The sequence below is a fragment of the Malaclemys terrapin genome, chromosome 11 (assembly GCF_027887155.1).
Source record: "Malaclemys terrapin pileata isolate rMalTer1 chromosome 11, rMalTer1.hap1, whole genome shotgun sequence".
In the NCBI taxonomy this organism is placed as follows: domain Eukaryota; kingdom Metazoa; phylum Chordata; order Testudines; family Emydidae; genus Malaclemys; species Malaclemys terrapin.
The window spans coordinates 78,240,159-78,310,318 of NC_071515.1; the positions used below are offsets into that span (position 1 = coordinate 78,240,159).

A 70,160-nucleotide genomic window follows, 5' to 3' on the forward strand; every position below is an offset into this window, starting at 1 on the left:
CTAAATAATTCCTCTCCCTTCTGGATGTTCATGTCACCTTGTGACAATGTGGTTCTGGCGGAACCCAACTGAGAGTGCCAACTCAGGACAAATTGCTCAAATAGGGCAGTTACAGCCCAAGGCTGGGGTTTTTCCACCTCTAAGGCAAACCAAACCAGCCAGACTAGGAGAACTTTGGTCTCACCCCACTGGCTAACCGCAAGTCTCACAAGCAATCTCCTTAGACACTCCAGTTTCCCAGTATTACCACCAGTGCCACACGTTATGGGGACAAATGGTTATGAAAACCAATACCCCAGTAAAAGAAAAAAGGTTCTTCTGATCCCAAAGGACCAAGCCCCAGACCCAGGTCAATATACAAATCAGGTATTACCCACAAATCACGCTGCTGCCAATCCTTTAGAATCTAAAATCTAAAGGTTTATTCGTAAAAGGAAAAAGATAGAGATGAGAGTTAGGATTGGTTAAATGGAATTAATTACATACAGTAATGGCAAAGTTCTTGGTTCAGGCTTGCAGCAGCGATGGAATAAACTGCAGGTTCAAATCAAGTCTCTGGAATACATCCCCCGCTGGGATGGGTCCTCAGTCCTTTGTTCAAAGCTTCAGCTTGTAGCAAAGTTCCTCCAGAGGTATGAAGCAGGATTGAAGACAAGATGGAGATGAGGCATCAGCCTTATATAGTCTTTCCCAGGTGTAAGAACACCTTTTTGTTCTTACTGTGGAAAATTACAGCAAGATGGAGTCTGGAGTCACATGGGCCAGTCCCTGCATACTTTGCTGAGTTACAAGGCGTATTTGCCTTCTCTCAATGGGTCCATTGTATAGCTGATGGTCCTTAATGGGCCATCAAGAAGGCTAGGCAGAGCTAATCCCAGCTTGTCTGGGATGTCACCCAGAAGCATAGCATAAGTTTGCCATACAGACAGTATAGAGCCAATATTCATAACTTTAACTACAAAACTGATACACACATATAGACAGCATAATCATAACCAGTAAACCATATCCTTGTCCTAGACACCCCATTTGACCCCCTTTATACAAGTTTTGGTGCCACCACAGGACCTTGGTTGCAACAATGATCTATACGGTCCCAGTTTATGTCAATAACGTCACACCCCCAACGCAAAATTGATGCAGGAAGGGATGACACAAACATCACTGACTGCATCCCAAGAGCTCCCCATCCTGGGTTCTGTCTCACTACAGCTAGTATTGGGTTAGAAGCCGTACCAGTGTATAACAGAAATGGTTTATGAAAATCATGTTCAACCACATGATTGAACCTCTTTACAAACTGAAGGTAACACTTAGTTAGAACAATAGTGGATTGGATCTGCTCTGGCAGCATGGTTCCTGTATGTCTCATGTGATCTTGCCAAGAGCTAAAGAAAACTGCTACTTTATCCATACAAGCTCGGGCAAATGTTTGGAACCCCATTAACATTGAATAAATGCAGATATTAATGTTCTTCATAGTCCAGGAATCTTGGCATTTAGCCATGAAAGCAATATGGTAGTGTGCCTCAGTCTTCCTTTTCATACCGCACATTAGGTCTGGAATGTCTTTTCCCCTGTGAAAAGTTCCAATATTGTTTACAGGCATTACCTGTGAAACCCCAGTGTAACAAGGCCTTTTAACATAATGTGTGTTTTCATGTATTCCTTTTAACATGTTCAAGGGATTGTCCCAAAGATTAGACACATTGTACATTTTTACAGTCTGTGGCAATAGCAACACATTCATTACAAACTTAAGCAATAACAACAAGTTCATTGCAAGTGTACATCTGCAATCATGGTTGTCATGCCACCCCTTTGGCTTAATACCATTGGAGTTTGGGCATTTTAGGGTTAACCTGTGGCTTCCCTTTGCAAAATTCAGTTTTCTCTGTCCTCCTTGTCCTGCAGAATCAAACCCTGATTTCTCTTGCTTAACAGAATTCACTGGCTGATGGGGTGGGCCCTCTGTGCTAACAGCTATTAGCAAGTCCTCCCTTTCCCAGCCAGGCAAGTAATTTGCACTACCCCAGACCAGAGCCAGTCCACCAGTTTTCATATCCTTAACTGCTATAATTTCCAAGGCTGGACTCTGCCTTAAAGAGATACCACACAAATTTAAAGAGTCTGCGGGTGAGAGTTTGCTTGCTCTCCCCCGCATCCTTAAGCATTTAGCCATAAAACTGCTCTGCTTTGACACATCAGTAACCAAATTTGTCCTCAAACCCTGAAGCACAAACTGCTCGTTTAAAGAATCAGAAAGGAGACATTTCTGTTTCAACACCATTGTCTCCCCAACAAGTTGGCCCCACACAGCCACTTGGTTATAGGGCTGCCTCAATTCCTTAACAACTTTTACTTTCTCTGAGACCTTCTCAAAGCTACCCACACTGGATCTTTTAAAAGGACAGTCAGTGGATCCATTCACAACAGACAATTTCTGGCTGCTAGGAACTGAAACTTCCTCGATTAAATCACTCTCACACCCTTCAGTTGCAGGGAACTGCTTTTTTTTGCTTCTCCAGCAATCGAAGATCTGCTAGCTTCTGTTCATGCTCAAATTGCAGTTGACTTGTCACCCTTTGCATTCTAATTTTTTCTGCCTCTTCTGCAGCCTCAGGTAAGGGCTGTACTCTTGCCCCCTGATCACTGGCTATTAACAGATTTCTCAGTTCTTGATTTGTAGCTTTCTTTCTAAAGCTTATCATCTTTTCTGAACACAAATTTTCCAGGGCTTTTTTGCCAAGTCCCTCATATGCTCTTTGCTCAGCCATTGCAGCAGCTCTTTAACCAACCAAACTCTCAATCCCAAAATTCAAATTTGGATAGCGTGGGGTTCTGACCCAAAGCTTAATTGACCTGGTTCTGTGGATCCAAGCACGACTACGCCACTGTGACAATGCGGTTCTGGCGGAAACCAACTGAGAGTGCCAACTCAGGACAAATTGCTCAGATAGGGCAGTTACAGCCCAAGGCTGGGGTTTTTCCACCTCTAAGGCAAACCAAACCAGCCAGACTAGGAGAACTTCGGTCTCACCCCACTGGCTAACCGCAAGTCTCACAAGCAATCTCCTTAGACACTCCAGTTTCCCAGTATTACCACCAGTGCCACTCGTTATGGGGACAAAGGGTTATGAAAACCAATACCCCAGTAAAAGAAAAAAGGTTCTTCTGATCCCAAAGGACCAAGCCCCAGACCCAGGTCAATATACAAGTCAGATCTTACCCACAAATCACGCTGCTGCCAATCCTTTAGAATCTAAAATCTAAAGGTTTATTCGTAAAAGGAAAAAGATAGAGATGAGAGTTAGGATTGGTTAAATGGAATTAATTACATACAGTAATGGCAAAGTTCTTGGTTCAGGCTTGCAGCAGCGATGGAATAAACTGCAGGTTCAAATCAAGTCTCTGGAATACATCCCCCGCTGGGATGGGTCCTCAGTCCTTTGTTCAGAGCTTCAGCTTGTAGCAAAGTTCCTCCAGAGGTATGAAGCAGGATTGAAGACAAGATGGAGATGAGGCATCAGCCTTATATAGTCTTTCCCAGGTGTAAGATCACCTTTTTGTTCTTACTGTGGAAAATTACAGCAAGATGGAGTCTGGAGTCACATGGGCCAGTCCCTGAATACTTTGCTGAGTTACAAGGCGTATCTGCCTTCTCTCAATGGGTCCATTGTATAGCTGATGGTCCTTAATGGGCCATCAAGCAGGCTAGGCAGAGCTAACACCAACTTGTCTGGGATGTCACCCAGAAGCACAGCATAAGTTTGCCATACAGACAGTATAGAGCCAATATTCATAACTTTAACTACAAAATTGATACACACATATAGACAGCATAATCATAACCAGTAAACCATATCCTTGTCCTAGACACCCCATTTGACCCCCTTTATACAAGATTTGCATGCCACCACAGGACCTTGGTTGCAACAATGATCTATACGGTCCCAGTTTATGTCAATAACGTCACACACCTACATTGGGGAGCATAGATCTTTGTCCCCCTTTAATGGCTGGGGACCTTATGAGAACAAGAGTCTACTACTGCTGCCAGTTAGGGGAGTTACTCCTAGATCCTGGGTTCAGTTTGTGGATGCCAGGAGGAGACTGGCTGTGGCAGCACGAAGAGTCAGCAGCAGAGTGTGGAAAAGCTGCGGTCTGTGCTCGTGGTTAAAGGGGCCTTTGGGGGGCTCTGAAAGCGCCGCAGCCTCAGGATGCCATGAGCACGGGCTGGCGATGTCCTGAGGGGAGCCGGGCTGAGGGTGAAGGGAGCGGGTTGCCCCCGGCTCTGGCCTATCGGGAAGGGACGGGGAGCAAACGTGGGCCGAGGCATAGGAGGTGATGAGTTTGCCTGAGTCAGCGGGGGGCTGTGACGCAGTGAGATGACCGGTGACTAATGTCGCAGTCAAAGGCCAGGCCACCACAGCCCCACCCAGTGGGGATGAGTCGGACAACTCTTCCCCTCAAAGCCGTGGGAGCAAGGGTCTGTGGGGCGCGGGAGCCATTGGCCACCCCAGAGGGGACGGAGCAGGCTGAGAATCTGAAATGCTCCTCCCTGGGGGGCCATGGGGGTTGGGAAGAGGCCCCCGTTCACGTGGGAGCTTCTTCTCACCCCCCTGTGGCTCCCACAGCACCCAACTAGACTCTCCACGCTATGCTTGGCCTTGTCCAGTCGCACACGTCCCAAGCGACGGCGTGCCCACCCATTGCCTTCCTTGCAACCCATCCTTTGGCGTCTTTCAGTCACAACTGGACGCCCTCTGAAAGATCTGCTCTAGCTCACCCACAAGCTATGGGCTGGGTGCAGGCGCCTCGCGGGAGCACCTCTGGCAGGAGGTCAGATTGGAGGGTCCCACTGGTCCCTTCTGGCCATGGCGTCTCTGAATGACCAGCTGGCATGTGGCTGGTGACCCGTCCCTGCAGTAGGTCGTTGCTGAGGATCTAAGATGCGAATGGCTCGCCCCTCGGGGTGGAGGCTGTTCTGCAGCATGGGAGATCCCTCCCAGCCGGGAATCATTGCCTGCTCTCCAGCCACTTCACCAGCCACCTGACAACACTCAACAAACAACAACCCAGCATGAGACGCGGCCTCGGGCGGCTTGATTTGGTCGGGGCGGGAGAGCGACGGGGTTAAAGGAAAGAGAAGTAGTTCTCAGTTAACTGTTGGCACATGTTAATGGCCAGCTGTCCACCATCAATGATCAGCCACTGGTTGTCAGCCGTGGGTTATCGGTTATCGCCCGGCCCTCGGGGAGTTCAGTGTCGCTCCCTGGTTTGTGGTTTCTCAGTTACGCTTTGTAATCACAGAATCACAGGACTGGAAGGGATCTCAGGAGGTCATCTATTCCTGTCCCCTCCACTTACAGCCGGACTAAGTATTATCTAGACCAGGGGTAGGCAACCTATGGCATGCATGCCAAAGGCGGCACTCGAGCTGATTTTCAGCGGCACTCACACTGCCCAGGTCCTGGCCACCGGTCCGGGGGGCTCTGCATTTTAATTTAATTCTAAATGAAGCTTCTTAAACATTTTAAAAACCTTATTTACTTTACATACAACAATAGTTTCGTTCTATATTATAGACTTATCGAAAGAGACCTTCTAAAAACATTAAAATGTATGACTGGCACGCGAAACCTTGTATTAAAGTGAGTAAATGAAGACTCGGCACACCCCTTCTGAAAGGTTGCCGACCCCTGATCTAGTCCATCCCTGACAGGTGTGTGTCTAACCTGCTCTTAAAAATCCCCAATGACGGAGATTCCACAACCTCCCTAGGTAATTTATTCCAGTGCTTAACCATCCTGACAGTCAGGAAGTATTTCCTAATGTCCAACCTGAACCACCCTTGCTGCAACTTAAGCCCACAGCTTTCTGAGTGGCTTGTGTGGCAGGGAACAGCTTGGGAGCAGGGGCGCGGAGCCTTTGGAGTGACCCGGTGTCACGTCTGTGACGAAGTGGGACTGTTCTTAATGTTTTCCTCAGTTTCCCCTATGCAGTTCTTAAGTATCTAGGTGGTGGGATGAGGGTGTATGGTTGCTGCAGAGCAAAGGGCCAGGGTACATAAATGCCCGACACTCTGTCTCCTAGCAACTGATGGCCTGGGCCCCTCCTCTGCAAAGGTGCCAACTGAAGGTGTTGGAGACAAAGGGATCAGGTGACCTCCTGGCCTGGGAAAGAGACAAAGCCCAGAGAAGGAGGGGCTGGGGGGTTGGAGTTTGGAGCTAGCTGGGGACTGGATGGGAGGGCAGACGGGGGTCTGCCTCGCTGGGTCCCAGAATGGACCCGGCCAAGGGGTCCCGTTCTCTGGACCTACAAGCTCTGTTTTAGACCGTGTTCCTGTCGTCTAATAAACCTCTGTGTTACTGGCTGGCCGAGAGTCACGTCTGACTGCGAAGTGGGGGTGCAGAACCCTTTGGCTTCCCCAGGCGTGTCCCCGGGCGATGCTCTGGAACTGCTCCCCACAAAGCCAGTCAGGACTCTGGGGAGCCTCCTCTCCCTCGGAGCAGACTGTCTTCAGGGCAAGAAGCTCACACGGCTTCACCTCCTGGGTCTCTCCTGGGAGCATTCAGCATATGCCCCTCCGTGCGCTTCCCACAGCGAGTCCGCCCCAGTGGGGTCCTGGGGAAGCCAGAGGGTTCTGCACCCCCACTTCGCAGTCAGACGTGACTCTCAGCCAGCCAGTAACACAGAGGTTTATTAGATGACAGGAACACGGTCTAAAACAGAGCTTGTAGGTACAGAGAACGGGACCCCTCAGCCGGGTCCATCCTGGGGCCCAGCGAGCCAGACAGCCCCGTCTGCCCTCACTTCCCGTCCCCAGCCAGCTCCAAACTGAAACCCCCTCCAGCTCCTCCTTTCTGGCCTTTGTCTCTTTCCCAGGCCAGGAGGTCACCTGATCTCTTTGTTCACCTTTAGCTATTCCCTTGCAGGGGGGGAAGGGCCCCAGCCATTTGTTGCTAGGATACAGAGTGTCGGCCATTTATGCACACTGGAGACTTAAGAAATGCATAGGGGAAACTGAGGCACCCACACAGTATTCAGAGGAACCATTAAGAACAGTCCCACCCAGCATCACTGGCGCTCACATGCAGTCAGCACGTCGCCCACAGGGCAGGAGTCTGTGTCCTTTCCCGTGCACCCCCCTGCTGGGAATCGCTCCCTTCCCGGGCCTGGCGGCCCAGACGACACAGTGCCCACCACATCCCTGCACTCCGAAAGGGGCCCGGGCAGGAGCCGGCTCGATTCACCATTGCACACTCACACCCCAGGGCTAATTTCACCGGCATCATTCAGTGAGGGAGCCAGCGGTAAGTGCAACGCCCCAGAACGTGCAGCACACACGAGCAATGCTCCAATGTTGGCATATCCAGCTGTGGGGATTGAACAGCCAGAGATGAGCCTGGGTTGTCTGCGCCGTCAGTGCTGCAGCGCAGACCTCTCCCACTTGAGCTGAAGGAGTAACTCCGGTAGCCAGCAGCAGCAGTAAGTTGTTATCCTCCAGTGCGCAGCCGCCAGTAGGGGGCGCAACATGCACTCTTGCCCAGGTAGGACACATGTATTTGCTCAATGAATCTGTTTGGAAACAGAGCCCCGGGTCTGTTGCATAAATCCTCCCTGAGCCAGAACATCTTTGGACGCGCAGGGGAATGTGCAGTGCAGAAGGTTTTGAAAATCGCATTTGCAGAAAAGCGCGGTTGCTCTATTTCCTGCTGGTAGTTTTTGGGGTGCCCTTTGCACGGGGCAAAAGTCCCCCGGGGGCAAAACGGTAGCCGGAGATCCAGGCCCCTCATCAACGCCCTTCGCCCTCTGCATCTGCCCCAAATGCAGCAAACTGCCCGGGCCAATTCCCATGGCCGGGATCCCCGGCCCCGGCCAGCTCTGTCTCGGGGCTCTGGGTACAGCCGGAGCCCCACGCTTTGGAAGCCATTGAACTAGCACGTGGGGGTAACGCTCCAGGGCCCCGGTCCCGGACCAGGAGAGAATTTTCTCAGGGGCTGGTCAGAGGTTTCCCGGGGAACTCGGCTCATCCTTAAACGCCCGCTCCCAGGGCCGGGGTGCGGGGTCTGGCTTTCGGCGGGCAGCTAACCCGGGCCGGGAAAGCGAGGAGCAGAGGGCCCCACGCGGCAGGGTAACGTCAGCCCGGGTTTAAGCGGGCGCGGCTCGGCTGCGGGCTCCCCCAGGCCTGCGCTGGGCGCTGCGGGAACTCGGGCGGGGTCAGGGGTGGCTGCAGGGCTCCCCCGCTTTCCCGGGCAATGGGGCTGGTCCCACAGGGACCCCTGGCTCGACTCACGTGTTTGCAGTTCCCCGGGTGCTGCAGGGCTTGGCCGAGCGGTGCCTCCGGGAACCAGGATGCCCCGCTCGCCCAGGGCTGGACTAAAGCGGCCCCTTGGCTCGGTTCCGGCACTTGGAGGCGATTGGAGGGGGGTGAAAGCGGGCATGACCCCCCCCCCCCAACACGTCTGAGTTCCCAAAGCCCGGCGGGGGCCCCCAGCTGCAGGGGAGCGATTACCCCCCCCCCCCCCGAGAGTGCGGCGGGAGCCTGGGGGGTCAGTTGCCTCTGTAGCCCCCCTCCCTCCCCTGCCCTGAACCCCACTGAAGAAGGACCAGGGCTGCCCAGGGAGGAGCCATGGGACGCGCTCTGCGCTGGCCGAAAAGTCCGCAGGGAGCTAAGGCCCCTCTAGGCTACACCGGCTCCTCCGTGGCCCCTCCGGGCTGGGGGATCCCGCGGAGCCCCCTCAGCGGGCGAGCCTGAGGGCGGCCTGGCTCCAGGAGAACTGGGCAGAGCTGCCCAGGTCCTACCGGTGACAGGTGAATTCCGCCCCGGCCCCTCCTGCAGCGTCTCCTGGGGCCCCTTCCCCGCCGACACAGGAACCGAGCCCTAAGCGGAGCCGGCTGCTGGCCGCCCCGTTTACACGGCAAACCCCGACCGGGCAGGGCCAGGAGCCGAGGGGGGTTCGCGTTCCCTGGGCCCCTCCTCTCCGACCCATCCCCAGGGGGCGGATCCGCCCGGCCCCTCCCCACCAAGTGAGGGACCCCCAGCGATCTCTGGGGCTACCCCCCCCCCCGGCACGGAGCCATTGTCGGGGGGCGATAAGCGCCCATGCCGCCGGCACTGGGGACGCCAGAGGGCCAGAGACCAGGGGCTGGAGCCGGGAGTTCGCTGAGCCCGGCTCGGGGGGGCTGCTGGCTGCTCTGGGCTTTCGCGGCAGGGTCCCGAGGGAGGAGTAGAGGCTGGAGCTAGCCAGGGGCGCGCGGGGGGTAACCGGGGTAGGGCGGCAGGGCGGTTTGCACGTGTTATGGCCCGGCCCGCCCTGGACCCCGCACCCCTGCGGAGGAGCCGGCGGCAGAGCCCGGAGGGCCGCGGGGCAGGAGCCGGGGAAAGGTCCCGCCAGGTCCAGAGCGACTTGGCCTGAACGCCGCGTCCCTGGCAGGCCGGCTCGCTGGGGCAGGAACAGGGCCGGGTGGTCCCAGCCAGCTCCCGACCCCGGTGCAGCAACGTGCAAACCGCCGGCCTCGCACCCGCGGCTGCGCTGGGTGTGCAAAGCCCAGGGCTACCGGCACGCGGGGAATAAGGGACCAGGAGCCCTGCTGCTCCCCCCGCCCATCACAGCCCCCCCGCGGGCCGGAGCCCCCTCCGCCAGCCCTGCTGCTCCCCCCGCCCATCACAGCCCCCGCGCGGGCCGGAGCCCCCTCCGCCCCCCCTGCTGCTCCCCCCGGCTGCACCTTTCCACCGCGGCCAGGGGGCTCCGGGGCGCAGACTTTAGGGGTGTGAGTAAGGTACAAGGCCAACACACGGACACGCAACCACAGCCCTCACACGCTAGGGGCCTACGTGATTTACACACACCTCCCACACGCCATCTCCATCAGCACAGCCATAGGCCTAGGGGATTTACACACCCACACCTCTCACCCGCCATCTTCATCAGCACAGCCACACGCCCAGGGGATTTACACACACACACACCTCTCCCTCCATTCACATACCCTCACTTCCATGCACTCACACATCTGCACACTCACACGGGCAGGCCCCGCCCTCTCAAATCCAGGCACACCCCAGTCATGCTCCCAGACCACATCCATGGACACACCTTCACAACCATGCTCTCAGGCCCACACCCCTCATCCAGCTACAACCATGCACACCCCCACAGCCACGCACACTCACACATCCACCGTGATATCCCCACGCACATCCATGCACACCCCCTATATACCAATGCACACCCACCCATCCCCATAAACACATACCACATCCATGCACTCAGCCAGCCAGCCACACATGCATATCCACATATACCTAGGCACACACATCCGTGCACACCCATACACACACATCCATACCCCTATATCCATGCACGCTGTCACATCCACATGCATGCATACACACCTCTATCCACACCCCCACGCGCGCACACACACACATATCCATGCAAAGCCCTCTATATCATGCACACACACCTCCATCCACACCCTTATGTATCCACGCACACACACACCCCTATATATCCATGCACACACCAGAGACCCATGCACACACACCTCCATGCACACCCCTACGTATCCATGCGCGCACGCACACACACACATCCATGCACACCCCTATACATCCATGCACACCCCAGAGATCCATGCACCAACACCTCCATCCCCGCCCCGCCCGCACGCCCCCTCCCCGGCAGGCCGTGTGTGGCACGCTCCCTCCTCGCCCCGCCTGCCCCGCTGCCGCTGCCACCCTCTGCCCCCGTCCTTCCCCTGCGGGCTCCTGCCCAGACGTGTCGGGACTCGGGCTCCGGGCGCTGAGGAACGCAGCGCGATCCCAGGCAGAGCAGCCGTCGCAGCCCCGGTGCGAGCCGGGCCGGGACCCTGCCCGCTGCGCTCTTCGCCAGAAGACGGTTCCAGGCGGCTGCGGGGCGCAGGGAGGCGCTGAGCCGGAGGCAGCTGGAGAAAGCGGCGGGGAGGGGGAGCAGCTGGGGCTCCACGTGCGCCTACAAGATCCAGGGGAGCTTGTCCCCCCCCCCCAGGAGAGACACACACACCCCCGCACGCGCCCCGCCCCAGGCACCGGAGCGCCCCGCCCGGGGCGCACAGGACAGGCAGCTCTGAGCAAAGCGAGGCCGAGTGGCAAAGAGAGAAGCCAAGGGGGGGGTGGGTAGGGGGGCAGCCTGCCCCCTCGTTCTGCCTCTGCCAGCCCCCTGCAGCTAGGCCCCCCTCCCCCGGCTGGAGGCTTGGCTGGGGGGCGGAGGGGCAGGACCTGTCCACATGGAGCCTGGAATGAGAGCAGCTCTTCCCCCCGCAAACAGCCGGCGGCTCCTCGGAACTTTGATGTCCTTGTAGAGGGGGGAGCCGCCCTGCCTGGTCCATGTAGTTGGGGTTGTGCTGGGGGGTGGGGGGCTGGGGGCTGCCCGCGGCGAGGATGGCCCCGTCCTGCTGGGACTGTCAACCCACCAATCCAGGCGGGGGATCCCTGAGGTCCTGAGGAGCGGAGGGAAGTGCGAGAAGCAGCGAGAAGAGACAAGAACCAGCAGCAGCCGGGGAAACCACCACGGGAAACCCAACGCCCCCCCTCCCCCCGCAAACCCGAGCCCGGCGCGGCTGCCAAGCCCCCCACCGAGCCAGCGGGACACAAGATGGGTCTGGCCCTGCTGCCCGGGTTCTGCTCCCTGCTTCTCCTCGGCCTCTGGCTGCGAAGGTAAGAGACCCCTCCCCCCCCCCGCCGCGCTCGGGCTCCGCTCCCACTTCCTAAACTCGCCTGGTTTTAGCCGTGGTGGGGCCCCCAGGACCCAGGCTTGTGTCCTGGCCAATGGTCCCTCGCCAGCTGCCCCGTGCTCCCGGGAGCTGAGTCGCGCAGCCACCCACGGGCCCCAGGAGAGGCGATGTCACTTCGGAGCCCTTTGGGAATCGCAGCGCGCTCTGCCTCTCCGGAACGCGACGTTGAACCGGATTGTCAATGTTCTGTGACGGATTCGGGAGGATTATTTCCCCCGTGTGCTAACCACCCCCCTCCCGTCCCCTCCCGATAATCCGCTTCCCTTCCTAGAGATCTCCTCCGCCGTGTGGAAATTCTCCCCGGAGGGGAATTTGCTTTTCCTCGCAAGTGCCATGGAAGCCGCCTCTGCTCGGCCTTGCTTTCTGGGTCAGGCGCCGATTGGCGGAGCAGCCGGGCGAAGCCTGACTCCGGCTCGCCTCCCGCGGCGAAAACCGGGAGCAGCGTCCCTCGAGTGGCCCCGTGTGGCACCCCGGCTACGCGAGGTCAGACCCCAGCCTCGGCCGGGCGCACCCGGACCGCAGAGCAACCCCTGCAAGGGGGAATTGTCCGTCTGCTCGGGCAGGGCTCGCCGCGACTCCTGGCCCGCTCCGAATCGGGTACTCTCCTGCTGGAGCATGTGGAGAAAAGAAGTTCAGAACCAGCTGTCCCGCCACCCCCCCCCCAGCTCCACTCCCACACGACCAGGCCGGGCTGTCTAATGGGCTGCGCTGCCCACCTGCCAATGGCTCACAATTCAGGGCTAAGGAGCGAGTTTTGTCTAGACAGAGGCCCAGGACTCTTGGGTTCTTTCCCCAGCTCCCTCATTGCCTTGCTGGCTGAGGTGGGCCAAGTTGTGTCCCGGGGTCGGTTCTAGGGTCCCGTGATGGGGGGGGGTATTTGGGGGATTTCGCTGCCCCTATTTAAAAAACAAGGAGTCGAGGGGCTAGTTCGAGCCCTGGACAATCTGGGCTTCACACGTAGCCGCCGGTCCATGTGGCTGCCAGGCCGGTGTATCGCTGGGTTAATTCACACGAAGGTTCGCATGTCGGGACAGTCCCCTGGGAGTTTGTTTGCCTTTCCCGGGCTGCACAAAGGGAGGTTTTACCCACCTGTGCCGGGGGAGGCGCAGGGCGCTCCCCGACCAGCCCCCGTGCAGGGCGGGGTTCGGGAAACGCCGCCGGAGCCTGGCGCTGGGCCCTCCAGCTGGAAGCGCAGCCGGGGGTGTCCTTACTCCAGGCAGCTCGGGGTCTGTCCGGGCAGGGAGCGCTGCACCCCCCCCGGAGGGCGACGGGGCGCCCCTGTGGCCACCCGAGCTGGGATGCCGGGGCGCTCCCGAAGGGCGGGGCCAGGAGAACCGAGCTCTTTTGGTCGGTAGGTCCCTTTCATCCCAAATCCGAGGAAAACAGGGGCTGGGGGTGGGGAGCCGGCTTGTGCCCCACATCCAGTACCCGGGGGACCCCGACGTTTCCCCCTTCGCTGGCCATGACCCCCCCCCCTGCATCACAGGCCACTCCAGCCGTCTTCCTTCGATCTCCCCGGCTCCCCCACCAGCTGCCAAACTTCCGGGCGGCGGGCAGGGAAGGGTTAACCCCCCCCTCCCAGCTCGCTCCAGCTACTGGTTCTGGGCTGCCCCCCCGTTCGCACAGAATGTGTTGACGCTGGAACGTGTATTAATTAAAACAGCCGCAGCCTGTGACCCGCGGGCCTTTCACCGTGAAATCGTGTTTAAACCCACTTAGTCCGGGGGGGCGGGGGCGATGCGGCAGCGCCGGGGGATCAGAGAAGAAGATGACAGCGGCCGCACATGATTTCCAGCCGCCCTGGCACGCCCCCCCCCATTGGATTGGGGTGGGGGTTGGCGGGAGAGGATGGAGCGAAGGAAGAGGGGCAGGAGAGCAGAGCAAACCACCCGCAAGACAGAGACGTGTGGGGCTGAACGTCTCTTGGCTTGGGACATGCACAGCGGGACTGATCCTGATCTGACAGGCGGGGGCAAACCAGGAGTGACTCCGAATCGGGGTCAGGACTTGGGGAGTTCCCTGCACCGGGTGTTAAGGTTGCGCCCGCTCCCCTAGCGACTTCGGATTGGCGCCGGAGCGAGCTGAGCTCCGAGCCTGGCCCCGCGGCACTGAAAGGGAGAACGGGTTTAGTCCCCTGGGTGTAAAACGGCGTCCAGGCTGACAGACCTGATGGGAGCCCCTCGATGAGTTCCAGCCAGGGCAGATTTCAGAGTCGCAGCCCTGTTAGTCTGTATCCGCAAGAAGAACCAAAGTCCTTGGGGCACCTTAGAGACTAACACAGTTATTTGAGCATAAGCTTTCCTGGGCTACAGCCCACTTCATGCGATGCATAGACTGGAACACGCAGAAAGAGATTTATACATACAGAGAACATGAAAAGTGGGAGTCGCCCCCGACCAACTGTAAGAGGCCAATCAATTGAGATGAGCTATCATCAGCAGGAGAGAAAAACACCTTTGAAGTGATAATCCAGGTGACCCATAGAAGGTGTGCGGAGATGTTAACATATTTTAACATGAGGAAATAGATTCAATGAGTGTAGTGACCCAACCATTCCCAGTCTCTGTTCAAACCTAAGCTAATTGTATCTAATTTGCATATTAATTCAAGTTCAGCAGTCTCTCTTTGGAGTCAGACCGAGCCCAGCGCCTCCCCAAGCGAGTCCCGTCACCTGGCTGGCGTCCAGCCCTGGCTGCGGGGGGCTCGGCCTTCGAAGGCGCCGGCGCTGTGGGGCTCTTCTCTGGCTTTGACGAATCCCAAAGAAAGGCCCGAGTCAAGCGGCAGAGCGGGTGCAGAGGGACCCCCCGAAGAAGGAGCGAAGAGGCCTGTTCCAGGCCTGACTTGGACAGACCCCGGGAGCTGGGCCCAGACGAGGAGCTTGGGAGCTGGGCCCTGGTATGAAGGGGCGAACCTGTGCTGTCCCCACCAGGCTTTCTGATGATGCCCCTCCAGGACCAGGACCCTGCCGCTGGGTGACCTCAGCCCCTCCCCCCCCCCCCCACGTGCTTTCAGGCCTCCACTGGCTCCTCAGATTCAACGAGGCCGGGACAGGGAGGGTGGCCTGGCCCCTGGTGCCAGCAACAGGCCCGGGCCCACTGGGGTGGCCCTAGCACAGCCGACCTGGGAGCCCCACGCTGAACATGGACACAGCCTGGGAGCACGGCGCGGAACGTGACCTAAGAGGGACAAGCCGGCCCGGGCCAGGCCCGAGACTTCCCAGCGGGTGCCAGAGAGAGGGGCGGAGAGTCGCCTGGCAGAGCCCAGCTTGACTTTCAGATCCCTGGCAAGAGGGTCTCGGGCACAGATGCCGCCGCGGAGTGGAACATGAGGTTCTGCCGGTGGGGAGAGAGACAGGAGGTGAAGGGCCGGGCTCCATGGTCACCTTTCCTGAAGCTAGCACAGAACAGCGTTACCTGGCTGGGCTGCAACATGGGCACCTGTCCCCACGCCCCGCACCGGCGTCCCACAGCCCAGGACTCGGTCCCTGTCTTCTAGGTGCTCCAGGGGTCCGGGCTGGAGACCCGGGCAGAGCTCTGCTCCTCAGGCCCCACGGGGAATTCTGCGATCGAGGGAAAACTCGTCCAGGCAGGGGACAGAGCATGCTTAGGGCTGGACGCTGACTGAGGGAGGGAGGACCATCCCAAACCTCCCAGCCCCTGCTCCCCGTGCCAGGGGCATTTCTCTGACCGACCTCCGCTGACAGAGATACAGAGCACCGGAGATGTTAGATAACTCAGTCCTGCCCCGGACGCACAGCTCCCCATCTGGGAGAGGGTGAGAGAGAGCGAACCCCCTGGCACAGATGGCAGTCCTGTTGTTTAATGCACACTGGCAAGTGCCCAGATACCAGGGTGATAGGGGTGGGACACGAACCTGGATAGACCAGCAATAGATTTTCAACATGGCAGCAGGGCTGATGCTGAGCTCTGCATGCTCGGTCCACGCCCATCCCACAGGAGACACAGGGACTCAGGGAGTCTGATCTCAGTGACAGCTGCAAATCTGGGGGGACAGCACTGCAGGGGGTGAGCCCCATCACTGACTGGCCCTCGGCTTGGTTAATGAGCCAAAAGCTTAGGTGGTCACCCAAACCGGGCCTGGGTCTCTGGGGCTGCTGTCCATGCGTCCCCACATGTCCTCCCACCATCCATCCTTCCACCCATCCTCATACACCTCCTCTACCTATCTAATCTCTCATACCCTCCACTTTATCTCTACACACGCCCTCTGTCTAGCCATCCACCCATTCATCCCCAGACACCCTCTCTGTTGTCTGTCTCCATATACACCCCTAGAATCATAGAAGATCAGGGTTAGAAGAGACCTCAGGAGGTAACTAGTCCAACCCCCTGCTCAAAGCAGGACCAATTCCCAACTAAATCATCCCAGCCAGGGCTTTGTCAAGCCGGGCCTTAAACACCTCTAGGGAAGGAGATTCCACCACCTCCCTAGGTAACCCATTCCAGTGCTTCACCACCCTCCTAGTGAAATAGTGTTTCCTAATATCCAACCTAAACCTCCCCCACTGCAACTTGAGACCATTGCTCCTTGTTCTGTCATCTGCCACCACTGAGAACAGCCGAGCTCCATCCTCTTTGGAACCCCCCTTCAGGTAGTTGAAGGCTGCTATCAAATCCCCCCTCATTCTTCTCTTCTGGAGACTAAATAACCCCAGTTCCCTCAACCTTGCCCCAGCCCCCTAATCATTTTTGTTGCTCTCCACTGGACTCTCTCCAATTTATCCACATCCCTTCTGTAGTGGGGGGGACCAAAACTGGATGCAATACTCTCCAGTGCCAAATAGAGGGGAATCAGGGCTGGCTCCAGGGTTTTGGCCGCCCCAAGCAGCCAAAACAAGACAAAACAAAAAGCCGCGATCGCGATCTGCGGCGGCAATTCAGCGGGAGGTCCTTCACTCCCAGGTTGAGTGAGGGACCCTCCGCCGAATTGCCGCCGAATACCTGGACCTGCCGCCCCTCTCCGGAGCGGCCGCCCCAAGCACCTGCTTGAGAAGCTGGTGCCTGGAGCCGGCCCTGAGGGGAATAATCACTTCCCTCAATCTGCTGGCAATGCTCCTGCTAAGACAGCCCAATATGTCATTGGCCTTCTTGGCAACTGTTGACTCATATCCAGCTTCTTGCCCACTGTAACCCCCTAGGTCCTTTTCTGCAGAACTGCTGCTTAGCCACTCGGTCCCTAGTCTGTAGCAGTGCATGGGATTCTTTCGTCCTAAGTGCAGGACTCGGCACTTGTCCTTGTTGAACCACATCAGATTTCTTTTGGCCCAATCCTCCAATTTGTCTAGGTCACTCTGGACCCTATCCCTACCCTCCAGTGTATCTACCACTCCTCCCAGCCTAGTGTCATCTGCAAACTTGCTGAAGGTGCAGTCCACGCCATCCTCCAGATCATTAATGAAGATATTGAACAAAACCGGCCCCAGGATCTACCCTTGGGGCACTCCACTTGATACTGTCTGCCAACTAGACATGGAGCCATTGATCACTACCCGCTGAGCCCAATAATCTAACCAGCTTTCTGTCCACCTTATAGTCCATCCATCCAAGCCATACTTCTTTAACTTGCTGGCAAGAATACTGTGGGAGACTGTATCAAAACCTTTGCTAAAGTCAAGGAATAACACGTCCACTGCTTTCCCCATATCCACAGAGCCAGTTTTGTCATCATAGAAGGCAATCAGGTTGGTCAGGCACGACTTCCCCTTAGTGAATCCATGTTGACTGTTCCTGACAGGGCCGGCTCCAGGCACCAGCTTGGCAAGCAGGTGCTTGGGGCGGCCACTCCGGAGAGGGGCGGCAGGTCCAGCTATTCGGCGGCAATTCGGCGGACGGTCCCTCACTCCCGCTTGGAGTGAAGGACCTGCCGCCGAATTGCCGCCGCAGATCGCGATTGCGGCTTTTTTTTTTGGCTGCTTGGGGCGGCCAAAACCCTGGAGCCGGCCCTGGTTCCTGATCACTTTCCTCTCCTCCAAGTGCTTCAAAATGGATTCCTTGAGGACCTGCTCCATGATTTTGTCGGGGACGGAAGTAAGGCTGACCCATTTGTAGTTCCCCGGGTTCTCTTTCTTCCCCTTTTTAAAGATGGGCACTACATTAGCCTTTTTCCAATCGTCCGGGACCTCCCCCGATCGCCATGAGTTTTCAAAGATAATGGCTAATGGCTCTGCAATCACATCAGCCAATTCCCTCAGCACCCTCGGATGCAGCGCATCCGGCCCCATGGACTTGAGCTCGTCCAGCTTTTCTAAATAGTCCTTAACCTGTTCTTTCTCCACAGAGGGCTGGTCACCTCCTCCCCATGCTGTGCTGCCCAGTGCAGCAGTCTGGGAGCTGACCTTGTTTGTGAAGACCGAGGCAAAAAAATCATTGAGTACATTAGCTTTTTCCACATCCTCGGTCACTAGGTTGCCTCCCTCATTCAGTAAGGGGCCCACACTTTCCGTCTGTCTGTCTGCCTAGGTTCTGATCTTGGTTCTCTTCGCAGCCCGGTTCCACACATGACAGGTGTCGGTCAGGTGACTTGGTGCATGACTAGAAGGTGCCCAGATACCGCGGTGATGGGCTGGGATAAGAGCTGGTAGGGAAGAGGCCTGTCGAATCCTCTCCAAGCCCGAGGCAGAGCTGGAGAGCCCGTGGAAAAGAGGCTGCGGCTGGGGATTTCTGGCTGCCTACCCATCCCCTGCCTCGACTCCCCACCCTGCTCAGAATCGCTGGGCTGGTGGGCGGGTCTCCCCGGGGCCTGGCTCCACCGGCCGGCCCGGCTGCCCCCTCCCTGTGGGGACTTTGCACTGCGCGGCGGGGGCCTCCCCGTGACTGGGTCTCTGCGGGGCTTTCCCCTGGCGCCCTGGGCGGGCGAGGCGGCAGGGCAGGGCGCTGAGCCTGGCTCTCCCTTCCCTTCCAGCTCCTGCGCCAACGAAATCCTGGGCCTGAAGTTGCCGTCGGAGCCGGTGCTGAACGCCAACACCGTGTGCCTGACGCTGCCCGGCCTGACGCGGCGCCAGCTGGAGGTGTGCGTCCGCCACCCCGACGTGACGGCCTCCGCCATCCAGGGCATGCAGATCGCCATCCACGAGTGCCAGCACCAGTTCCGGGACCAGCGCTGGAACTGCTCCAGCCTGGAGACCAAGAACAAGATCCCCTATGAGAGCCTCATCTTCAGCCGAGGTAAGGGCCGGGGCGCCCGCCCCCTCCGCCCCCTGGGCACACTGCGCTCTCCCTGCCGCTACGCCCGGGGCAGGTCCTGCGCCGGGCACCCTGCGGCCTCGGAGTGAGCTGCCCAGGCCGGGAGCTACAGAGCCAGTGGGAACCGCAGGGGGGTGGCTGGGTACTGCAGCCCCACTTCGGAATCCCTTTTATATTCCGACAGCCGAGGCCTGTTTCTTCTCCGCTCCCCTCTCCCGAGCCCCACGCCCGCCCCGCGCCTGCCCCAGACCGCCCCAAGCGTCTCTCCGAGCCCCAGCCCCGTTTGTGCGCCCCTCACTCCGGCAGAGCTCTCTCGGGCCCCGGGGGCAGCGGGCTTTGTCTCAGGAAGCGCCTCGCTCACCTCGGAAATGCAGCCAGCTCTGGGGTGGGAGGTGGCAGGCGGCCAGCAACAGCGCCGAAGGAGAGGATGTGAACGAGTCACTAGGAAGTGCAGGGGAAAGGAGGGGATTTGGGGGGACCGGATGTGATCCTCCCCGGCAGTGGGGTGACCACCCCAACTCCTCACGTCCAGGTTCGGTTCCTGCAAGTCTGTACCTAGCAGGTCTCAGGGATCCCCCCCGGCATCCGACTCCCTGCTCTGGGATCGCCCCCCATGGATCGGTCCCAGCTCTGGGACAGACGCCTCCCTCTGTGACCCGACCCCCACCACAGCCAGCCGTCCCGCGGGAACAGTCCCTTGTCCCGTGCGGGGAGCCAGACCCGGGCTGTGGAAGTCTGGGCCCAGACCCGCTCCGGGAGAGCCCCTGTGGCGCTCGGCCCGCTCAGCTCTCCCTGGTTTCAGGGTAGGGTGCTGGGCTCGCTCACGGGCGATGCCCCCGCCTTGCCAGGCCTCCAGACAGCTCTCTCCAGGTCCGAGGCCCCTGCATCGCCCAAGCCGGCCCAGCCCAGTAGCCCCAGGGGGTCAGAGCCCCCCCCCCCCAGCTGGGGCGCGCTGGGCTGCGGCGGAGCCCGATTCCCACCCACGGGAGAGACTCTGATGTGCAAAGCCCCCAGAAAACGACGCGAGGGCACGGTTGCATTAGTGGGAAATACCCCAGGCCCGGGGCTACAGGGGCTCTTGAGGCCGGGAGAGGGGGAAAGACTCGGCTAATGAATGTAGAGCCGGAGCTCTGAAAACCCCCCTGGCGCGAGCAGCGCTCACTCGCGCCAGTAGGTTCGCTGTCTCCACGGGGAGACTGAGCCCGGGTGGGAGGAATCCGGATTAGATCCGGTTTATTCACAACGCAACGCTGAGGAACCCAAATGTCATCACAGATCTGTAGCTAACCTGAGGGCCCAGCCCCCCATTGCGGGCGGCTCACTCCCCACAGGGCAGCCAGGGCGGTTTCCTCCGACCAAAGACCAGCTTCTGTGTAACGACCCATGCTGCGGGGTGGAGCGCCCTGGCAGGACGGGGGATGTTCCCGCTGAGACGAGTCAGTGTCGTGCCAAACACTGGCTGCTTAGTGCTTCGTTTGCAGCCTCCTGGGGCATCCCCAGACCCGTCAGTAACACCCGCCGGCCTGTTTGCTGCTCCCTTGGGCAGAGGTTCAGTGACAGGAACGGAGCTGGCCCGGGGCGAGCCGGCAAGTTGTGTCGGGGCTCAGATGCGGGTCGGGAGAGCGGGGCTAGGACCGGGCTGAAGGCTCCCAGCCCTGGCCGCGGGGTTCTGCCCTGGGACGGGTGTTGACCGTGTTCCTCCCCGCTGTGGAAGAGACTGAGCCGGGTGCTTCAGGCCAGCCTGTCCACCCAATTGCCTCCGAACAGCTGGACGTGCTGCCCCTCTCCGGAGTGGACGCCGCAAGCACTTGCTTGGTAAGCTGGTGCCTGGAGTAGGCCCTGGCTCTGACGGGGGGCAAGTGGGGCGATTTGCCCCAGGCCCCCGCCCTGTAGGGGCCCCACGAGCCTATAGTATTCTATAGTATTGTAACTTTTTTTATGTAAGGGCCCCCGAAATTGGTTTGTCCCAGGCCCCCTGAATCCTCTGGGCGGCCCTGCCCAGGAGGGCATTTCCTAGCTGCGGATTTGCAATGACTTTGACCTCGGCCCACTTGTAGCACTGACGCTGGGGCATGTTATTGTCGGGTTTGGGGCGGGGCCGAAACGGGCGGTTCTCAGCGTCCCAACGAGCCCCGAATCGTGCCCTGCTCGGAGGGGGCTGGGACTTGGGAAATAGACGGAGAATCTGTTGCGCCCACTGGCTCCCGTGGGAGTCATTGGATCGGGAGGGAACCTAGCCAAGCGCCTCAGAAGTGACCAATTCTTTGGGGTGCCCAACCGGAGACCCCCTTGGGGGGCCCTGGACCTGCCCGCTGATAATCGGGGCAGCGGGAGCCCAATCACCGGAGCGATTTAAACCGGACTGAAGAGTGTCATGGAGAAAGACGCCAGGAAACCATCCTGCCCCAAGTCCTGGCTCTCAGCCCACTGACTCGGCCACACGCCCCACCTGGCCAGGGGCTGTGCGCGGGGCGGGCCAGACCCACGCTCTCCCAACCAGGCGGACCCGCCCCGGGGACCTGAGCGGGCAGGGATGGGGGGGGAGGACAGCGCAGGCGCGTCCTCTACAAGCCAGGGCGGGGAATGGCCACGGGTCTCCCAGTGCGGGGTGTGCGCGCTGGGGCAGAGGGCGGGCACGCAAACCATGGCCGGGAGCTAAGAGCCAGGGCGCACGGTAGCCGGCCCTGCCAGGTGGGCTTGCTGGCCTGGCGGGTTTCCAAGCGGCTCCGAACTCCGCTTTGCAAACAAACCAACTGGCCGTGAGAGCAGGGGCGCTAATGGCCTCCCCGGGCCCCCGCAGACTCTGTGCCGCTGGCGCTAATGTGCGCGGCTCCCCCGGGGCCCGGCTCCCGCTCCACGCGCTGCCCCCGGGATCTCCAGGCGCCCGCGGGCTGGTTGCTCGTAACCCGAAGTGACAGAGCCCTTGAATCTTTCATCGCGTTCCCGCTGCCGCCATCAGCTCAGAGCGTGCGCCTCCCTCCCTCCCTCTGAATTATTTGTGGGGGCCGCTCCGGCGCCTCGCTCGCTCCGAGTCCGGCCGCCCGGGGGCAGTCAGGGAAGTGGATCGGCGGAAGAGCCTCGCCAACGAACAGCTGCGAACGACCCCCCCTGGCCCTAAACCTCCCCCTCGCTCGGCTCAAACGCGGGGTTTGGGCACAAGCGCCAGGTGAACAGCCGCGGCCCGGTCCTCCTGGCCACAGGCGCCGCCTGGGGTCTTTCTATTGCACCCGGCATCCAACGCCTCTGTCCATGGGAATGCAGCCCCCTCTGGGGTGGGACGCGGCCGCGCCCAGCAGCGCCACACAACAGTTTAGGACAGGAAGTGACGCTCCGGGCTTTGTTCAGTAGACACTGGGGTTTTAGGGAAAGGAATAAACCACCTGAGCCGAAAAACCAAGGAGTCCGGTGGCACCTTCAAGACGAACAGATTTATTTGGGCATAAGTTTTCCTGGGTAGCAAACCCACTTCTCCATGCATCTGAAGAAGAGGGTTTTTACCCACGAAAGCTTATACCCAAATAAATCTGTTCGTCTTGAAGGTGCCATAGGACTCCTCCTTGTTTTTGTGGCTACAGACTAACCCGGCTGCCCCCCGATACTTGGCACCTGAGGCGGGCACTGGCAGCTGCACCTGGCGTCTTACCAAGGGAATCCTGGGCTCTCGAGTGACCCCACGTGGGCAGCGCCTGGGGTTTTACGTCTCCCCAAGGAGATGGCATCTCCACTGGCATGGCACCCTTAGCACCTCCGGGGGCCTGGCCGGGATGCACAAGGGGTTTTCCTGGGGAGATCTCCCGTCCAAGGGCTGGCCAGACTCAGCTCTGCAGAACCTGCGAGATCACAGCCTGAGGCGAGTGAGCGGCTAGCAAATGCTTCTCCAAAACGTCCAGGGCCTCCCGTCCGGGCTCGCCCGCCTCCCGTCTCTCTCTTTCTAACCTCAGCCAGCCCCTGGCACCAGGCACTCTCCTCCCCAGCTCCCGTCCAGGCCTCCGCCCCTTGCTGATTCTCCCCACGGCTGGGTCTTAGCAGCTCTGGCCCTGTGTCCGCTGGGCCTTGGCCTGCCCATTCCTCAAACCCCAGCCACGCCAGGGCTTCCTGGGCTGGGAGAGACGCCCTCTCCGGGGCACCAGGCAGCACCGAGCAGTCGGCCGGGCCCACTGAGACTCGTGCTGGTGCCAGGAGAGCTGCTGGGAAGAACATTGCTTGAGATACAGGTGAGGAGCGAGTGGGGTCTGCTGGCTTCTTGGGACAGGTTTCTCCCAGTCAACCCCTGGCCCAGCCGTTCCCACTCAGCCATACCAGTGGCATTTCTAGGGTACAGCCAGCAGGTCCGGGAGTGGTCTTCTCATGCAGGGCACGTTCCAGCCGAGGGGTTATTTCAGGGAAGGCACGTCTCACCAGGCCTGATACAGAGGGGGTTTTGTGAGGCAGGCCGGGGGCTCGGGGGTGCCAGAGCCAGGCAGCCGGGGGCAATATCGGCTATACACTGTAATGATGACTGCAGATAGCTTCTCCGCGGCACAGGGCGCTCTGCCTGCAGAGTGTGGCCCTGCTCATGGGCCTACGTGGGACGGACCTGGTCCATCAGCCTCGTGCCAGGCGACGCTCGCCCCGTCGACAGGCGCGTCGCCACCGGTTGTTGCGGGTGTCTAGGTAGAGCAGCCACCCTCCATTTCTTTACGGGTAGCTGGGCTGGAGTCGGGTGCGCACGGCCATTCTCCGCCCCATGCAGGAGACAGCGCAGGCATGGCAGGGGCACGGGAGGCCCCAGCTGAGATCGGGGCCCCGTGGGGCTGTGTGCTGCAGAGGATCCCAGAGGATTTAGGTGCCTAAAGATGCTGACTGGCACCTGGGAGGATGTTCAGAGGGTCAAGGCAAGTTTGGTGCCTAATTCCCATAGATTTCAAAAATGCCTGTAGGCCCTTTTCCAAATCCCACCTATCTGCCTCTCTGGGCACCTCAATCCCTTGTCCCTTAATGCTCACCCTAAAGAGCTTAAAATCCAACTAGCAGGACACAGGGAAAGGGCAGCACAGAGGGGGTGCGCTCGGTGGTCTCCTGAGTCCCGCTGCAGCCCCCTAGCCACTTGGGCCTGGCTCCACAGAGGTATTTAGGCTCCTCCTTTCCACTGAAAGGTGCCTAGGGGTCGTTGTGGATCTGGGCTTGACCACCCTGAAAACAAGCAAGCTGCCCCGGGCTGTCAGTCCCGTCACTGCGACTGGACTGGCAATGGAGAACGGCCGCATTCTCAGAGCGGCGCGTTCGGAAGCTGCATGGAGGCAAGTTCCGATCTGCATGGAGGAATTTTGTGTCTGGCGTGTTGCCACGGCCTGGTAGGTTCACCTGCAGTTTAATTAGGAAAAGAGGGAGGGGGAGGGGGAGGGAAGAAGAGAGAGAACAGGAAACATGTTGCAACTGGCAGCATCCCCAGTCCTCAGAGGAGCCGGGCACCCGCTCTGCCCCTTTGCGTGGGCAGAACTCCCGGAGCGGGGTAGTTTTTGGAAGGCCATTGGCGCGGCCCTGCTGACACCATGCGATGGGCAGGGTCGGGAGGTTTGGCTGAGCGCCCCAATTCCTAGGAACTTCCCTGAACCAGTCAAACCAGACCAGAAATCCCAGGCGATTTGGGAGAGGTCCAGTGTTTGCTGTGTCAGGCTGGGAACGGCACCGATCAGCCGTTCCCAGCCAGGTCCCAGGAGCATGGTGAGCCGGTACCAGGAAAGGTGATGGGAAAACCTCAGCGGAAATTGCTCCAAACTCAAAAAACTGGCCGGGGTTCAGTGGCAGGTTCTGGTTGGTTCTGATGGTGGCCTAGAAAGAACCACAGCCTGTTAATGGGGAGAGGTGACTGCATGACTTCAGCTCTCCATCCAACTCCACTTGGCCCACACCATGATGGTGTCGACACCAGCAGGAGGTCTAGGTCCCATCATGCAACACTCTAGTTTGACCCAAACAGGCCACATTGCATGCTGGGATTGTAGTCTCTACAGAGTCTGCTTCCACATTAAAGAGGAAGGCAGCAGTAATTGGCTCAGTTTAATGCAAATTAATTAGCGTGACCTTTTTATAAGTACATCAGACGCAGGAAGCCAGCCAAACAATCAGTGGGGTCACTGGACAATCGAGGGGCTAACGGAGCACTCAAGGAAGACAAGGCCATTGTGAAGAAGCTAAATGCATTATTTGCATCAGTCTTCACTGCCAACTTTGTGAGGGAGATTTTGAGCCATTCTTGTTAAGAACAAATCTGAGGAACTGTCCCACATTGGGGTGTCAGTGGAGAAGGTTTTTGAACAAATCAATAAATTAAACCGCAATAAGTGACCAGGACCAGATGGTATCACCCAAGAGTTCTGAAGAAACTCAGATATGAAATTGCAGAACTAGTAACTGTGGTGCGGAACCTATTGCTTAAATCAGCCTCTGCACCAGATGATTGGAGGATCGCTAATGTGACACCAATTTTTCAAAAAGGCTCCAGAGGCGATCCCAGCAATTACAGGCCGGTAAGCCTGACTTCAATACCAGGCAAACTGGTTGAAACTATAGTAAAGAACAGAATTATCAGACACGTAGATGAACACAATATGTTGGGGAAGAGTCAACACGGTCTGTGTCAAGGGAAATCACGCCTCACCAATCTATTAGAATTCTTTGAGGGTGTCAACAAGCATGTGGACAAGGGTGATCCAGTTAATATTATATACTTGGACTTTCAGAAAGCCTTTGAGGTGGTCCCTCACCAAAGGCTCTGAAGCAAAGTAAACTGTCATGGGATAAGAGGGAAGGTCCTCTCATGGGTCAGGAACTGGTTAAAAAACAAGAAACAAAAAGTAGGAATAAATAGTCAGTTTTCACAGTTGAAAGTGGTAAATAGCGAGGTCTCCCAAGGATCTGTATGGGGACCTGTGCTATTCAACATACTCATAAATGATCTGGAAAAGGGGGTAAATAGTGAGGTGGCAGTTTGCAGATGATACAGAAGTACTCAGGATAGTTAAGTTCAAAACTGACTGCAAAGAGTTACAAAGGGATCTCACAAAACTGGGTGACTGAGCAACAAAATGGCAGATGACATTCAATGTTAATAAATGCAAAGCAATGGACATTGGAAAACATAATCCCAACTGTACATATAAAATGATGGGATCTAAATTAGCTGTTACCACTCAAGAGAGAGATCTTGGAGTCACTGTGAATAGTTCTCTGAAAACATCCACTCCATGTGTAGCGGCAGTCAAAAAAGCGAACAGAATGTTAGAAACCATTAGGAAAAGGATAGATAATAAGAGAAAATATCATACTGCCACTATAGAAATCCGTGGTACATCCACACCTTGACTTCTGGTTGCATCATCTAAAAAATAAATTAGAATTGGAAAAGTTACAGAGAGGGGCCGCAAACATGATTAAAGGTTTGGAACAGCTTCTATATGAGTAGAGATTAAAAAGACTGGAACTGTTCATCTTAGAAAAGAGACAACTAAGAGGGAATCAGATAGAGGTCTAGAAAACCATCACTGGTGTGGAGAAAGTGAATAGGAAGTTTAATTTACCCCTTCACATAACACAAGAACCAGGGGTCACCCAATGAAATTAATAGGCAGCAGGTTTAAAACAAACTGAAGGAAGTATTTCTTCAAACAATGCACAGTCAAACTGTGGAACTCCTTGCCAGGAGATGTTGTGGAGGCCAAAAGTATAACTGAATTCAAAATAATTAGATAAGTTCATAGAAGTCCATCAGTGTTGTTAGCTGGCTGGTCAGGGATGCAACCCCATGCTCTGGGTGTCCCTAAACCTCTGACTGCCAGGAGCTGGGACTGGACAATAGGGGATGGATTGCTCGATAATTGCCCTGTTCTCATTGTTCCCTCTGGGGCACCTGGCATTGGCCACTGTCGGAAGACAGGATACTGGGCTGGATGGACCATTGGTCTGACCCAGTCTGGCTGTTCTTACGTTCTCCTGGTAAACTGTCAACACTCTCATGGTTGGGGCCAGTTTGGGCAGCCCCTAGTGTACATGAAGCCTGCCCAGATGAATTCTCCCAAGCGTGAAAAGCCACACTGGAATCTGAGCTGCAGCTGGGGCTGGTGTTTTCAGAATTGCTGTCAGATAGCGCCTGGTTCAGCAAGGTTCAGTCTGTGCGCCTGTGCACATGGGGGTTTCTGTGGAAGTCGATGGGCCTGGCTGGGTCAGAGCTGTTGTGTTCTGCTGCAGTGTCCTGGGGAAGTTGACTTTCCCATGGCCTCTCTAATAGCGCCAGAGTCTGTGTAGGCTAGCGCTGTAACATCCTCTGTCGTCCCAGGAGGGCTCTGGTGACCCAGGCTGTGCCGCCACGTTGCAGCGTGTCCCTGGGGCAGGTTTATTCGTGCTCTCCTGCGCCAGCCACGGATGGGCTTCTGGGAAGTGCCTCTGCTAAGAGACAGGAAGTGACTGTGGCCGTTGCCTGCAACTGTACCGCTCCCTGTTTCTGACCCCTGGTGGGTTCGAATGTCAGACAACGCTTAAAACGGTCCCGTGCTCTCATCAGAACTGCAGTGCTTAGCGACGGCCAGACCTAGGGTGCCCAAGAGTTCCCATGCTCACACCCCCTTTTTTCAGTTGCCCCAAACTTTCCCCTTTTGGCCTGCAATTTTTTCAGGTTTGGGCTCCATCCAAGCATGAATCTTTTTGGAAAGTTTGAGCAAAACTAGGCCCGTCGTTACTGAGAACAGGTGGGGAGGGAGAGACGTGGGCCTGCTTGTAAATGGCCGATATCACCGCCGTTTTGAACGGCTCTTCCTCTGAAGCCAGTGGAGCTAGAAAAGGAGGGTTTGGAAGAGAACTAGGCCTGAGGGAGGAGAAGTACATGATGTGCTGGTGAATATTGTCCTTGATTAGGCTGGCTTGAAAGGGTTAAAAATAAACCATTGTTTGCAGATGCACTGGAGTTCATTTGCTAAGAACAGCGATGGTGCTTTGCTCTGTAACAACTACTCCCAGTGTTCTCTGCCAGGAGACTTCACAGCAGGCACCTGCATGGCTGCGAAGTGAAAAACTTTCCACTGTTAAGCTTGGGCACTGAAAGAGGGAGGGCCCCAGGGCACGAGTTTGTCAGACCTTAGTGGAGAGGCAGGGAGTGGATTCTGATTGCTTTTAAGCAGCGCTTCGTTAATTTGACACCAGCGAATTTTAAAAATGAACGCACAAATCGGCAGCGTGGCGTTCTGTGAAGGGTTCACAGCTGCATTTTGTTTCCGTCTCATAAGATCATAGTGGCTTGCTAAGCAGACGGCAATGAATCATTGAAAAGCCACCAGGCCTTGGGAAACTTGCTAAGTACCCGAGAAATACACCAGGGAACATTTTCACCCGCGCGCTGGCAATCAAACCGCGGGCAGCAATCAAAGCAGCTTCACCTCGAATGGCACAACCATGACTGGCAAATCAGATGGGCCGAGTTGCAGCTCCGCAGATCGGTGCCCCACCATGTATTTTGCAGCCACAGACGTGGCCAGGGCCGAGATAGGGGCCTGTCATGTCTGCAAACAGAGCAAGTCTCTGGCCAGGTGGAAAGACGCTCGTGCCATTATGTAGCTAGCTACCCTGGTCCCAGGCTCAGGCCAGAGCTGCTGCAACACTTTTCACCGAAAAACATTTTCCGACAAAAACCCTGGACATTTTGGACACCCCCGTCCCAACCTTGTTTTGATCAACAATGGTCAGTGTGGTGGTTGAAAAACCCAAAGCCCGAAAAGCAAAAAAAGCAACAACAAAAAAGGTTTTAGGTTTTTCAACAAGAACCTGAAATATTGCAGCAAAAATGAAAAATATCCATTTGTGTCACAACATTTCTCACGGGGGGGGGAGGGGGGGGATCTTTTCCCAGGCGGCTCGGCTCAGAACCTCAGGCTGAGGAGACTCGATGAGAAAAGTCAACAGGACCCTCCTGCTTCTGCCCAGTAGCTTTTGCCTCTGAAGCAGAGGTGCTGGCACTCGGGGTGCTGGGGGGCCGCCGCACCCCCGGCTTGAAGCGATTTCCATCATGCCCAGGGTTCACAGCACCCCCACTATACAAATGGTTCCAGCCCCGCGATCTGAAGCAGCTTTTATTAACGGTCCCCACTCTGCACCCCAGATCTGCTGCCTGCAGAGATGCCCAGCCCGTGCCGCTGGTGGCGGGGGGGGGGGGGGGCGCAGTCTGATGACGCTGTTGCCGGAGTTCTCCGTGTGCTCGCTGCAGGCTGGGGCTGGCGCGGGACGAGCTTTCCAGCTGGGCATCGCTTTGACAGGCCGTTTCGGGGCCTTGTGGGAGCTGGCTCAGCTGGGGGGGCTGCAGGAACATGCTGTTTGCTCTCAGGTTCTCCCCATGTCTTGGCCCTCGCCAGACCCCTCGGAAGGGGAGAAGATGGGGGGGGTAGCATGGGAGCGCTGGCTCCTTGGGAGCTGACCCGGCACGAGGGGCCGATCCTGGACCCTTGTCCTCGCACAGCATCCCTCTGGGAACCGGGATTACTGGGGCTGCAAGACGGAGCCCTTAGACGGTCCTGCCCGTTTCTCTTTTAGCCTCTGTTTAGAAGCCAGCCCTGTCCCCGCTCCCGCCCGCTGCTCTGATACCAGCCCCCCCTCCCCAGAGCTCCCTTCACTCGGTCGACAGTCTCCTGGCAGTGAGTGCGAAGGGGCCTGATCCTGGGCTCCATGCTCTGTTTTGACTCTGGCTCCAGACGGATTACGTCTGCGGCCTGCCCCGTCGGAATCCCCAACAAAGCCCCAGCCCCCGCACAGCCCACAGCCCCGTACATCCCCCGGCCCTGTACAGCCCCCAGCTCCATACAGCCCCAGCCCCCGCACAGCCCCCAGCTCCATACAGCCCCCAGCCCCCGTACATCCCCCGGCCCCGCACAGCCCCCAGCTCCATACAGCCCCAGCCCCCGTACAGCCCCCAGCCCCGCACAGCCCCCAGCTCCATACATCCCCCGGCCCCGTACATCCCCCGGCCCTGTACAGCCCCCAGCTCCCATACATCCCCCGGCCCCGCACAGCCCCCAGCTCCATACAGCCCCAGCCCCCGTACAGCCCCCAGCCCCGCACAGCCCCCAGCTCCATACATCCCCCGGCCCCGTACAGCCCCCGGCCCCCGTACAGCCCCCAGCCCCCATACATCCCCCGGCTCCATACAGCCCCCGGCTCCATACATCCCCCGGCCCTGTACAGCCCCCAGCTCCATACATCCCCCGGCCCCGTACAGCCCACAGCCCCGCACAGCCCCCAGCCCCCGTACATCCCCCGGCCCCGTACAGCCCCCAGCCCCCGTACATCCCCCGGCCCCGTACAGCCCCCAGCCCCCGTACAGCCCCCAGCCCCCGTACATCCCCCGGCCCCGTACAGCCCCCAGCCCCCGTACAGCCCCCAGCCCCCGTACATCCCCCGGCCCCGTACATCCCCCAGCCCCCGCACAGCCCCCTGGCCCCGCACAGCCCCCAGCTCCATACAGCCCCCGGCCCCGTACATCCCCCGGCCCCGTACAGCCCCCAGCCCCCGTACAGCCCCCAGCCCCCGTACATCCCCCGGCCCCGTACAGCCCCCAGCCCCCGTACAGCCCCCAGCCCCCGTACATCCCCCGGCCCCGTACATCCCCCAGCCCCCGCACAGCCCCCTGGCCCCGCACAGCCCCCAGCTCCATACAGCCCCCGGCCCCGTACAGCCCCCGGCCCCGTACAGCCCCCAGCCCCCGTACAGCCCCCAGCCCCCGTACATCCCCCGGCCCCGTACAGCCCCCAGCCCCCGTACAGCCCCCAGCCCCCGTACAGCCCCCAGCCCCCGTACATCCCCCGGCCCCGTACATCCCCCAGCCCCCGCACAGCCCCCTGGCCCCGCACAGCCCCCAGCTCCATACAGCCCCCGGCCCCGTACAGCCCCCGGCCCCGTACAGCCCCCAGCCCCCGTACAGCCCCCAGCCCCGTACAGCCCCTGTTCCCCATACAGACCCTGACCCCATACAGCCCCGTACAGCCTCTGGCCCCAAACAGTCCCCGGCCCCATACAGCCCCCGGCTCTGTACAGCCCCCGGCCCTCGTACAGCCCCCGGCCCCCAGGCCAATGGGAAAGATGCTGCTGGAGGCCAAAGGACGGAGACACATCACGCACTGGCCCCTCCTGCCCCAGCTCTTGCCGTGCGCCCATGGTGTACGGCACATCCACGGGGTGGTTCTTTCCCTGCCAGTGGAAGCAGCCTGGGGGCACCGCTGGATTCACACACTCACTGGGAGCTCTTGCCCCAGCTCTCAGGCAGAGCAGGGTGACTGGTCAGGGGGCTCTGGGGCTGTCCCGGGCAGACAGGGAAGAATTGGCAGGGGAAGTAGAAGTGGGTGGCAACCAGGGCAGCAGTGACCATGAGATGGTCGAGTTCAGGATCCTGACACAAGGAAGAAAGGAGAGCAGCAGAATACGGACCCTGGACTTCAGAAAAGCAGACTTGGACTCCCTCAGGGAACAGATGGGCAGGATCCCCTGGGAGAATAACATGAGGGGGAAAGGGGTCCAGGAGAACTGGCTGTATTTTAAAGAAGCCTTATTGCGGTTGCAGGAACAAACCATCCCGATGTGCAGAAAGAATAGTAAATATGGCAGGCGACCAGCTTGGCTTAGCAGAGAAATCTTCGGTGAGCTTAAACACAAAAAGGAAGCTTACAAGAAGTGGAAACTTGGACAGATGACTAGGGGGGAGTATAAAAATATTGCTGGAGCATGCAGGAGTGAAATCAGGAAGGCCAAGGCACACTTGGAGTTGCAGCTAGCAAGGGATGTGAAGGGTAACAAGAAGGGTTTCTACAGGTATGTTAGCAACAAAAAGAAGGTCAGGGAAAGTGTGGGCCCCTTACTGAATGAGGGAGGCAACCTAGTGACCGAGGATGTGGAAAAAGCTAATGTACTCAATGATTTTTTTGCCCGTCTTCACGAACAAAGTCAGCTCCCAGACTGCTGCACTGATCAGCACAGCATGGGGAGGAGGTGACCAGCCCTCTGTGGAGAAAGAAGTGGTTCAGGACTATTTAGAAAAGCTGGACGAGCTCAAGTCCATGGGGCCGGATGCGCTGCATCCGAGGTGCTAAAGGAGTTGGTGGATGTGATTGCAGAGCCATTGGCCATTATCTCTGAAAAAAGAAGAACAGGAGTACTTGTGGCACCTTAGAGACTAACAAATTTATTAGAGCATAAGCTTTCGTGGACTACAGCCCACTTCTTCGGATGCATTTTCGTGGGCTGTAGTCCACGAAAGCTTATGCTCTAATAAATTTGTTAGTCTCTAAGGTGCCACAAGTACTCCTGTTCTTCTTTTTGCGGATACAGACTAACACGGCTGTTACTCTGAAACTTATCTCTGAAAACTCATGGCAATCGGGGGAGGTCCCGGATGACTGTAAAAAGGCTAATGTAGTGCCCATCTTTTAAAAAGGGAAGAAGGAGAATCCGGGGAACCACAGACCTGTCAGCCTCACCTCAGTCCCTGGAAAAAAACATTTTGAAGCACTTGGAGGAGAGGACGGTGATCAGGAACAGTCAACATGGATTCACCAAGGGCAAGTCATGCCTGACCAACCTAATTGCCTTCTATGATGAGATAACTGGCTCTGTGGATGAGGGGAAAGCAGTGGACGTGTTATTCCTTGACTTTATCAAAGCTTTTGATACGGTCTCCACAGTATTCTTGCCAGCAAGTTAAAGAAGTATGGGCTGGATGAATGGACTATAAGGTAGATAGAAAGCTGGCTAGATCGTCAGGCTCAACAGGTAGTGGTCAACGGCTCCATGTCTAGTTGGCAGCCGGTATCAAGTGGAGTGCCCCGTGTGACGGAGCAGGGAGCAGGGCAGATTTGACCTGGGAATGTTGCAGGGGGATTGCAGTGAGGAGGGGGGACTTCCCTTGAAGGAAGCTACCTGAGCTGTAACCTGAGCCAGGAACGGGGGTGGGGAGAATTAACACCTTCTGCCCGGGAGACTGAACAAAGGAGAGGAGCAGCGGGAGGAGTTTGGAGTTTAGTTTCGGTTTGGGCTGGGTGGTGCAACGCAGGGAACCCCCAAGCTGGGGTCTAAGCTCCCTGAACCTCCCAGAGGGACCTAATTGAGGGGGTCTGGTCGTACCTACACGCTCTGCTTGAGACTGTGTTCCTGTCCTTAAATAAACCTTCTGCTTTACTGGCTGGTTGAGAGTCGCAGTGAATCTCGGGAAGAGGGGTGCAGGGCCCTGACTCCCCCACACTCCGCGACAACTGGTGGCAGCGGCGGGATCTACTGCACCCCGTGGACGGCGCTTCCTGCAGTAAGTGACTGGGGAGCAGTAAAACGAAGGGGGATTGACGGGGACCAGGCGTGCTGAAGAGTGAGAGAGAGACGGTTATTACCCCTGGGAGTGTGTGACCAGCGAGAAGGACTTTTGCAGTAACAGGGTCCCCCGGGGGGATCGCAGCGAGTGGTCCCAGGGGCGGAGGAGTCTGCAGCTCGACCCTGGCAGAGAGGCGGTGACCTCGAGAAGGGCTGGCACACTAGGGGTCCCCCTGGGAACTGTGGGGAGCTGTGAGCACACAGGCCGGTGAGTGGCCAGCAGGAAGATGTATGCCAAGCGGCTTAAGAGCGACCTGGTGGAGCTGTGCAAGCAGAGGGGGCTGCGCATTGGGAGGCTCACCAAAGCACAGCTCATTGCCTGGCTGGAGGAGGAAGATCGCGCGAATGAACTGATCCCTGTGTCTCAGGGAAGCAGCCTGGCAAATGCAGCGCAGGCACCAGTGTCTGTCCCAGCTGGGAGTGGTCAGCCGGCTGCTGAGGGCTTCCCGAGACCCCTCCTTCCTATGCCTAGGGGAAGGGTGGGGAGGAGCCCAGCAAATACCGAAGGCGCCGTGGCCCCCCTGGCCAGCAGGGGATCCCCCCGGCGAAGCTCGCCGGCCAGCAGAGGATCCTCCTGGCGACGTTCGGCATCCGTGGAGCGGAATTGGCTGGAATGGGAGAAAGAGCTAAAACTGAGAGAGCTGGAGGATCGTGAACAACAGAGACAGCATGAACGGGGGGAGAAAGAGAGACAGAGACAGCATGAACGGGAGGAGAAAGAGAGACAGAGACAGGAGAATGAGAGACAGCATCAGCGTGAACTGGAACTGGCGAGACTGAGGGGCAGTGAACCCCCGGCTGCGGTGAGTGAGGGGGGACCCAGGACTGCACGGAGCTTTGATAAGTGCATCCTGGCCCCACACAAGGAGGGGGAGGAGATGGATGACTTCCTGGAGGCCTTTGAGACGGCCTGCGAGCTGCACCGGGTTGATCCCGCGGACAGACTCCGGGTCCTTACCCCCTTACTGGACCCCAAATCCGTGGCATTGTACCGCCAACTGGGAGAGGCAGAGAAAGGGGACTACGAACTATTCAAAAAGGCCCTGCTACGAGAGTTTGGGCTGACTCCTGAGATGTACCGGGAAAGGTTCCGGAGTCAAGATAAAACCCCTGAGATCTTATATCTGCAACTAGCCGCCCGCATGGAAAGATACGCCAGCAAGTGGGCTGGTGGGGCCCAGACGAAGGAGGACCTGATTAAACTGCTGGTACTGGAGCAACTGTATGAGCGGTGCCCATCCGACCTGAGGCTGTGGTTGGTGGACAGAAAGCCAGAGAACCCGCGACACGCAGGGCAGCTGGCTGATGAGTTTGTAAAGAGCCGGTCAGGGGGTGGCAGGGAGGAGCCCCAAAGGAACAGGCCCACCGCGATGCAGAGAGAGAGTCACCCTGGGACCTCCCAAAGGGGGAATATGGGGAATCTCCTCCCACGGGGAATGCCCAGCGTCAGGGACAACCGACCGGCTCGAGGGGACCCACGGGACATGAGCTGCTATTACTGCGGCCGAAGAGGCCACGTTCGGGCCCAGTGCCCCAAGCTCAAGGACAGACTGAGCAGACCGAACCCGCACCGGGTTAACTTGGTAGAGGCCCAGATGGACGAGGGGCAGGCTTCTCACGCAAGAGGGGCTGGCAGCTTATCAACTGCTCAAGAAAGAGAAGGGCCCCAGGCCAGCTTCTCTGGGGGGCCAGATGCTCCGGATTCAAAGTTCTCCGTTTACAGGGTTGGCGCGGGGCTGTCCCTGCGGAGCGAGTGCCTTGTTCCCCTGGAGGTGGAGGGGAAGAAAGTTTATGGATACTGGGACACGGGCGCAGAGGTGACACTGGCCCGGCCCGAGGTGGTGGCCCCAGATCGGGTGGTGCCCAACACCTTCCTGACCCTGACCGGGGTGGGCGGGACCCCATTCAAGGTTCCCGTAGCGAGGGTACACCTGAAATGGGGGGCCAAGGAGGGCCCCAAGGACGTGGGAGTGCACCACCATTTGCCCACTGAGGTGTTGATGGGGGGGGACCTAGAGGACTGGCCAAGCAGCCCCCAGACCGCCTTAGTCGTGACCCGTAGCCAGAGCCGGCGAGGGGCACTACGCCCTGACCTTGGGAAGGATGTCCCACCGGAGGCACCGAACCCTTCCCGGGTGGGGAGGGAACACCCAAGGACAGGCCTCGGGGTGGCTGGGGCTTCCGACCCAGCCGACGAGAGGGAGCAGGTCCCCATCCCTTCCCCAGCTGCCGAGTTCCAGGCCGAGTTGCAGAAGGACCCCTCACTGCGGAAGCTAAGGGGCCTGGCTGACCTCAGTGTGGTACAGACCATGAGGAGAGGATGCAAGGAGAGGTTCCTGTGGGAGAAGGGGTTCCTGTACCGAGAGTGGGCTCCCCCAGGGGAAGTGGAGTCGTGGGGGATCAGGAGGCAGCTGGTGGTTCCCCAGAAGTTTCGCCACAAGCTACTGTACCTGGCCCATGACATCCCTCTCGCAGGGCACCAGGGGATCCGGCGTACCAGGCAGAGGCTGCTACAGAACTTTTACTGGCCCGGGGTCTTCACCAACGTCCGGCAGTACTGCCGATCCTGTGACCCCTGCCAGAGGGTGGGGAAGGCCCGGGACAAGGGGAAAGCAGCATTGAGACCTTTGCCCATCATAGAGGAGCCTTTCCAGAAGGTGGCCATGGACATAGTGGGACCTCTCAGCAAGACGACCCGGTCTGGGAAGAAATACATCCTGGTGGTGGTAGATTTCGCCACCCGCTACCCCGAGGCAGTGCCCTTATTGTCCATTGAAGCAGACACTGTGGCGGATGCGCTGCTGACCATTTTCAGCCGAGTGGGGTTCCCCAAGGAAGTCTTGACGGACCAAGGGTCCAACTTCATGTCGGCCCTACTCCGGTGCTTGTGGGAGAGATGTGGGGTCCGGCACAACTGGGCCTCAGCATATCACCCCCAATCCAACGGGCTGGTGGAGAGGTTCAATGGGACGCTAAAAATGATGCTGAAAACATTTATGAATCAGCACCCGCAGGACTGGGACAAGTACTTACCTCACCTGCTGTTTGCGTACAGGGAGGTACCCCAGGAGTCTACCGGGTTTTCGCCTTTCGAACTGCTATATGGAAGGCGGGTAAGGGGGCCCCTGGACCTGATGAGAGACGAATGGGAGGGGAAGGCCACTCCCGAGGGAGAGTCGGTGGTGGAGTATGTCCTGACCTTCCGGGAACGACTTGCCGAGCTCATGGGCCTGGCCAGGGAGAATCTGGCCAGAGCCCAGAGGAAGCAGAAGGTCTGGTATGACCGCATAGCACGGGCCCGCGCCTTCGCCACTGGGGATCAGGTGATGGTCCTCATCCCCGTGAGGAAAAACAAACTCCAGGCCGCCTGGGAAGGGCCCTTCAAGGTTGTCAAGCAACTAAACGAGGTAAACTATGTGGTGGAGCTGTCGAACCGGGCACACCACCACCGGGTGTACCATGTGAATATGATGAAACCATATTATGACAGGGGGAATATGGTGTTGGCCGTGTGCGGACATTGGGAGGGGCAGGGAGATGACCCTTTAGTAGATCTATTCCCTGGGACAAAAGTTGGCTTCCCCCTGGAAGCAATCCCCCTCTCTGATCGGCTAACCCCTGCCCAGCGAGCTGAGATCGGAGGGGTGCTGCATCTGTACCAACAGCTGTTTTCCAACCAGCCTGGACGCACTAATCTGACTGTCCACCGGGTGCAGACAGGATCGCACCCGCCTATAAAATGCTCCCCCTTCCAAGCCACAGGGAAAACTGCTCAGGACCTGGAAAGAGAGGTCAATGACATGCTGGCTTTGGGGGTGATCCAGCCGTCTTCCAGCCCTTGGGCCTCGCCGGTGGTGCTGGTCCCCAAAAAGGATGGGTCGATCCGGTTCTGTGTGGACTATCGGAAGCTCAATGCCATCACTGTAGCCGATGCCTACCCCATGCCCAGGCCGGACGAGCTCCTAGACAAGCTGGGAGGTGCTCGGTACCTTACCACCATGGATCTTACAAAGGGCTATTGGCAAGTGCCGCTGGATGCAGATGCCAGGCTGAAATCGGCCTTTGTCACCCCTCTGGGGCTCTATGAGTTCCTGACCCTGCCCTTCGGCCTCAAGGGAGCGCCGGCCACCTTCCAACGCCTGGTGGATCAGCTACTGAGGGGGATGGAGAGTTTTGCCGTGGCGTATATCGATGACATCTGTGTCTTTAGCCAGACCTGGGAGGACCACATATCCCAGGTTAGACAAGTGCTGGACCGACTCCAGAAGGCTGGGCTGACCGTAAAACCGGAGAAGTGCAAGGTGGGGATGGCTGAGGTATCCTACCTAGGCCACCGGGTGGGAAGCGGCTGCCTAAAGCCGGAACCAGCCAAAGTGGAGGTGATCAGAGACTGGCCCGCTCCTCAAACCAAAAAGCAGGTCCAAGCCTTTATTGGGATGGCAGGATACTATCGGAGGTTCGTGCCCCACTTTAGCGCCATAGCCGCCCCCATCACTGAGCTGTGCAAGAAGGGGAAGCCAGACAAAGTGGTCTGGACCGAGGAGTGCCAGGAGGCTCTCCGGGCGCTGAAGGAGGCTCTGGTCAGTGGCCCAGTTCTGGCAAACCCAGACTTTGACAAGCCCTTTATGGTGTTCACCGACGCCTCAGACACAGGACTGGGGGCGGTGTTAATGCAGGAGGACGAAAAGGGGGAGAGACACCCCATCGTGTACCTGAGCAAGAAGTTGCTACCCCGGGAGCAGAACTACGCGGCCATCGAGAAGGAATGCCTGGCCATGGTGTGGGCCCTCAAGAAACTAGAGCCATATCTCTTTGGGCGTCACTTCACCGTGCACACCGACCACTCTCCCCTGACCTGGCTGCACCAGATGAAAGGAGCCAACGCCAAGCTCCTGAGATGGAGCCTGCTCCTGCAGGATTATGACATGGACGTGGTCCATGTGAAGGGACGTGACAACCTGATAGCGGACGCATTGTCCCGGAGAGGGAGCCCTGAACTTCCCCAGGTCACTGGTCAGAGTGACCCCGCTCAGTTCAGTCTTGAAGGGGGGAGAGAGGGGTCGGTCCTGGGGCCAGTTTTGTTCAATATCTTCATTAATGATCTGGAGGATGGCGTGGACTGCACTCTCAGCAAGTTTGCAGATGAGACTAAACTGGGAGGAGTGGTAGATACGCTGGAGGGTAGGGACAGGGTACAGAGGGACCTAGACAAATTAGAGGATTGGGCCAAAAGAAATCTGATGAGGTTCAACAAGGACAAGTGCAGAGTCCTGCACTTAGGACAGAAGAATCCCATGCAGGGCCGGCTCCAGGGTGTTTGCCACCCCAAGCGGCCGGAAAAAAAAAAAAAGCCGTGATCGCGACGGCGGCACTTCAGCGGCAGCTCCACCACGCCGCTTTCTTCTTCGGCGGCAGGGCCTTCCCTCCGAGAGGGATCGAGGGACCTGCTGCCGAATTGCCGCCGAAGAGCCCGACGTGCCGCCCCTTCCCCTTGGCCGCCCCTTCCCCTTCCCCTGCTTGCTGAGCTGGTGCCTGGAGTCGGCCCTGACCCCAGGCACTGCTACAGACTAGGGACCGAGTGGCTAGGCAGCAGTTCTGCAGAAAAGGACCTAGGGGTCACAGTGGACGAGAAGCTGGATATGAGTCGACAGTGTGCCCTTGTTGCCAAGAAGGCTAATGGCATATTGGGCTGTATTAGTAGGAGCATTGCCAGCAGATCGAGGAACGTGATCATTCCCCTCTATTCGGCACTAGTGAGGCCACACCTGGAGTATTGTGTCCAATTTTGGTCCCCCAGTACAGAAGGGATCTGGATAAATTGGGGAGAGTCCAGTGGAGGGCAATGAAAATGATTAGGGGGCTGGAGCACATGACTTATGAGGAGAGGCTGAGGGAACTGGGATTGTTTAGTCTGCAGAAGAGAAGAATGAGGGGGGATTTGATAGCTGCTTTCAACTACCTGAAGGGGGGTTCCAAAGAGGATGGATCTAGACTGTTCTCAGTGGTGGCAGATGACAGAACAAGGAGTAATGGTCTCAAGTTGCAGTGGGGGAGGTCTAGGTTGGATATTATGAAACACTATTTCACTAGGAGGGTGGTGAAGCACTGGAATGGGTTACGTAGGGAGGTGGTGGAATCTCCATCCTTAGAGGTGTTTAAGGCCCGGGTTGACAAAGCCCTGGCTGGGATGATTTAGTTGGGATTGGTCCTGCTTTGAGCCGGGGGTTGGACTAGATACCTCCTGAGGTCCCTTCCAACCCTGCTAGTCTATGATTCTATGACACCCTGGGGGGCATGGAGCAAGGCATCGAGTTGGGGGTTGCTGGTTAGGACCAAGGCTGCCTTGCACTCCCCCCCCCCCCCCGGGGTGAGCTGCAGGGGGCAGAAGGCTGGCGTGGGGATTGAGCCAGGGAGGCCCAGTCCGAGGGGCTGGGAACACAGTATCCACACCGGGTGGCTGTTCCGGGGACCCTGATCGCATCCCGTCCTGTGCGCTCCAAGCGGGAGCCTGCCCAGCAGAGCAGTTGCCCCTTCCCGGGCTTCCCCGCCGCCCTCGCACCTTCCTCACCCGGACCTCAGCCTGGGAGGGGCTCTTTGCCCCCTTCCAGCTCTCACTTCCCCTCGAGGTACCTGAGCAGCGGGGACCGGGGGACAAGGGCTTGGGCAGGACTCCTGGGCTCTGGGGCCTACTCCGCTGCTCACTGACCTTGCGTGACCTGGGGGAAGGCGCCTCCCTGCTCCCGTCTGTCCAAGGAGACTCACAGGATGCTGCAGGCTTCTTCTGAGGGCTCGCGCTCAGGCAGTGCGTGATCCATGCCCCCAGGAAGCAGCTTTCCAAAGGAAGGGGTCAGAGCCCCAGCCTTGGAGAGAAACACCAGTGGATAAGCCGGATTCCTCACCCCACCTTAGCCCTGGTGGGCACAGTGGGTGGGACTCAGGAGTTGCAGTTCCTAGAGCCCGGGTGGCCTGGCCCGGTGTGAATTAGCACCGTGGGGATCACGGGGGAGCTCTGCTCGGCCCCAGCCCCTCCCTCTCCTTCAGCTGGCGTTTACACATTTTAAATGGTTAATTGAATTGGAATGAATAATTAAACAATCTAAAAAGCAACAGAGGGTCCTGTGGCACCTTTAAGACTAACAGAAGTATTGGGAGCATAAGCTTTCGTGGGTGAAGAAGTGAGGTTCTTACCCACGAAAGTTTATGCTCCCAGTACTTCTGTTAATCTCAAAGGTGCCACAGGACCCTCTGTTGCTTTTTACAGATTCAGACTAACACGGCGACCCCTCTGATACTAAACAATCTAAACATTTTGTCGGCCGCCCACGGCCTTTCGACCCGCACCATTGTTTCGGCAGGAAGCTTTTGGCCTGACGGAAAATCTTCAGCTCACCAAAGCCGACAGATTTTCGGCTTTCCATTGGAAATCACCAAAAAATCTGAATGGGGAATTTTGAAGGGAAAAAAAAGATTTCCCCCTCCAAATTTCCCATGCAGAATAATCAGCGTTTTCCAAGCAGTCCCGGGTGGAGGTCAGCAGCTCCTCCTCTGCCATCTCCATAGGTGAGTCCACTGCACAGGGAGTTCCCTGCCGGGGTCTCCAGCAGTTTGACACCCCCTGCGCCCCACGGAGCAGAGACTCCAGCCCTGGGTTAGATCAAACCGATCACTCTGCTCCCAGGCTCCCAGACAGGGTGATGCACAAAGCAGGGAGAGGGAGGGGAAGGGTAACCCAGTGGTCAGAGCTGTAGCCTGGGACTTGGAGATTCTGGGTCAGGTCCCCTTCTGCCACAGATTTCTTGTGTGACCTCTTGGGCAAGTCACATAATCTGGCCTCAGTTTCCCATTTGTGCCATGGGGGGTTGTGATGCAGAAAGCAAACATCCGCAAAGCTGTGTCCTCCTTAACTCTCTCCTTTGCCACCGGACACTGCTATGCTGTGCGCTCTCCTTGTACTCCTGTCAGTCTCCACCTCTTGTCTCATGTCTTATCCTTAACCTGGGACACAGACTGTCCTTTGATTCTGGGTTTGTACAGCGCCTTGCACAACAGGGCCCAGAACCATGGCTGGGCTGGGGCTTCTACATCACACACAGCCTCCATGCTGGAGCGCCAGTGCCGTCACAGCCGGACTTTTCTCTTGCCACTCGAACATGCCAGGCCATCTCCCCTGCTGCCGGCAAGCCAGTCGGGGGCAGGGTGAAAGGCCCTGCTTGGAATGGGAGAGCCACCTTGTCAGACACACGACGAGGAGCTACTCCAGCCTGCAAAGGGGGTCCCTTCCGGAGCAGCTCATTTGTACTGTGGGAGCCTGCCCTCCCTGCCCTCTGAAAGGGGCCCCCTGACCCAGTGGAGGAAGGGGCCCCTGAATCATGCCCGCAGCGTGGTGGGAGGGCGGTGCCAAGGCTCTACCAGCTCTCTGCCCCCCAGGGTTTACAGTGGAAAGGCAACAGAAGGAGACAAGACAAGAGCGAAAACAGAGCAGGGAGGGACTCCCAGAGCAAGGCAGGGCTCTCGCAGCGCTGGGCACAGGGGAGGGGAGGGGTGGATCGAGGCAGGGCCGGAGATATGGAGAGCTTGGACGGGCAGGAGAGCTGGCTTGAGCTGTGGTGCAGAAGCAGCGTGGGAGCTAAGGCAGCAGGCGAGGGGCTGCAGGGGGGCCTGCGGAAGGGGCACCAGACCAGGAATCAGGAGATCTTGGTTTTGCTCCCTTCTCTGCCACTGCCTCACTGTGAGAGCTGGGGGGAGTCTCTTGTCCTGGCCCTGCCTCAGTTTCCCCCCGCTGAGACGTGGCAGTGATGATACCGACCGAGCTTTACAACAAGCTTTGTGCTCTGTGGAGGGAAGGGCTGTGGTGATGCTGGGAGGGCAGCAGACGGCCATGGGCTGGGCAGGCCAGACAGCAGAAGGTTGCAGCAGGAGAGAGGCCTGCCTAGGCTCGGCGAACAGGGTGGGGTGAAAGGGGTGAGGCGCTGGGAGCTGGGGTGGGAGGGGCAGGAATGAAGGGAGTGAGAGAGGAGCCCCAGGCTGTGTGGGTGCTGGGCAGGGTGCTGGAGGGGTCCTCGGAGGCACAGCATAGAAAGAAGCAGAGACACCTTCAACCCCTGCGGATTGGACCCTCCGCGGGTGCCTGTGGGCCTGTGCTGTCCTCAGAATCTGCCCCCGGCAGGCGAACCCCTGCCCCCGCCCCCCGTGGGTGACAGGCAGGGCTGCCCAGAGGATTCAGGGGGCCCGGGACAAAGCAATTTTGGGGGCCCCTTCCATAAAAAAAGTTGCAATACTATAGAATACTATATTCTCGTGGGGGCCCCTGTGGAGCCCGGGGCAAATTGCCCCACTTGCCCCACCCCGGGCGGCCCTGGTGATGGGCACATTGTGGGGTGCCAGGTGTGCTTCCTAGTGGGGGGGGGGCTGCCTGGCTCCTGGGGGGGAGGCTCTTTGAAGGTCGCCCCCATCAGCATTTCCCTGGGCCAGGATGAGGGGCCTCAGGGCAGGCGTCACCACATCCCAGCAGCTCCCAGCCCCACTGGTGCTAACCGGCCTCCCTGCTGGAGACCTCAGCAGAGGCCCAGGCTGAGGGCGTTCTGGAGGCCGAACCAGGCCTTGTCACCGCCCGGGCTGGCCCGTTAGTCTGCAGGGAGCCCCATCCTGTCACCCGGCCAGACCCCCTGCTTTCCCATTCTCTGACTGACCCCCTGCCCTTCGCATCCTCGCAGGCTTCCGGGAGAGCGCCTTCGCCTACGCCATCGCGGCCGCCGGGGTGGTGCACGCCGTCTCCAACGCCTGTGCCCTCGGCAAGCTGCAGGCCTGCGGCTGCGACCAGAAGCGCCGGGGGGACGAGGAAGCCTTCCGCATGAAGCTGCACCGGCTCCAGCTGGAGGCCATGAACCGGGGCAAAGGGATGGTGCACGGGGTCCGGCTGGAGCACATGCCGGCCGAGGCCTCAGGGCTCCAGGACTCCTGGGAGTGGGGGGGCTGCAGCCCCGATGTGGACTATGGGGAGAAGTTTTCCAAGGATTTCCTAGACTCCCGGGAAACCTACAGGGACATCCACTCCCGCATGAGACTGCACAACAACCGCGTCGGCCGGCAGGTGAGTCCGTGCGCGCAGCAGACAGCCCCCCTCTGGGGGCGCCATGGTGCACAGGGGGAGCGGAGGCAGGCACTGCAGCACGAGAGGATATTCCCCCCTCTCGACGCCTCTGCGAGGGGCAGCCAGAGGACTGGGGGGCCGGGGAAGCTGCCCACACCCACAGCTGCTTGAAATGTTGTTGTTGAACGAAAATTTTGACCGGAACCAGCCTTTCCACCACGCTGGCATTTCTGCCAGAAAACCCCCGCTTTCCTTGGAGTCTTTTGGAAGCATTTCCCCGCGTTTCGTTTCGGTGGGGAGAATCCCCCCTTTGGGTTTAAATCCCCCGCTCTCTTTCCCCACCTCGAATCATTTGAAAAGTTTCAGAACGAAGCAGAGTCGGGATTTTTTTGGTTGGGTTCTGGGTTGTCTGACAGAGACAGGAACTGGGGTTTGGTTCGGAGCCCCTCAGCCGGACCAGGCTGGAAAAGAGACCCTGGGATTCCCCCACCTTGCAAACATCTTCCTCTTGCCTGGAGTTGTGGCATCTGTGCTAGAGAGAACCGGTCTGTAACGTGGGGCTTTCTCCTTGCACGGTCACACGTCTGCACGGGGTGAGCCCCCGGAGGGCATCACGCTATCCGTAACTCTTGGCACTTCCATTCCAAGCCCCTTAGGAACAAATAGTTGCTAGTACTCAGACTGCATTAGCCCCAGTCCTGGCCGCATTGTGCTGGGCGTTGTGCAGACGGATCAGGACGGGCCCCGCCCCAGACAGCTGCCAGGCCACACGTTGGACAGGACGCGATCAGTAGAGGGAACAATAAGCCGAGAGCAGCAGCCCCAGGTCAGCACTTGCTGGGCCAAGGCGAGGTGGGAGGGATTGGCTGACGTCGCATTAGAGGTGGGTTTTAAGGAGGGAGCTGAAGGTGGCCGTTCTACGAATGCCGACGGGATGTTTGTCCCATGTGTGGATGTTGGTGGGAAGGGATGTCCCAGCACTCACCACTGAGCGGCAGCCCCCTCGGGGGGCGACGTGGCGGCTGGTTCACAGTGCTCAGCAGGGGAGGATGGGAAGTGGAGCACGGGAGCTGCAGGGGGGGACTTTGGGGGCAGAATGGAATCGTCCCATCTGGAATTTGGCCAGGTTTTGTCGGAATGGCTTCAAGGGAGCCGCAGCCCTTGGGGGCCCGGGAGCTGTGTGCACACGTGGGCGGGTGTGCATGTGTGGGTGTGTCCATGCACACCAGAGGGGTCAGCAAAGCCAGGATGGGCCTGGCGCACACGGGAGGGTTGTACCCGTCAGAGCCTCTGGGAGGCAAAGGCCCATCTGGTGCAGAAGGGAGTGGGGGGAAGGAGGAGGCTGCAGTGGGGGGGGAGGGGGTCGCAAGGCGGACCGGCTGCCTACTCACCTCCAGTTCGCACAACATCACCTTGCGAAAGGCGCTAATTAGTGGCTGTCGCTGCCTGGCACAAGCCGTCCAGAAGCAGCTTGAGAGTGGAGACTTCACAGAAGGTGGAGAGGGGAGAGAGCCGCCCTTCCTTGCCCCAGCGTGGCTCCCTGCACGCGCCGTGCAGGCCCCCCACCCCCCAGCACAGCCGTTGTGCCAGTGCAGGCAGAGATCCCCACCGTGCAGCCACGGGCTCCTTCACGCGGGCCGGCCGTAGGGAAACTAGCACCCTGGGCAAATTGCCCGCAGGACGGGGGGACCCAGGGGCCGGCCTGCTGGCTCTGCAGGGGCAAGCCCTGTTGCTCGTGCCTCCACACCAGGCTGGCAGCTCCGGGCGGCATCGACCACCCCCGACCTGGCTGGCCAGGGGCTCCAGCCCCGGGCTCCCCGCACTCAGCGCTGCTCTAGCAGCCCACATCCGCCAGCCCTGGGTGGTCGCCCTGTCTCCAGAGACACACCACAGGCTCATGCCCCCAACACACACACACTCCTTTCACCTGCTCCCTCAATACCCCCCCTCGCGCGATCTCTCCTCCCTGCACAGCCGGGTGATACTTCTCGTCTGAACCGTGCACTGTGCTGTCTGCCTGGCACCTCGTGTCGTCATTTCACCAGTGCCAAGAGCTCCCAGGGCAGGATCTTAGCCCTTTACCCCTCCCTGTGCCGGAGGAAACGGCTCCACACGGTTCAGGGCAAGGGGCGAATCAGGCTGGTCTCCATTGAGAACAGGGAGCCCTAAGTACCCCCTGTATCTGCAGCAAGAGCGCGTGTGCTGAGAGAGCAAACACACTAGCACATATACTGCACACACACTCCACGTACGTGCAAGCGATCACACACATGTGATACACTGCAGTTTTACAACCACACGTCTGCAGGGATGGACGATAAACCCCTCCCGTGTATCCCATAGACACGCCCCACAGAGAGCAGTCTGAGACGGCCGGGACATACACGCTCCTACATCACGCAGACAGAATCACAGACCCACAGGGCTAGAGGGGATCGCAAGCCCAGTGCCAGCCGACGCGGGCTCACGGGGTCAGGCTGCAGGGCCGTTTCTTTGCTGTATAGACATATCCTCAGAGTTTTTTGCTTCAAGTCCACAAGCCCCTAAGCTAAAGGAGAATCCCGATTCACTCTTAACAGTATAGATCCTATTCATAGATTCTAGGACTGGAAGGGACCTCAAGAGGTCATCGAGTCCAGTCCCCTACTCTCATGGCAGGACCAAATACTGTCTAGACCATCCCTGATAGACATTTATCTAACCTACTCTTAAATATCTCCAGAGACGGAGATTCCACAACCTCCCTAGGCAATTTATTCCAGTGTTTAACCACCCTGACAGTTAGGAACTTTTTCCTAATGTCCAACCTGGACCTCCCTTGCTGCAGTTTAAACCCATTGCTTCTGGTTCTATCCTTAGAGGCTAAGGTGAACAAGTTTTCTCCCTCCTCCTTATGACACCCTTTTAGATACCTGAAAACTGCTATCATGTCCCCTCTCAGTCTTCTCTTTTCCAAACTAAACAAACCCAGTTCTTTCAGCCTTCCTTCATAGGTCATGTTCTCAAGACCTTCAATCATTCTTGTTGCTCTTCTCTGGACCCGCTCCAATTTCTCCACTTTTTGGTGAAATGCGGTGCCCAGAACTGGACACAAGACTCCAGTTGAGGCCTAACCAGTGCAGAGTAGAGCAGAAGAATGACTTCTTGTGACTTGCTCACAACACACCTGTTAATGTGACACACAGCTGAGGAGTTCTGATTCCATCCGATACAGGGCAGTGTAGAGTAGCAAGTAAAGGCTTGATTCTCCCATGTGCTTCATTATGAACTGGCAGTATGTGTGTAAAACACACACACACACACACACACACACACACACCATTTATAATAAAGGGCAGGGGAGAATCAGGTCCTTGCTTGCTGTTTCACACGGGCTCTCCTAGCCTGCTGGTAGTCCCGCCCAAAGTTAAGGTTCTCTAACACTTCCCATTATAAGGCCCTATTTTCAGTCACTTATAACTTTGCCAAACTTCAACCGTCCGAGCTGACATTTCCAAAGCTGGGCATCTGCCTCAGGCTGAATTTTCCTGGAAAGGTTCATCAGAAATGGCGGCAGACGGCACACATGGTGGGGGATGTCTGGAGCGCACCGGGCGGGTCCGTGCAACGCCCCTTTCTGTACAGAACGGTCGCTATGGGTTTCATAGATGTTAAGGGCGGAAGGGACAACCGTGGTTAGCTAGTGTGGCCTCCTGTCTAACACCGGTGTTGGGGGCATTGCACCATGAGGTTACTGTAGTAACAAGGGGCGAATGGCACACAGAGTTCTCTGAGCCAGACATGGACCCTGCTCGTGGCTTCTCTGGGCCTAGCAGGTGTGGAAACATTTTATCTAACTCGAGCCTAGTGGGGCGACAGGGCTGGTCTCAGTGACAAGAACAGAACATGATATTGTGACAAACCGGCGGCCACCTAGGACGTGCCAGCTGCCATTACAGAACACAGGCGGCATGGTCTGTGGCACACGGCGGTCACTTGAAATGCCATGGCCAGAGCTAGGATCGAATTCGGGGCCTCCTGGGCCAAAGCCCTGATCACACACTGCAGGGAAATCTCCACTAGCTAGCTGCGGTACACAGCCAAGGACACACGGTTGAACATTTCTGTCCAGCAGGGCGCCGTAAGGAATCACACAGGCGATTACGACAATTTTGTTCAAGTCAGTCATCAAAAGTGTGTAGGACACAGATTCCTGCCTGTATTATCTCACGTCCTCTCTCATTCCTGACCCCTGCCCATGGGAATTTTCCCGAGTGAACCCAGAGTTGAGACTGGAGGCAAAAAACAGGCCATGGTCCCTGCTGCCAACGTAGAAACTGCAAATCTGCCCGCCTGGGTGAAAAGCACCTGAAATCTGCCAGTGGCTGGTTGTCCCAGCCACAAAGACTGGACGGAGGCTCTGTCTACACTGGGGATTGGCTGCAATTGTACCCCAGTGCAACCCCTAGCGTAGGCACATTCAGATCCCTGATCCGTGCTGGTGCGAGCCCACCCCGCTTGCAAGCACCTTTGCAAAGGTGCTAGAGGTTTGTACTGGGAGACCCTGGTAGGCCTGACTCAGGGCAAAGCCACAGGGCTGCAGCCCAGCCTTGCTCCTGTGTCCTCAGCTGCTGTCCCTGCAATAGACGCTCCAGGGTGCTGTCCAGTTAGAAATGACTCGGGCACTGGTGCTTCCATCACTCGCTCCTGGAGCCCGTGGCTGATCTCTTCATCAGCGGCTGTTTAGGTACAACTAAGCTAGAGGGAGGCATGATCTGGCCAGGGAGGGCGTGTGGTGGTGGGTGTGACACAGTTTTAGAAGCAGCTGAGGTGCTAAGCGGGCTCTGTGCAGCCACATCTTGTTTTCTATCCAGTAGTCCCTTGATTCTTCATCTCCTTCCCCCCCACCCCCAATGTCTGACCTCTTCGGCATGTGTCCTCCCTGCTCAGACACTGCTTCCCAGCGGCTTCAGATTTCATCACCCCCGCACAGCTGCCACTCCCGGAGCCAGTCCTCACGCGGGCACAGCTCTCGTGAAAGCCGCTGGGGCCGTGAGAGCGAGCGGTGGCCCCGGATGATGCTGGAGGGAGTGGCGCTGGCTGGCGATTGCCCTGTGCAGCACGCTGCCGCCTGGCCAGGCGATTTCCCGGCCTCCTGAGTCTGCGATCACTCAGCACGAGGACGGTGCCGCGTGTCCCAGAGTGAAACCGGAGTGCTGCGGAGTGATGAACCTAGAAAACCACAGCCAGCATGGAGAGTAGAGACAGCCCACAATTACCCAGCTCCTTAAACTCTCATCAGAACGGCCACACTGGGGCAGCCCAAGGGTCCATCTAGCCCAGTGTCCGGTCTCTGCTAGCAGCTGGTGCTGGATGTTTCAGAGGCAATGAACAGAACAGGGCAGTTATCGCATGATCCATCCTCTGTCATCCAGTCCCAGCTTCTCTCATGGCATTTTCCCCAAGAATGGGGCTATCTACCAAGGGGACTCCTGGGCAGACTAACTCAGGGTCTTTATCATCCACCTCTCTCAGTTTTCCCTGCAGGGTCAGTGAGATGCCAAGAAGGCTAACAACATTTTGGGCTGTATAAGTAGGGGCATTGCCAGCAGATCGAGGGATGTGATCATTCCCCTCTATTCGACATTGGTGAGGCCTCATCTGGAGTACTGTGTCCAGTTTTGGGCCCCACACTACAAGAAGGATGTGGAAAAATTGGAAAGAGTCCAGTGGAGGGCAACAAAAACGATTAGGGGGCTGGAGCACATGACTTATGAAGAGAGGCTGAGGGAACTGGGATTGTTTAGTCTGCAGAAGAGAAGAATGAGGGGGGATTTGATAGCTCCTTTCAACTACCTGAAAGGGGGTTCCAAAGAGGATGGATCTAGACTGTTCTCTGTGGTGGCAGATGACAGAACAAGGATTAATGGTCTCAAGTTGCAGTGGGGGAGGTTTAGGTTGGATATTAGGAAACACTATTTCACTAGGAGGGTGGTGAAGCACTGGAATGGGTTACCTAGGGAGGTGGTGGAATCTCCTTCCTTAGAGGTGTTTAAAGTCAGGCTTGACAAAGCCCTAGTGTCCCGGAGTCCCCGGGCGATGCTCTGGAACTGCTCCCCACAAAGCCAGGCAGGACTCTGGGGAGCCTCCTCTCCCTTGGAGCAGACTGTCTTCAGGGCAAGGAGCTCACACGGCTTCACCTCCTGGGTCTCTCCTGGGAGCATTCAGCATATGCCCCTCCGTGCGCTTCCCACAGCGAGTCTGCCCAGGCGGGGTCCTGGGGAAGCCAGAGGGTCCTGCACCCCCACTTCGCAGTCAGACGTGACTCTCAGCCAGCCAGTAAAACAGAGGTTTATTAGAGGACAGGAACATGGTCTAAAACAGAGCTTGTAAGTCCAGAGAACAGGATCCCTCAGCCGGGTCCATTCTGGGGCCCAGCGAGCCAGACACCCCCGTCTGCCCTCCCTTCCCGTCCCCAGCCAGCTCCAAACTGAAACCCCCTCCAGCCCCTCCTTTCTGGCCTTTGTCTCTTTCCCGGGCCAGGAGGTCACCTGATCTCTTTGTTCACCTTTAGCCATCCCCTTACAGGGGGGAAGGGCCCTGGCCATTTGTTGCTAGGATACAGAGTGTCGGCCATTTATGCACACTGGAGACTTAAGAAATGCATAGGGGAAACTGAGGCACTCATACAGTATTCAGAGGAAACATTAAGAACAGTCCCACTTTGTCACACCTGGCTGGGATGATTTAGTTGGGGTTGGTCCTGCTTTGAGCAGGGGGTTGGACTAGATACCTTCTGAGGTCCCTTCTAACCTTGATATTCTATGATTCTATGTGATTAGTACTTGCAATGTAGCAGGCCTAGAAGCCCCGAAGCAGGGCTGTCATCCCGTTGTGCTAGAAGGTATATAAACCCAGAGGGCACTGCCGCACAGAGTTCATATTCTAATTCCAGATGAGAGTGGACAACTGGGTATAAAACCACTGGGGAAGGGGAAGGACACTATCAGGGCTAGGAACCCCTGTGACACGATGGGCATGACTATCTGGTTTCAAGGCTGAGTTTTTATTTTATTTTTTAGTTATATTTTGTAACACACACACACACACACACACACACACACACACACACACACACACACACACACACACGAAGACAGAAGTGAAGAGACTCCCATAGCAAAGTGCTGTGGAGTTTTGCTATGAACAGTTAATCAGCTGCCTGCATGTCCTAGCCCAGAGGTGGCTGCATTTGAGTGGTGGTGTAGCTATTCCTATCTTTGCGCCGGGTGCGGAGGGGTTTCAATAATCCTGCAGGGTTCAGCCCACCCCGCAAAGTGCTGGGTGACCGCTTGAGCTGGAAACGGGGAGAGAGGCCATGAGGTGCAGTTACTGCCTGCTAATCCATGTTCGCTCTGTTGGGCGAACAGGCTGGGCTGGGGCACAGGTTTTATTGGCATGGCTTTGGGATGGACGCAGTGCGGAAGCCACCCCAAATGGGTGCCTATAAACCTCTGCCCATCCCCCTGCGGCTGGGTTGCGCCACCAGTTTCGCAGCGCTCTTAGCAATGGTTTAGAGAGCCGTTTGATGCATTTTTATTGGTACTACTTTCCGTATCCCTCCACCTACACGCCTGGGCAGGCTTTGCTCCCAGCTGGCCTGGGACGGTCACAGATGATAAACGGGAAGCCTGGGACCGTGACCCAAAATGGAGTTTTTTCTCGGCCTCAGAATGCTGTGACCGCTTGCACCTGGCCCGGGCTAGGCGGCAGTGGTCCATCCCCTTGGAGAGGGGCTCCCAGGGCCATAACCCAGGAACAGAACAGCTGAGAATGGGGCCCGAGGGAGGGCTAGGGCCAGGACCCCAGAGCCCAGCTCCCTTGTAGGGTTGTATTTTATGGAGCGCTCAGGATCAGAGGGCTGAGATGAAAGGGGAGCAGGAGCCTATTAATCTCACAACAAAGGCTTCCCGGAGTTTAGAATGGCAATAAAATGCTTTGGGTGTGTGTGGGAAGCACGGGAGGAGGGGGAGCCCGAGCATGCATGTGCAATGACATGTGTGTCAGTGAACAAGGGCAGAGGTGTGTCCAGGCACGGAAGAATGGATGAGCTCGTGGTTAATGGGACTTGGGAGGGCCCTGGCCCAGCTGCCCTGTGGGACCGTGGGGCTTAACTCGGGAGGGGGGTTGAGTTTAGCTCACACATTGCTAACACATGCTAGCAGGGCCTCGCCGGTCTCTGAGCGTAGACCCCAGGCAGCCCTACGGAGCTCAACATCGCTGGATTGGCTGCGATGCAGCCTAGTGTCTTTGGGCCTCGGTTTCCCCATCTGTGCAATGGGGATAATAGTCCTTCCTTTGTCTGTCTGGGCTTCTTGGACTGTGAGCTCTTGCCTGGCACATGGTGTCTGTGCGGCACCTTTGGAGCTGAGAACTTGGGGGGAGGGGGCAGGGGGGCACAGACATCCCCCTTTTTTCAGCCCTTTCAGTTACTTCGCTCTCACATTCTAGGACTGTGTGTGGCTGAGAAGCCCAGATCCTCCTTCCAGGCCGGTGGCCGCCCAGGTCAGGGCTGGTGCAAGCGCCAGCAGACCTCCATGACCTCGCAGCCGCAGGGACCCTTTCAGCGGGGCAGGCAAGGGACCTACAGCGTGCGAGGCAGGTGCTCTCTGAGATGGGAGTCCCCCCGGCCAGGTGCAGCTCAGATACACAGATGGGCTGTTTCCCTGGGCCGTGATAACACACCCAGGGCCCCCACTGGGATTTGCAAGCCATGGGCCGGGAACAAAGCCAGAGATCACAGCAGCTACCTCCACGCCAATCTCCAAAACTTTCAGGCACAGCTCTGTGTCCCACCTAACATTAGCCCCACGGTTACATCAGTGTCACTGAGAGCAGAGTTGGACCCTAGAGACAGGTGCATGCTAGACCCTCAATTGCAACAATGTAACATTCCTTCTAGCCACTAGGACCACGGCACGGGCGTCAGCTGAGCCCTTCTGTGTCCAGGGAAGTAATCGATGCTGATGGAGCAAAGGGGAACACGGCCAGCGTGCGCGCGCCTGGGGAGGGCTAGAACAGGGAGAGGTGGTGCTCGCCCTTCCCGCAGGATTTCTAGCCCACATGGAAATATCACAGAATCATAGAATCTCAGGGTTGGACGGGACCTCAGGAGGTATCTAGTCCAACCCCCTGCTCAAAGCAGGACCAATTCCCAACCAAATCATCCCAGCCAGGGCTTTGTCAAGCCGGGCCTTAAACACCTCCAAGGAAGGAGATTCCACCACCTCCCTAGGTAACCCATTCCAGTGCTTCACCACCCTCCTAGTGAAATAGTTTTTCCTAATATCCAATCTTAACCTCCCCCACTGCAACTTGAGACCATTACTCCTTGTTCTGTCATCTGCCACCACTGAGAATAGTCTAGATCCATCCTCTTTGGAACCCCCCTTCAGGTAGTTGAAGGCTGCTATCAAATCCCCCCTCACTTTTCTTTTCTGCGGACTAAACAATCCCAGTTCCCTCAGCCTCTCCTCGTAAGTCATGTGCTCCAGACCCCTAATCATTTTTGTTGCCCTCCGCCGGACTCTTTCCAATTTTTCAACATCCTTCCTGTAGTGTGGGGCCCAAAACTGGACACAGTACTCCAGATGAGGCCTCACCAATGTCGAAGAGAGAGGAATGATCACGTTCCTCAATCTGCTGGCAATGCCCCTACTTATACAGCCCGTTAGCCTTCTTGGCAACAAGGGCACACTGTTGACTCATATCCAGCTTCTCCTCCACTGTAACCCCTAGGTCCTTTTCTGCAGAACTGCTACCTAGCCACTCGGTCCCTCATCTGTAACAGTGCCTGGGATTCTTCCGTCCAGGGAGAAGATGGCGGCTCTGAACCCTCCCGCTCGTTCTACATGGCGGCCCGGCTCCTGCCCATGCTGCGACTGAGCAGTATGCTATCCCCACCGGCTCCAGCTCCCATGAGGCTGCAGTTCTTGCCCTCTGCCATAGGGCTGAGGGCATCCGCCCCTTCCCCTCCTCTCGCTCCAGGGACAGCTAAGGCAAAGGGGGTTCGAGCCCAAAGGCCCAGCAGCAGGTCCTCCAGGTGAGCCCCTGTGCTCCGATGGCCCTGCATCGCTCTAGTGGCGGACTGTTGCGTAGCCCCGCCAGGCAGGGACTGCAGGGTGAGGGGGCGTCTCAGGTAGCTTGGGCCAGGCCCGTGGAGAGCGGAGACCACGGGGCCAAGCAGGCGGGGCGCAGCGCTCCGGAGACATTGCGTGACCGGAGGTCTCATTCCACAGTGCAATGATCACAGGGGGTGGCCGCAGACACATGGGAAACAGATGGGCAGCTATATCTGGGAGAGGGGCTTTCGCGACCACAGCTATTTGGGCATCTGGTGGCACCGGAGGGGGCCCGGGTGTGGTGCCACGGAACTACCAGGATGCTCGGAACATTGGGTCCGGAGAAGCGTCCAGGCGTTTGGCTGAACCAAGGCCTCGGAGCCTTTTGGGGCTCGGCCAGCCCGGGGCGGCACCCGTGGGACCTTCTGCAGCGGGAAGGGGCTCTGCCACCAGTGCCCATGCCAGGCTGCACTGGCACGAGGCAGGCGCCCTGAACTGTGCACAGGAAATTGCCGTCCCACCATGAAACGCGGTGCAAAGAGCTTCAAAGTGGTGAATGCCTCCCAGCTCTTCGTGCTCTGTAATTTGGTGCTAATTTTCCTTATTACACGGTTACCGCGTGGTGGGGGCTAGTTAATCTGTGCTCCAGAGGTTTTAGAAGCAAGGGCTGTGCTGGGCCAAGGCGGGATTGGTGCCCCCAACAGGCCAACCTGGGCAGGGCACCAGGGCAGTGCCTGGGGTCTCCAAGGAACATCCTCATCCGATCCAGCTAGACCTAGACAGGCCTAGGCCGGGCCGGTTGCTCTCAGGTGCACTGGTGGTACTAGGGTGCACATCTGTTCCACAGGCGGAGGGCAGAGCCCTGAGATCTTGGGATAGGTACCAATGCTGCGCTTGGCCCCACTGGCTCTGGGCCCAGGCAGGCAGGGTTACCCGTTCAGCCCCAGCAAACCCCCTTCCCACCCCTCCCAGAGCTGGGATTTCCCGGGCTGGAGGTGCTGAGCTCTCCCTGCCGGGACGTGCTAGCGAGGCAGTTCGGGGGGTCCGGAGCAGCAGCTGGATGGGCTGGGGACCTTGCTGGGTGCAGGGGGCTTGGTACAATAGGCTGCATTGCAGGATTCTGACAGTGTTCCAGGCTGGCACACCCGGGGGCATCTAGTGGGATCACCCTGCCCTGCCCCTGGGAGTGTGTGTGTGACCTGGGGAGGCCAGCGACCGGGAGCTGGCCCTCTCCCGTCCCAGTTCGAGCCTCCGTTCCTGCTCACGCCCAGCACCTCACTTTCCTTGCACCCCGGCTCTCAGCAGCAGCAGACTCCGTTCCAGGGGAACGCGCTGGGTTCCCAGCCAGCCTTTGGCCAATGTTCTTCCACCCACACGGGCCGTGCCCACCCACATCAAACAAATCAACCCCCCTCCCCAAGTCCCCACAAACCACTGACTCCCGGCTCCTGGCCAGCACCACAAACACCTGCTCTGTCCGCCCACACCCTGCAGCAACCGCACGCGGCATTGCCCCCACCCTAAGCACAGGCCTGCTGCGTCCCCACGCGGAGCCCAGGGGCCTGCCTGCTGACCTGGGCTAACCACCTCCAAAGCTGCCCACATCAGCACGCCACCTGCAGCCAGCACGACGCCAGCCAAACCCACAGCTGCTGGGGGGAGCAGGGCACCATGGCGCTGCCGGCCCCCAGCATTCACACAGTGCGAGTCACGGCCCACGATCCCACACTCTTCAGGAATAATAAATACGGGGTTCTGCTTCGGACTCGGACCATTGGACGGGAAGGAACGTCCTGGGTCAGCACATCTCAGGCTGCCCCCACAGCTCATCCCCTTCGTAAACTGATCAAGTTCCATCTTCAGAGCAAACAGACCCCATTCCTTCCTCCTCCGCTGCTTAGAAACCTGCTTCTCCTTCCCAGCCTGTGTCTATTCATGGCCAGTTTATCCCCTTTGGCTCCCGTAACTCTCCCCCCTTCCTGGGGTTTGCCTGCCCCCTGCATTTAGAGACAGCAATCGGCTCTCGTAAGACCGGCCCTCCAGCCCCCCGGGCAGCCTCAGCACCGGCTCCTTCCTTGAACGCGGGTGACTCACCGTGTGCACAGCGCTGTCCGATGGCATGAACGCGTCCCTATCTCTAGGGGGAACGCCCCGCCTCACACAGCCTCCTATTGTGTTCCCCTTTTTCACGGCTGCAGCACATGGGTGGGGCGGTTATCCTGGGCTAGGCTGGCTGGTTCCTGAGCCTTTAGGTCATGCTCATGCCAGGTTTTCCTCTGCAACCAGGAGGGCTAGAAACCTCGGTCCAGATCCTCAAAGGTGTTTCGGAACCTAACTCCCATTGGGCCTTACTCCTTTTTCCTTTTTAAATGAAACCCGAGTCCCCTCATAATCACAGGACTCCAGGAGCCGGGGCGTTAAGAAATAAACCAAATATCACACGAGTTGGCAACACTATTGTTATACAGTCTTTTACAGGGCAGATATGACCCCCAAACACACACCATATGTACATCCTATCGCAGGGACCCCTCCATTGCCCCTCCCCCCACCACCACGTCACAGACAATAAAACTACAGTCCCTGTGCCGAGAGCCATGGGCAAGGCAGACGCTGGTATTTTTGACCCAAAGTCTGGTTCGATGAAGGGTGGAGGGGACCCAGGCAGAGTAGGGTGTAGAGAGGTGGGGACACACTGCAACACGGCTCTATAAAATCTCAAGGATTTCTGGATTTTAAACAGAACTGAGAGGGGCTCTGGGGTCAGACTGGCTCCAAGGGCAGACTTTTGTTTTGTCGTAAGAAAGGACAAGATAATCAGTCAAAGCCCCCCAGGTCTGCCAGAGCCCAGGTGAAAGAGGTAGAGCTGGGGGGATTTGATTTTTTGCTCTATTTTGCCTAAAAACCTCGTTTCAAACATCCGTCAAAGTACAACCGTGTGTGTGTGAAAAGTACAACCCTGTGTCTGTGTGTGTGTGGTATTGTAAGGTAGTGGTTGGCTGGATCTCTCTTGCTCCGTCCCTGTTTGTGTCAGGGAGACTTCTGCCCTCTACTGACTGGAATCAGAACTGCTCAATAGTGTGTCCTAGGACCTATACTGCTAACAGCTCCTGGAGATTTTCCTTTAGCTCAGCGTAATAGGGGCCACCTATTAAATGATCTGGAGAAAGGGGTAAACAGTGAGGTGGCAAAGTTTGCAGACGATACTAAACTGCTCAAGATAGTTAAGACCAAAGCAGACTATGAAGAACTTCAAAAAGATCTCACAAAACTAAGTGATTGGGCAACAAAATGGCAAATGAAATTTAATGTGGATAAATGTAAAGTAATGCACATTGGAAAAAATAACCCCAACTATACATACAATATGATGGGGTTAATTTTGCTACAGCTAATCAGGAAAGAGATCTTGGAGTCATCGTGGATAGTTCTCTGAAGACATCCACGCAGTGTGCAGCGGCAGTCAAAAAAGCAAAGAGGATGTTAGGAATCATTCAAAAAGGGATAGAGAATAAGACAGAGCATATCTTATTGCCCTTATATAAATCCATGGTACGCCCACATCTTGAATACTGTGTGAAGATGTGGTCTCCTCATCTCAAAAAAGCTATACTGGCATTAGAAAAAGTTCAGAAAAGGGCAACTAAAATGATTAGGGGTTTGGAACGGGTCCCATATGAGGAGAGATTAAAGAGGCTAGGACTTTTCAGCTTGGAAAAGAGGAGACTAAGGGGGGATATGATAGAGGTCTATAAAATCATGAGTGATGTGGAGAAAGTGAATAAGGAAAAGTTATTTATTTATTCCCATAATATAAGAACTAGGGGCCACCAAATGAAATTAATGGGCAGCAGGTTTAAAACAAATAAAAGGAAGTTCTTCTTCACGCAGCGCACAGTCAACCTATGGAACTCCTTGCCTGAGGAGGTTGTGAAGGCTAGGACTATAACAGCATTTAAAAGAGAACTGGATAAATTCATGGAGGTTAAGTCTTAATGGCTATTAGCCAGGATGGGCAGGGATGGTGTCCCTAGCCTCTGTTTGCCAGAAGCTGGGAATGGGCGACAGGGGATGGATCACTTGATGATTCCCTGTTCTGTTCATTCCCTCTGGGGCACCTGGCATTGGCCACTGTCGGCAGACAGGATACTGGGCTGGATGGACCTTTGGTCTGACCCAGTCTGGCCGTTCTGATGTTATTATGTTCACTTCTGCTTTTGGAGTAGGAGGCTCCAAGTAACTCAAGAGTTTCTGGCTCCTAACTGGGGGTATCCAGTGTGAAATTCCCTTGGAACAGCAAACGCCTTCACTCGCAGTAACAGATTTAGGCAACAATCAAGAGACTGCAGGGAGCGGCCTTCATGAGAAGCATTATCAACCGAGAGAGAGATTGCAGTGCCCAGAAACCGGCCGGCTCAGCTGCATGGCTGTAGTGGTGCGTGCTGGCTGCGCTAATGGAAGGAGAAGGTGGACAGATCCCGGAAGGGGGCAGGGAAGGGAGAAGGGCCTGCTGATGAGGGCCGCAGAGTTTAGTGCTCACGAACAGCTGCTTTCCGTGCTAGGAGGGCAGCGATGTGGCAGCAGCTGCCTGTTCTAGTCGGCTCGATTTCCAAGCCTGGGCGCTGGGGCCCGCTGCCCAGCAAAAGCTGCAAGCGGCTCTGTCACGCTGGTGTTTTCAGAGATGTTTTAACACGAGGGGACGTTTAGCGCACGCAGGACGTGCAGGTTTGGTCCAGCCCCCTTTAGCCACAAGCTGCCCTGCAACAACCGTTCGCGTTGTGTCCACGCTGGGGTTTACGAGCGTGTCCGGTACAGCTGTGTGCAGCCCATGTGCAATCAAGTAGCAAACGGCCTTTAGGCTCCAGCGTCTGTCTGTGGTGGGTGCTTCTTTCTTCAGCTACTCACCTGCCCTTCCTCACCGGAGCATCTCACACTCAGTGAGGAGTTTTATCTTCACAGCTCTCCTGGGAGGCAGGGAGGGAGTTTCCTCATTTTACTGCTGGGAAACGGAGGGTCTGCAGGCGGGAGGTGAGATGGCAGCTAGCGGTGATCCAGCTAGATCAGAGCCAGCCTGAGTCACTGTCGCAGCGACGCCGCGGTAGCTGCACTGCGTAGCCGGGGTCTGGGTGGGTGTCGCCGGCTGTGCTGCATCAAAGCGAGCCCGGTGTGTCTACGTGTGAGCAGTCACACCTCCGAGTGCACCACGCACATCCCCAAACAGCCGCGGTCACTGCGCCACGAATCCAGCCTGGGTCTCTAGCAAGGCCGGCTCCAGCATTTCTGCCACCCCAAGAAAAAAAAAAAAAAAAAAGCCGCGATTGGCGGCGGCAGGTCCTTCGCTCCTAGAAGGAGTGAGGGACCTGCCGCCCCCGAATTGCCGCAGGTGCCGCCCCTCTCCCTTGGCCGCCCCAAGCACCTGTTTGTTAAGCTGGTGCCTGGAGCCGGCCCTGGTCTCTAGGCCCAGGCCTGTGCTCTCTCGCTAACCGGCAGGTTCAGGTACCATCAACCCTCTTCCCTAGAGACCGGGGCGTACGTGGCTGCTGTTACCGATCCCCCATGTCCCCTTCGTCCTCAACGATGAACACGGCTCGTTAATGAGTCGGCGCAAAGGCGGGTGCTGCTCTGGGGCAGCGAGCTCCCAGCTCGGTGCCAATTGCACCCAGGGGCTGGTTTGCTCTCTGCACCGTGTTTCCAGCAGGGGGTGCTGTGCTGGGGTCAGGCTGGGCTTAACGAACCCCCTTGTCCCCCCCAGGTGGTGCTGGATAACATGCGGAGGAAATGCAAGTGCCACGGCACCTCCGGGAGCTGCCAGCTGAAGACGTGCTGGCAGGTGACCCCTGAGTTCCGCCTGGTGGGCTCGGTGCTCAAGGAGCGCTTCTCCGGGGCCACGCTGATCCGGCCCCACAACCGGAACACGGGGCAGCTGGAGCCAGGCCACGTGCGGCACCGGCGCCGAGCCAGCATCGGCGACCTCATCTACTTCGAGAAATCGCCCGACTTCTGCGAGCGGGAGCCGGCCCTGGACTCCATGGGCACCGAGGGCCGGCTGTGCAACAAGACCAGCCCGGGCATGGACAACTGCGAGAGCCTGTGCTGCGGGCGGGGCCACAACATCCTGCGCCAGACACGCAGCGAGCGCTGCAACTGCAAGTTCCACTGGTGCTGCTTCGTGGCGTGCGAGGAGTGCCGCCGCACCGAGTGGGTCAGCGTCTGCAAGTGAGGCGGGCCGGAGCGCGACAGCCACGGGACGGACGGTCCAGACGCGTCCCGGGCGCAGCTTCCCTTTGCCCCAGCCGGGCCCTCGGGGCGGAGCAGGAGGAGCAGCTCCCGGGGGGCTGCCCAGCACTGGTTAATTCACCGCACACCTTCCACCCTTTGTCGGCACCCTGGCACCTGGCCCCGCCGGCCGCACCAGCTCCTGCCGTGGGGAGCGTTCAGACGACTGCCCAGGCAAACCCCACGCCCACTCCCGGATGGGGAGACCCCCCATGCCGGGACCCGGCAGGGCAACTCGGTAGCAGGGCGGGGGTGGGATGGGAAGGATGGAGGAGTGTTTCCGAGCGAGGTACCATTCCTTCTGTTCAGGGACAGCATCAACCGCAGCCCACGGGCGGCCAAGCATGGACAGGATTCGGGCTGCGACCAGCTCCAGCAAAAGCTCCGTCCCCGCCCGGCGTGGACACGTGCAGAGATCTCCAGGGAGCAGAGGACTAAATCCCCCGGCAGTCACCCCTCAATGGAAGGGGACAGCTCAGGACTCACCGGACCGCACTGAAAAGGGATTTTCATATGAAAAAAACATGTAAACAAGACTGTTGAGGGCACTACCCCAGTGTTTCTAAGAGGAGGGAGGTCCCCAGCGCCCTGGGACAGTGCCATGCATGCCCGCGGCTGCTGGGGTCTGGTAAGTTATTTTATTATTGTGAATAAAAGTGGATTGGAGACGGCACCATGAAGCGGTTCTGAGCGTGGGCTGGGGAGGGAATCGGGAAAGGGTTTTAATGGAGGGGCAGCCCCTCTGCAGAGTCCCTGTGGGTTTAAAGGGGGCTTATGCAGCTAGCCGCTGCTGCGGGAAGGCAGGAGAGAGCCCCTAGAAACTTGGGGTGCTTCTATGACCACTTTAACCTCCTGCGCCCGTTGCCTCTGCAGTCCCCCTCAGCCTCCTGGCCCCAGACATGATCCTCCCCTGGGAGCAGAGGGGTCAGGCTCCCGCAGATCAGTGGGAGCGGGTGGGAAGCTAAGCCCCAGGCTGGCGGGACCCAACACAGCCCCGGAGGCAGCCTCCTCCCCTGCTGCCAGCTGCACCGTATGTGTTCTGGGGATACGGGGCCTCAGCCCTCCGAGTCCAGTGGGGCACCGGATCCAGCATAGGAGAGGCCCTGGAGTTGCGGGGGGGCTGGGATCTTCCACCAGCACAAACGTCACTCAGGAAAGACAGGCAACCCCTGGGGCAGTTCTGCATCCCCTGGGACGGGCAGGAGGGAGTCGGGAGCCCTGGAATATCCCAACCCCCTTCATATGCCCCCGCAGAGCATAAGAGTGGCCTGGCACATCCTGTGCCCACGAGCGCCCGCAGCACCAGCAGTGACTCCAGACCCCGCGGGCAGGATCCCACAGAGCTCAGGGGACCGAGCTGCAGCGGTTTCCAGGGTCTCAGCCGCTGGCAGAGCCCAAGGAGAGTGCCTGTCTCACCGGGGTGCAGCCGCACGCTCGCCCCCAGTGCCCTGCACACTCATTCCTGCTGCTGGCATCTCCCCGGCCGACCCCGGGCTTACTGAGAATTAGAACACTGAATAGCTACCGAAACGCCAGCTGTCACAGACGGCTCCGAGCAGACAGGCTGCCTGGCTCCTGCGGGTCCTAGCGCCTTCCTCTGGGCCTCATGGGATACACGAGACCAGGCCGGAAGGAGCGTGCCAGGATTAACATGTGCCGTAGCACCCAGAGGCCTCACTCGAGATCAGGGCTCTGCCATGCCAGGGGCAGCTGTGGTCCCTGCTCTGGGGCATTTAGAGCCAGCAACAACAAACAGGACCGAGTGAGGGGGACAGAAGGATCAGGAAGGCGACCGGTCGCTTACGGAGACTAGCATACGATCACGGGTTATTGTACATAAACATAGTCTGTAACGCCCCCGGGTTCCCAAAGCACCGTACCAGCTTGCACGCTGGGCTGTGTAAGAGTGACCACTCCCCCACCACTGAAATGCAGCCACCTCTGGGGGTAACACAGCAGCTGGCTAGGAGAGTGCAGCCGCTCTTCCGCTGTGGTTCAGTTCAGAATAACGGTGGCCATGGGTCCTGCAGGAAAGAAGGAAGCAGAGAGGCAGGATTGGAGGACCTGGCTTGGACTTTGGCCAGGACTACGGGGTTCATGCCCTGACACATACAGGGAGTGGTTTTCACACAGGCCAAGTTTGTTTCACTGCAAAGAGATTTGCTCCCCCTGGGAACTGTAATTTCTACATCTCAAAGAACCAACAGGGCCACCTCCACCAGGAGCACGGCCCCGGAGTGCTCCACGGGGCACGAAGGGGTGTGTGCCACTCCCCCCATCAGATACTGGCCCCCACTCCCCACTGGTGACTCAGTCCCCTTGTGCCCACAGTCACCTGCTCCACTTCCTCCCCTGGGGGGCTCTCCTCCTAATCCCCCCGGGGGTCTCAGCCTCAGAGCTTGAATGGGGACCCCCAACACTGGGAACCCCTCTTCCCGATGTAACGCTGCATGGAAACCCAGTCCCCCCCCCCCCATACCTCGACCCTTGGACCACCCTTCAGTGGCAGGGCGGCTCCCTTGTCCAGCTCCCGAAATGTTCACCTCCTCCCTCCCCAGCCCCTGTGTCTCGGGGCGGGGAGGTCAGGCTCTGCACATCAATCACACCTCGGCCCTTTGTACTCGGCGGCGTCTGTTTCCAAACTCCGAGGGGCTGCTTTGCCGGCGCGTGTGATCTCGCTGGGCTGCCTCAGACAGTAATTTACTCTCCCCTCCACCGGCTCATTAACGCCCCAGCTTCTAATCCAGCAGCATTTACACGCTACAACAGCTGGGTCGCCTGCGGCTCACCTGGCCTCTGCTTGATGTGGTCTCAGGGGAGGTGCAGCGGGGACATGGCTGCATCCCCACAGTCCCCCACCCCCCAAACAATGCCAGAGAGTCTGGGGCATTTCCGAAGGTGACACCAAGCGAGCAGGCACCTCGCCGCGGCCCGAGGCCCTGTCCCCGTTCAACACAGCCCCAGGGAGCTCTGAGCGCAGGTGACATTTCCCAGCTGCCCCCCGCTTTGAAAAGTTCAGCCGTCACGCGGCTCCATTAGCGACACCCTCGGGCAATCAGAGGCGCACGCTGCTTTCCCCAGGCCCAAGCGTTTCAGTCGATCAGTGACCCTAAAAATCAGAGCCCCCCTGCCGGGATGATAAAGCGCCACAGCCACTTTGTGGCTTGCTTTGCAGCCGTGCACAGGCGGCGTCAAACAGGTCGGCAAATCCACCGTTAAAACGCCCCCTCAAGGCAGCCATTCAATCCCCACTCTCCGGTCAAAGCCCTGTCCTGTGACGGGCCCAGGGCATTCTGCCTCGGTCTTCAGCTGCCACCGGACATCCTGGACTAGAGCCAGCCATCCGCAGCAACGGTCCTGTCCTAGCTTATTTATATACACTCTAGACACCAGTCCTGGAGCAGAGGGGGTCACAAACAGCACACAGGCAATCCCCTCTCTCGGGGTTCTTGGCCAAATGCCTCCACCTGGTTTCCAGGGAGCAGCAACGCTGCTGCAAGAATTGACTCTAGTTCGAATAAATTCCCCTGCCATTTGCCACAGCTCCCACAGAATGAGTGTGCATCACAAAAGGAGCAACAGCTCGGCGTTCATTAAAGACAGGACACTGTCCCCCCACGCTAAGAATCCAATAACAACATGTAAGGCATGTAACAGCGCCTCCTGGTGACACCTGTCGGAACAATGTTTCAGGCTAGATTAAATGAAATGTAGCCCTGGGCACTAGGTTAACAGAGAGGAGCAATGAGCCACCAACAAGGAGAGTCCAAGGTAGAAACTGCTACCCAGGCCCCAGTGAGATTTGAACCCACAACCCCTGCTGACTACACTAACCCCCTGAGCCCCTCTGATTTGTGAGCCCAGCGCTTTCACTGCCTGGATCGCTGGCCCCCTTGTTAATGCTCCATTTCTACAAGGGAGCAGCAGCTCTGCCCATGTGCAGAGATACTCCGAGCATATGGAGGAGAAATGGGACAGGAGAGGGGCTAGCGGAAGCGTGGGGCATTTAGTGCATACTGTCCAGTGTCCCGGAGTCCCTGGGCGATGCTCTGGGACTGCTCCCCACCAAGCCAGTCAGGACTCTGGGAGCCTCCTCTCCCTCGGAGCAGACTGTCCTCAGGGCAAGACGCTCACACGGCTTCACCTCCTGGGTCTCTCCTGGGAGCATTCAGCATATGCCCCTCCGTGCGCTTCCCACAGCGAGTCCGCCCCGGCGGGGTCCTGGGGAAGCCAGAGGGTTCTGCACCCCCACTTCGCAGTCAGACGTGACTCTCAGCCAGCCAGTAACACAGAGGTTTATTAGATGACAGGAACACGGTCTAAAACAGAGCTTGTAGGTACCGAGAACGGGACCCCTCAGCCGGGTCCATTCTGGGGCCCAGCGAGTCAGACACCCCCGTCTGCCCTCACTTCCCGTCCCCAGCCAGCTCCAAACTGAAACTCCCTCCAGCCCCTCCTTTCTGGCCTTTGTCTCTTTCCCGGGTCAGGAGGTCACCTGATCTCTTTGTTCACCTTTAGCCATCTCCTTGCAGGGGGGGAAGGGCCCCGCCCATTTGTTGCTAGGATACAGAGTGTCGGTGATTTATGCACACTGGAGACTTAAGAAATGCAGAGGGGAAACTGAGGCACCCACACAATGTTCAGAGGAAACATTAAGAACAGTCCCACTTCGTCACACCCAGCCAACCTGTGTAGGTGCAACCCGCTGGGAATTATGAGTCATAGGACCCCCGTTTGCCCAACATTTCGCCACCAGTGCAACATTTCACCAGTGTCACAATGTCACACACACACAGCACCACCCAGTGGGCACGTACCACGTCTTTCTCCTTGGGCTGAAAGATTTTGCATAGGGCAGGAGATTAAAAGATCCCAGGCTCTTCCCCAGAGACAAGCAAAAGGTTTGAGCCATCGACTGACACCAGTCGATGAAGCTGGTTTTGCCCGGAGATGGTTGATCTCCTTCTCACCAGCATAGCACAAAGCGTTTGTGCGCTAGAAGCAAGCGGGACGTTCCCCAGCAAATCCAGAGAAGTGAACCAGCGACAGGAAAATGGCAGAAGAAAAACTGCCCAGAACAGGAGCTAGTTCTTAACTGATAAAATGAGATGAGGTTTTACCTCCATTTAAGTGCACCAATTTCAATGGGGGCCCTAGAACCCCTCTACTTTATTGGGGTGTAACGTTTCCCCTGGAAGAGAGGGGGTGCCTCCCAATTCTCAAGATTTTATCACAAATCTGCTGCTATTTAGTGCGTTCCATAAAGCCCCAGCTCCCAGAGTCATGGGATGCCACGAGACTCTCAGCTAGCATGTTTTAAGAAGAAATGTCTAGCCCCCCCGGGTAGCAGAGAAAAGCTTGAAAGTCAAGAGCCTTGTGCTGCCTGAAGGCTCAGACACCAGAAGGGAAACACAGAGAACCCAGCGTTTTATTATTTTTTTTTTTAAATCTCATGATTTTTAAGCCAATCCATAATTTTCAGGGCCTGACAATCACACCTCCCGCCAATCCCTAGCCACCAGGAGATCAGAAGGGAAGAACGGCTCCCGGGAGCGAAGGGGGAGCTGGCGAGCACTGAGTAACTCCTTTGGTATTTATTCCTTCCTCCAAACACTCGGCTGAGGCCAATTCCGCCTGGGGGTTCGCAACGCACCGGGAACACCCAGCTCCCTCCCAATTCCATTCTCTCGCGGCGTGAAGCAGAGCGAGACATCCCCACAAGGGAACGGCTCCCAGCTGCTGGGATCTGGAGAGGGATTTACATGGCGGTACAGACCTGGTCCCTAATGGGGAGACAACCCATGGCATTTGGTGCTTTGCATCCACTGATCACACAGGGGGCTGATGAAGTTTCTCCTGCAAATGACTTGCCTGAGGTCACACAGCCCGTCAGCAGCGGGGCTGGGAGAAGAACCCAGGAGTCCTGTGCCACACTGTCCCTCCCCCCCCCCCCTGCTCTGTCATGGTGACACCCCAGGACACAGGCCCAACAGCAGCCCCGAGAAAGGAGCCGTCTCCTACGCCAGCGAGAAGGCTGCAGCCAACGCTCGGGGCCTGGTCAATGACTCCATGTCCTGCTTTTACTGGTGTAGGCCGGGTCTGCAAGGACGAGGGCGGGAGGTGTTTTTAAAACCAGCATCTTGCCCAGATTCCCACCCACTCCGCCAGCCAACCGCCCTCCCGGCTGACGGGCCACGTTCCTAGCAGGGCGATGGGGCAGGCCATCCTCGTACCGCTCAGTACGTGGCCCGGAGCTGTTGGTTTCCTGGCCGGATGGAGGACGGGCGGGGTGGAGACCCAGCTGCTGAGTTACTGGGCACAGGCCTCGGAGGCAGAAGTGGGGCTGAGCCGAGTTTTATGGATGTGGGGCTGGGACTAAGAGATGGGGGAAGGCAGGAGACCCCCTCCGAGGCAGAGGAGACGGGAGGGACTATGGGAGGCCATGGAAGGGGGGCACGGAGCAGGCAGCAGGAGGGGGCACTGAGCCAGTGAGCAAAGGAGGCAGTGTAGGGAAGGGTAAAACCTCTCTAGAGAGTTGGAGAACTGGTGCATACGGCTTCAGCCCCTGGTGCCCGGCTCCCGGCCCCCACCCCATCCCGGGACCCTGGCTGGAAAGGTAGCTAGCTATCCAAGGCCTCTCACCACTAGGCCTTTCTTCCACTGGGCTCACCATGTGCCCACTCCCGGAGCTACCCATGCTGCAGGGCCCTGGATTGCCTCAGACCCCCAAACACCGAGATCCACCGAGCTACTCCCAAGACTGGGCCCTCCCGAGATGCCAGAGCCCCCTCCCACCGGTGAGCGAGCCAGGCCCAGCAGAGACCCTCCCCTCCCACCCCACCATTGTTCCACCTTTGGGGAGTCCCCCGGCCCCTGCCTGCTGCTAATTGGGCACCTGTGTCTCTCCCAGAGCCCCGTCTCCTCACGCACAGCATCTGCCGGGCACAGAGCAAGGGTCTGGCTGAGACTGTCCTGTCCCCATCCCTCAGACGTCGCCCCGCTGTCCAGGTGCCCATCGGGCCACAGCAGAGCCATTCCTGTGCCCGGGAGGACGCCCAGGCTGTCAGCACTGTGGGGAGGATTATAATGAATGAGACACCAAGGCCCTGGGGTGACTGGAGTGTTACAAATCATGCCAGAGCCCTAGACAAAAATGCAGCGCCTGGGATCCGCCCCCCGCCCTTTGCCGTGTGGCTTCCAGGACCGAGCACGTGCTGGCATCGCCCTGCTGAGGCCCACACAGTTGCAGCAGGGAGGAGCATGTGCCCCACTGCTCGGGCACGGCTTGGTCTTCACCCACAGCAGGGCTCGGCGGGCGGTGGGGAATCAGCCAGGCCACAGCGCCAGGGCACTAGGGGACCATCTGGTGGGAAGCAGCACCCAGACCACGCGGCTGGAATCCGCCCCCTTTCTGCCCACACGCCCGGGCATGCACTCAGCCTAGGGGGGCTCACCAGTGGGAGGGGGCTCTGGCATTTCGCGAGGGCCTGGGGCCCTCGGGGTGACGCTGCTCATCCTCGTCCCGGGGCATCGCTTCTGCTCCCTGCGCAGCCGGCCAGGACATTGGGAAGGGGAGAATTTTACTCCGCTCATGGCGAGGGGGAGATGCTGGCTCAGGGGGGCTCTGCTGGTCGAGGGCCAGTCCCCGTGTCTCCCCCCGCTCACCTCCCAGGCCTGGGCTCATCCTGAACCACACACCCACAGTGACAGGAGAGAGCACAACTGTAGGGACAGAGGCCCCCTGGAAGGGTGTCCCCCCACCCGAGCAGGCAGGGGTGGAGAGGGGCTGCTGGGGGGGGGGAAACCTCAGGAAGCAGCAGGCACCATTAGAGGCACGCGCCCCAGCAGCACAGGCCGGGGGCTGGCGGCACAGAGGCAGCGGCCCAGGGAAGCCCAGGTCGGGCAGGGACAGTGAGGAAACCGAGCCCCCCACTGCCAAGCGAGTGGGAAGGCAGGAGAGGAGAGGGGGCCGGGGCCGGCGGAGGGGCAGCCATGGAAGGGAGAGCCAGGCAGGAGTCAGATGAAAGGGGCCGGGAGCGAGCTCTCCTGGAGTGGATCAGTGGGCTGGGGCGGCGCCCGGAGCCCTGTAATCTAGGGGGAACTGCCTGCTCTCATGTGGTTGCCTGCAGCTGCATGCGGTGGGCCTCAGCCCCACGGCTCCACGTGCAGGGACTTTCCAGCGGGGGGAACAGGAATGACATAATGACAGCCTGCGAGGCTGAGCGCACGGCCAGCTCCCTGCCAGCAGGGGCGTGCGGAGGGGCTGCCCGGGGACGGTGCGGCCCTGCCGTGGCAAGAGGCTGTTAAAGGAAGCCTGGCCAGGGTGAGGGCTCATCACCCACACGGCCCCCTGACTGGCCAGCAGGCAGGCAGGGAGGGGCCTGGCCCATGCCTTCAAGCCAGCAAGAGCCTGGGCTGAGGGCGGCCAGGGCTAAATTACCCTGCGAGCCCACAAGCGAGAGCAGGGTCAGGTGGCTCAGAGCCCGCGGGAGCTTTGATCAAGAACAGCCACGCGCTTTGGCACGATCAACCAGCCCGGCTCAAGAGGAAGCCAAGATGGTAATAGGAGAGACGGCTGCGGGCCGGGAGTGAGGGGCACCGGCAGAGCTGGAGCGGGGGGCGGAGCCCAGGGCTGGGCTAGCAGGGGCTGCGGGTCGGGAGTGAGGGGCACCGGCAGAGCTGGGGGGGCAGGGGCGGAGCCCAGGGCTGGGCTAGCGGGGGCTGCGGGTCGGGAGTGAGGGGCACCGGCAGAGCTGGGGGGAGCCCAGGGCTGGGCTAGCAGGGGCTGCGGGTCGGGAGTGAGGGGCACCGGCAGAGCTGGTGGGGGGGCAGAGCCCAGGGCTGGGCTAGCAGGGGCTGCGGGTCGGGAGTGAGGGGCACCGGCAGAGCTGGGGGGGGGCAGAGCCCAGGGCTGGGCTAGCAGGGGGCTGCGGGTCGGGAGTGAGGGGCACCGGCAGAGCTGGAGGGAGGGGGCGAAGCCCAGGGCCGGGCTGGCAGGGGCTGCGGGTCGGGAGTGAGGGGCACCGGCAGAGCTGGTGGGGGGGAGCCCAGGGCTGGGCTAGCAGGGGCTGTGGATCGGGAGTGAGGGGCACCGGCAGAGCTGGAGGGAGGGGGCGAAGCCCAGGGCTGGGCTAGCAGGGGCTGCGGGTCAGGAGTGAGGGGCACCGGCAGAGCTGGGGGGGGGCAGAGCCCAGGGCTGAGCTGGCCGGGGCTGCAGGATTGAGCATGGGACCTGCGTCTGGCTTACATTTGCTGTCAGGCTGCCCTGCTGTCTGCATGGTCTGTCTCCTGTCAGTTTCTAATTCACCGTATAAATAAAATGTTTCCCCCCCTTAACATGGAACGTTTGCTGCTGGGAGGGTCCGGATTCACAGCCCTCTGCACCAAGAAGACAAATGCTTCCAGCAAAGACACCGAGCATGTCCCCAATCACCGTGACTAGACTGAACAGTGTGTCGAGACCCAGGGTGACTTGTGCATGTCTTAACATCTGCCCTAGGCCCCACCAAGGCACCTGCGTGTACCATCCTGGTCGCCACTTCAGCGCCCGGCAGGCGTTGGGCGTGCGTTAGCACACCAGTGCTCATAGGAGACACGCGCTTGCATTTTGGGCGCAGCTCTTGATACAGCAGCCAAAAAGGCACAGGCAGCCTGAACCCCATCATGGGAAATTAGAGACTGTCCGGAGACCAGGAAACCGGCCGAAGAGCTCTGCAACTTCCTTTCTAAGCTGGGTCCCTTGGTCACGTAACCCACAAGGAACAAAATTCAGAGTCACAAAGAGCAAATCAGGCCGTTACGCTGGCTGGAGCGTCTCACGCCCGTGAATGCCGGCCTCAGGGCAGACTGGCAGAGCCAGGGCAGACACCCCAAGCTGGTGATGTGTTCTGGAATTAGATCGCACCAAGCCAGTAACAAATGTGAACCCCTGGATCACTATATCTGTCTTACCCTGCAGTCACAGACAGCCCCCTTAGACTCGCCAGCCATCCTGCCCCCCAGACAAACTGGACTATGTGATAATGGTCACTGACACACAAAAATCACACCACTTACTCCCAGTCCCAAGAGACCAGTCACTTTACCAATTAATCTGGGGTCTCTGGGTCTTACGCAAAGACTCTGCTGGTAGCCAATTCTAGAGTACACCAACTGACGGTTTATTAGCTACGGAGAGGAACTGAGAGTTACCGAGAGGTTAAAGCAGGTAAAAAATCTGCACAGGTGAGTCACACTTCGTAACTCCAAATGGTGGCAATGATATAATAAACTGCCAGTTTCCCAGAAGTCTTCAGGGTACCCAGATTGTCTCTGGTACCCGTCCCTGTCAGAGTCCAAACA

General features: G+C 58.2%; 1 protein-coding gene across 1 annotated transcript; it reads left to right on the forward strand.

Annotated features, from left to right (window-relative positions):
• Positions 1 to 10,781: 10,781 nt before the first annotated feature.
• On the forward strand, positions 10,782 to 60,480 carry WNT10A (Wnt family member 10A). Its single transcript, XM_054043275.1, has 4 exons — positions 10,782 to 11,704; positions 18,703 to 18,965; positions 43,067 to 43,443; positions 59,296 to 60,480. The coding sequence occupies exons 1-4, from the start codon at positions 11,643 to 11,645 to the stop codon at positions 59,761 to 59,763; spliced, it is 1,170 nt and encodes a 389-aa protein (XP_053899250.1). The 5' UTR covers positions 10,782 to 11,642; the 3' UTR covers positions 59,764 to 60,480.
• The last annotated feature ends 9,680 nt before the right edge of the window (positions 60,481 to 70,160 follow it).

What these genes read in the sequence shown, in the direction of transcription:
- WNT10A (XM_054043275.1), top strand. Translation starts at nt 11,643, where the DNA reads ATGGGTCTGGCCCTGCTGCCCGGGTTCTGCTCCCTGCTTCTCCTCGGC. An exon ending in CTCGGCCTCTGGCTGCGAAG is followed by an intron (nt 11,705 to 18,702) that starts GTAAGAGACCCC and finishes CTTCCCTTCCAG; the next exon opens with CTCCTGCGCCAACGAAATCC. An exon ending in ACAACCGCGTCGGCCGGCAG is followed by an intron (nt 43,444 to 59,295) that starts GTGAGTCCGTGC and finishes TGTCCCCCCCAG; the next exon opens with GTGGTGCTGGATAACATGCG.